The 58,660-nt window shown below is 33.1% G+C and overlaps 4 protein-coding genes, 1 non-coding gene and 1 pseudogene across 7 annotated transcripts in view; 4 read left to right on the top strand and 2 right to left on the bottom strand.

Annotated features, from left to right (window-relative positions):
* Positions 1 to 9,285: 9,285 nt before the first annotated feature.
* On the top strand, positions 9,286 to 11,198 carry LOC112749674 (phosphoglycerate mutase-like protein AT74H). The gene is made up of 3 exons (XM_025798004.3): positions 9,286 to 10,636; positions 10,707 to 10,787; positions 10,861 to 11,198. Exons 1-3 carry the CDS (start codon positions 9,855 to 9,857, stop codon positions 10,973 to 10,975), a joined length of 978 nt encoding a protein of 325 aa, XP_025653789.1. The 5' UTR covers positions 9,286 to 9,854; the 3' UTR covers positions 10,976 to 11,198.
* On the bottom strand, positions 10,992 to 11,064 carry TRNAA-AGC (transfer RNA alanine (anticodon AGC)). The gene has a single exon. It is a non-coding gene; the product is annotated as a tRNA-Ala (tRNA).
* Positions 11,199 to 26,211: 15,013 nt separating the features above from the next.
* Positions 26,212 to 27,105, top strand: LOC112749673 (brassinosteroid-responsive RING protein 1). Its single transcript, XM_025798003.3, has one exon. It carries the CDS (start codon positions 26,346 to 26,348, stop codon positions 26,808 to 26,810), a length of 465 nt encoding a protein of 154 aa, XP_025653788.1. The 5' UTR covers positions 26,212 to 26,345; the 3' UTR covers positions 26,811 to 27,105.
* A 1,240-nt stretch (positions 27,106 to 28,345) lies between these two features.
* Positions 28,346 to 31,743, bottom strand: LOC112749672 (uncharacterized). The gene is made up of 8 exons (XM_025798002.3): positions 31,270 to 31,743; positions 31,162 to 31,183; positions 30,167 to 30,223; positions 29,999 to 30,080; positions 29,314 to 29,409; positions 29,096 to 29,220; positions 28,973 to 28,991; positions 28,346 to 28,887 (listed from the first exon to the last, which is right to left on the bottom strand). The coding sequence occupies exons 1-8, from the start codon at positions 31,367 to 31,369 to the stop codon at positions 28,645 to 28,647; spliced, it is 744 nt and encodes a 247-aa protein (XP_025653787.1). The 5' UTR covers positions 31,370 to 31,743; the 3' UTR covers positions 28,346 to 28,644.
* Positions 31,744 to 38,994: 7,251 nt separating this feature from the next.
* On the top strand, positions 38,995 to 39,705 carry LOC112747992 (glutathione transferase GST 23-like; annotated as a pseudogene).
* Positions 39,706 to 57,293: 17,588 nt separating this feature from the next.
* LOC112749670 (uncharacterized) overlaps positions 57,294 to 58,660 on the top strand; it is a 1,862-nt gene continuing 495 nt past the window's right edge. For 2 of the 3 annotated variants that reach the window (XM_025797997.3, XM_025797999.3), the window contains exons 1-3: positions 57,339 to 57,826; positions 58,097 to 58,234; positions 58,585 to 58,660. The exon at positions 58,585 to 58,660 is cut by the window's right edge and continues 62 nt beyond it. In XM_025797997.3, the coding sequence (XP_025653782.1) occupies positions 57,437 to 57,826; positions 58,097 to 58,234; positions 58,585 to 58,660 (604 nt within the window). In that variant the 5' untranslated portion in view covers positions 57,339 to 57,436. Of the gene's footprint in view, positions 57,827 to 58,096; positions 58,235 to 58,584 lie in introns of all 3 variants that reach the window. The other variant, XM_025797998.3, reaches the window with a different exon arrangement.

Here is a 58,660-nt window from a genome sequence, read left to right as displayed (position 1 = left end):
TGATCCCTCCAAAGGAATATCAACCAGATCATCTTTGAAAAGAGCTGAATCCAATAATTTAGCTCTTATATCAAATATTAAACCTCAAAACATCCAAGAAGCACTTGCTGATCCATCTTGGGTGTTAGCTATGGAGGAGAAATTGCAGCAGTTTGAGAAAAATCAAGTCTGGACATTAGTGCCTAACTCAAATGGAAAGAAAGTCACTGGCACTAAATGGATTTTCAGAAACAACTTGGGTGAAGATGGAACCATCGTCCGAAACAAAGCTAGACTGGTTGCTCAAGGATATGATCAAGAAAAAGGGATTGACTTCGATGAATCCTTTGCACCTGTAGCTCGAATGGAAGCCATCAGATTGCTCCTTGCTTATGCAGCTCATTGTGGCTTCAAGCTATTCCAAATGGACGTAAAGTGTACTTTTCTCAATGGCATAATAGATAGAGAGGTTTATGTGGCTCAACCACCTGGGTTTGAAAACAAATCTTTTCCTAACCATGTTTTCAAACTAGCTAAAGCCTTATATGGTTTGAGACAAGCTCCTAGAGCTTGGTATAAAAGGCTTAGCTCATTTTTATTGAAAAACAAATTTTAAAGAGGAGCCACTGTCACCACTTTATTTATTAAGAATTATAATGATTATTTTATTCTTGTGCAAGTCTATGTTGATGATATTATCTTTGGTTCGGCTAATGAGGATTTGGGTGCAGATTTTGCTAAGCTTATGACCAATAAATTTGATATGAGCATGATGGGAGAGCTCAACTTCTTTCTAGGCTTGTAAATAAAGCAAACTGCAGAAGAAATTTTCATTCATCAAGAAAAATATGCAAAGAATGAAAGAAACTTGTCAAAAAATTTGGGCTGGACTATGCCAAGCCAATGGGAACCCCCATGCATCCAAATATCAAGCTTGCCAAAGATGAACATGCTAGAGATATTGATGAAACACGCTATAGAATGATGATTGGCTCTTTGATGTATCTAACCTCCTCAAGGCCTGATATCATCCAAAGTGTAGGAGTTTGTTGAAGGTTTCAATCAAAGCCTAATGAATCACATCTCTCAGCTGTCAAAAGGATCATTCGATATGTGCTTGGTACCACTGATTATGGTTTATGGTTTCCAAAGACTGATTCCTTTCAATTAGTGAGTTTTTGTGATGCAGATTTTGTTGGGGACAGAATTGATAGAAGAAGCACAAGTGGCATGTGTTGCTTTCTTGGGAAATCACTCATTATTTGGTCTAGCAAGAAACAAGCTACAGTGGCACTTTCCACAACCGAAGCTGAGTATATTGCAGCCTCCTCTTGTTGTTCTCAATTATTATGGCTGAAAACTCAACTAACTGACTATAAACTGAATGTTTCTAATATTCCATTGTTTTGTGACAACATGAGTGCAATAAATATTTCCAAAAACCCTTTTTTTCACTCGAGAACAAAGCACATTGAAGTTCGATTTCATTCTATAAGAGAACATGTGAAAAATGAAAATTTAGATATTCAATTTGTCAATTTTGAAAGTCAGCTGGCTGATATTTTCACCAAACCATTGATAGAAGAGAGGTTCTGCAAACTGCGGACCGAACTGGGCATTCTCGCTTCATCTTTATTTTATTAATGATTCTGATGATGAGATTTTCTATGTTTTATCTCATGGATCGAAATGAGATTTTTTTTGGCAGATGATGAGTAAGCTTCAATCTATCTTAGTAAAGCTTACTGGATTCATGACTGAACCTTGCGTAATGGACCTAATGTGCTAAAGCAGTCTCTGGAACTATGGGCTCTCTTTACTAAAAACGTTGGGCCCTTTCCATTTTTTTTTTCTATCTCAATTTTTTGAAAAGTGGGCTTTCAATTTTTTAAATCTTTAATTTATTTGAGCCCCCATTTCAATTTTTTTATTTCTCTTTATCACTCTGTTAACGTACGAAGGTTACAGCTGTAACTTTCCATGATTTTAAAAACATTTTAAAGTTTTTATTTTTTCTATTTCTAAGTTGAAACCTTTACACTCCTCCAAGCATATAATAACTTCCCACTACATGCATCCTTTCACACTACTCCCTCAACTTCTTCATCTTCTGCAAACTAGTGTTCTATAAATGGCTCGCAAGAAAAGAGCTGTCCGCAGAGACTCTTACAGTGGCACCCATACCAACCGTGCTGATCACACACACTTCTCACCTTCCTAATCTCCCACTCACTCTTCTCCTCTATCTCCACCAAACCCTTCTTCTGACATGGCTCGCACTAAGACCACTTCTCGCCGCCCTGGCGATGCTCCTCGCCCTACCCCTACTGCTCCAAATGTCTCTCAGCCAAGCTCATCTAAACCTAGCTCTTCCAAAGGAAAACGACTTCTTCATGATGAAGACGAAGAGATTCCCTCCTCTTAGACTCGCCATACCCGCGGTACAGTCATTGATTTTCCTCTTCGTTCTGTTTCTGAACCTAAAATGTCCAATCTCATAGGTTACAAGTCCTTCTATGCTGAGTTTCCCCACAAGTCTTTTGATCGTCGTTGTTTTCAATTCCTCATGAACTATCTATTTTTCTGCAAAGACATCCATAACCGCACTCTCTGTCCTCCTAAACTTGTCAATCTAGATAAACGCTGTAGGAAATATCTGAACTTTACACCTTTGTTTGCATGTCAAGGATGGATTCTCATTTTATCCATTAAGGAGAAAATTTATCCTGATCTGGTGAAGTATTTCTATAGAAATCTGTCCTACAAAGAAGGGAGAATCGCTTCTTTTGTCAAAGGTAAGGTCATCATCCTCAACAAATACCACATAAGCAAAGCCCTATATTATCAGGACAGGGGGGTTGATGTCTATACGTTAGGTAAGAGGGACGATACTATGAATGTGTCTTATTTTGAAGCTTTGAGTACAATGTGTGTCAATATCCCTCTTTTAGAAGGTACTACCCCTACTCACAAGTCTTTTGGTCCAATCCGTGCCCAGTTGCACAGGATTGTTAATCACATCATTTTGCCTCAGCGCGGCTCTCTTCAACAAGTCTCATTTTGCGACACACTGGTTCTGTTTGCTCTTCTTTCTAAAACTCTTATTTCTTTTGCTTACTTGCTTGTGAGACATATGCATGCTTGTATCAGTACCAAAAATGCTTTACCTTATGCCATACTTCTTACAAAAAAATTTTAATATTACAATGTTGATTTTGGGGCTAAAATTTCAAGAGATTGTAACTCATATATAAAAGGGGATGGTGTAGTAAAGAAAATAGCACCCAGACATCGCCAGACTGATGATAGCATTGATGTTCCCTCTGTTGATGAAGATCCTCTGATTCTCCCTTCAACCTCCACCACAATCAAGGTCATGACCCGCATTCTGAAGAATGTGCTTGAGGAGTTCATCAATCTGACAGACCTTCTCCTCACTCATGGTGCCGAGTACAAAAGGAACCAAGTTATGGAGGAAAACGCTCTCAAGAAGACCAAAGGGAGAATCAGGATTCTGCGGGACTTGGTGGAGGATGTAGAGTTTGGACTCACAACTACTGACAATGAGGGGGATGACGATGGAACCTCTGATTAATCCAACTCTGATGCCTAGGCTCTTTTTATCTCATCTGTGATTATGATTCAGTTTCTTTTTGAACTTGTTTAATTTTTGGATGATTGTAAAGACTTTAACTACTCTGCTACTAACACTCTATGAACTAGTCACTAACAAAATTTTGTGCAGGTTTTTCCTTTCCCTCCTTGATGACAAAGGGGGAGAAAAGAAAAGGGAAATTGTTAGCATTGGCTTAGGAATTAAGGACTATGATACTGATACAGGATGATGCTATGCTTATTACTATGCTACACTTATTTTAACTTGCCCTGTGATGTGTTAATTATTCTGTGAGTCACCATTATTGTGATATATTGCTTGCAAAAATTAGAATTGTATGTTTTTAAGCTTTGTCCAGGTAAACCATGATTAAGGGGGAGAGAACTGCTAACATTAAGGGGGAGTACTGCACTTCAGATGGACATCAAAGGGAAGTACCCTTAACCCATTTCAATTAACTTTAAATTCTACTATCCCCTTTTATCATGTTTGTCATCAAGGGAGAGATTGTTAAGTCTAAGTTGATTTTGGGTATTATAAATGATGACAAACATTTCTTTGGATTGAAAGCCCAATATTGTTTAATGTGTGTTTTATTGTGGCAAGCCCATTACTTAGTTCTCACCAGCCCAAACCAGCACAAGCCTCAGCAAATCAACATGCCAAAACTCCAACACTTAGTGCTCATTTGCTCCTTAGTGCTCCAAGAGTAATAAACAAGCCCAAGCTCCTCCTTGTGGCACCGTTCAGCAATTATATGGTTATATATTTGCTAAAAGGAATAAGAGGACAGCTGGAAAAAGAAAAGGACAAGTGTTGCTCTAATAAAGCAAGAAGGACAGCTGGTACACTCCCACCACTCCAAGGACAAACAGTAAAGCAAATTTCAGCAATGGAAGAGCAAAACACAAACTTGCTAAGCAGCAGAGGTAGTAGTGCAGCTCCTCGTAAAGCAGAGATAATGGAGTAGAAGGAAAAAGGAATTCATGCCAAGGATGAAAACAAATCCAAGGACCACAGAGGTAGTGGATAGGCTCCTCATCCAGCAGGGGTAGTGGAGCATGAGGAAGAAGGACTACTTGCTAGCTGTGACAGTTTCAACGGGCAGCAAGGACAAGCAAAAGAAAGAAGCAAAAATGAAGGCAAGCTGAAGACATATAAGGAGCACCATTCCATCATTTCAAAGCAAGAAAAAGAGAGCACACAATCAGAGCATCATCTCTAACATGGAGCTGAAATCTTTTTCTTCTACTCAAACTTAATTTCTGATTTTCTTTGTTAGGATGTCTTGTGTCATTTTCGGTTTTAAGAAAAGGCTGATCTTGTGAGGTTGAAAAGCCAAGAGAAAAAAAGGTAAGAGTGATGCATAAGAGCCACTGATTTCTGATGTAATTGAGTTGATTGAACTAGGATTAGTTCCCCTTGCCAAGTTGGGTTAGCACTTGGTGAGTTTGAATCTGTCTAGATTCCCTTTCCAAGTTGGGACAGCACTTTGGGTTGCTAAGCTTTGGTTAAGAAAACTTAGGGGTAGATACTAGTTGAATTAAGGAGTAATTCAATAGTATTGGTGAATGTAATCTGTGAATTATAGTGGAAATTCTACCATGGTTTGTGGTGGAGACTAGACGTAGGATTTATTGCACAAAGAATCCGAACCAGGATACATGCTGGCCTATTTCTCTTCTTCCCTACTCTTTACTTGTTCAGTACATGAGATAAAATGAAATAATTTCCTGCAACTCGAGCTTCTGCTGAAACAGAGTTTGAAACTATAAGTTTTAAGCCAACTTGATTCAACCCCCCTTCTCAAGTTCAACTAGAACTATCAAATATATTTGTTATTGATTTTTTGAAATTGCTAGTAATTTTATTTTATTGTGTTTCTGCTTTTATTTTTCTAATTATTTGTTCAATGTATTTGTTGTTGATTTTTGAAATTGTTAGTAATCTTATTTTATTATGTTTCTGTTTTTGAATTTTTAATTATTTGTTCGGTGTATTTGTTCAATGTATTTGTTATTGATTTTTTCAAATTGCTAATAATTTTATTTTATGATTCAATGTATTTATTTATGCAATTTGATATCAGTTTAAGTGACAATATAAGCAACACTGAAGGAGCAATAGGAGTTGCTGTTGTTCTTCCGAATGAATATGCAAGCATCAGATCTCCGATTACATTGCCCGCTATGCCAACTCCTCATAGAAACACAAGGAAGCTTGCTAATAGAGGCTGATGGAAGAGGCAGGCTATTGAAGAAGCTCCTGTTGATGACACCATTGAAACTAAGACCGACGAAGGTAAGAGAAAGTCTTGTAGACCTATGTCTTGGACATGGGATCACTTTACTAAAGATGAAACTAGTAATCCACGGTATCCTAGAGCTAAATACAATTGATGTAGGGCTAGTTACGTTTTGTGATACACATAAAAATGGCACCAATAACATGAAAAGGTACTTGTTGTAGTGCAAAAAATTTTCTAAGAAGGCATTAGATCCTACTCAAAAGATTCTTTGTTTTCAAGATGTGATAAAAGATGATGGGAAAGGGATAGGTAGTTCACTTTCTGTTGTGTTTTTTGATATTGATCTTTGTAGATAAACCATTGCTAGAATAATTATTGTGGATGAATTGCCTTTTTTGCATGTTGAGGAGGAAAATTTTCGTTATTATATGAGTTGTTTGCATCCCAAGTTTTCAATTTCTTGAAGGATCACAATTGCTAGGGATTGTTAGAAGCTTTATTTGAATGAAAAAATTAAGTTGAAGTCTGTTTATAATCAACCAAATCAAAATATTTGTTTGGCAATTGATTGATGGTCATCTGTGCAAAATTTGAATTATCTTTGTCTTACTGTTCATTACATTTATGCTAATTGAAAATTATAAAAAAGAATCCTAAATTTTTGTACTATCAAGAATCACAAAGAAAAAACAATTAGTAGAAAGATTGAGAGATGTTTGTTGGGATGAAAAATATCAGAATTTTTCTATAACTGTTGATAATACTAGTTTAAATGATGTTGCTATTTCTTATTTGAAAAGTAGAATGGATGATTGTGAATGATGGGTTGAGAAAAATGCATGATTTAATTTAAAAAATTAGAAATGTAGTTAGGCATGTGCGTTCATCACCAGGTCGTACGAAGAGGTTTAAGGCTATGACAAAGGAAGCTAGAATTTAAAACAAAGGCACTGTGCATTTAGATGTTTCTACGAAATGAGATTCTATCTTTTTAATGCTTAAAAGTGCTTTGAAGTTTCAAAAGGCATTTAAACGATTGGAAGAGAGAGAGAGAGATTCAGAACACATTATGATGGCTGGTGGAATCCCTAAGTTTGAGGATTGTGAGAATGCAAGATATTTTGTCAAATTTTTAAAAATATTTTATGATGTAACCAACAAAATTTCTGGTTCAAAATTTGTTACATCTTTTCAACATTTTAATGATTTTTATAAAATATTGTCTACACTTAAGCATTGCATGGAAAGCTTAGATCTGGTACTTTTCGTCATGGCTGAGAAAATGAAGATCAAATATGATAAGTATTGGAGAAATATAAAAAATACAAGTATGATGATTTTTATTGCAGTGGTTCTTGTTCCTACGTATAAGTTTCAGTTGATCTAGTGGAGTTTTGAGAAGTTGTATGAAAAAGAAGATGTTGATTTCTTGACTTCAAAGATGAAGGAGACCATTTTCAAGGTGTTTGATAGTTATAGACTTTTTGGTGAAATTGATAACTATCAAAGATCTACTCGTCAAGATGCTCCTGAAATTGGTACATAAGAGCTTAATGCAAATGAAACTTCTTTTGCTATGGAATTTGAGAAGAAAATACTATTCAATAAGAGTGTTAACAAAATGAGGTGAATTTATATTTTATGGAGGCCTTAGAGAAGAGTGTCGTGCAATTTGACATCTTAAACTGATGGAAAGTAAATTCCACTAAATATCCAATTCTTAAACAGATTGCAAAAGATGTCTTAGTCATGTCGATTTTTAGAGTAGCTTTAGAATCGATATTTAGTACTGGAGGAAGAGTGTTGAATAATTATAGGAGGTCTCTAATTCCGATTACAGTTGAGACATTAATTTGTACATAAAATTGGCTCCGAAATTCTCCAAAACTTATTTTTTAGGAGCTCATTGAGGATTTGGAGAAGTTGGAATTAGGTATGGTCAAACGTCAATTGATAATTTTTAATCTAGTTTTTATTTATAAATATTATTTTTTATGATTTTTCTTTGTTTTATATGTTTTGTAAAAGTTGCACCCACTCCTAATCCTAATAAAAAAATTCTGATGTTGAGTCTAATTAAGTACATCTTATCATGGTATGAATTATTTTTTTTATATTAGAATGTATAACTAAATTAGAATATTTTTCTATTGGTGCTATATTATTATTATTATTATTATAATTATTATTATTATGTAACTGTCTTTCGATTTCAGATTGATTTGTTTAAAGAAGTTTCGTTGTTTTATTGGAGAGAACACCAAAATGTGGCTATTTGTTGCTGAAATTTTATTTTTATTTTTTCTTGTGTTGAATGTTGACTATTGAATATTTTAACTTCTATATGATCATATTTTAATTTTTTTTGTCGTTAAATTTCATCGGATCAAGACTTTTGTTAATTGTGTATTTGTGTTCTATAAATTTTATTGTTATGACTTTGTGAAATAGTATGGCATAATTTTGTTTGAATTGATTGAAAAAATTGAACAAACTAAACCAAACAAAACTAATTTTAATTAGTTTGGTTTGATTCGAATGATTTCGATAAAAAATTGAACCAAATCAAATCACAATTTAATTAAACGATTCGATTGGATAACTTTTTTTAAAAAAACCGAACCAAACTGCACTGCAAATACCTCTACCTAACTCATTAGGGGAAGGCTTAGTTTGGTAAAACTTTTACTTTTTAAAAGTAGCTTATAAAAGCTAGTTTTTAAAAAATAGCTTTTTAAAAGGTATAGCATTCATGTTTGGTAAATTAAATTAAAAATGACTTTCAATAAACACAAGTAGCAACAATTATGTTTAGTAAAATAGTTTTAAAATTTAAAATTACTATAAAACACATAAATTTAAGTGTTAAATTTAAAATTAGTTAATATAGGAGGTTATATTAGATTTTTAAAATTTGAAAAGTACAAGCTAACTTTGAAAAGCTCCACCCTAAGAAGCAGAGACACTTTGTTGAGTTAATGTGTCCGCGTGTCACATTTCGAACATGACACTTATCGACATTCGTCCAACATGCATGTCTGTTGTGTCCAACCATGTCTTAATAAAAATAAAAAATTCTTCTCCGGACACGCTTGGACACACCTAAATACCATCATGTGTCAGCGTGTCCAATCTTATTCTTAACATGTATTTTTAAAATAAATTTAAAAATAGTATATATTTTATTTATTAAAACAAAAAATACTTTAAATACTTTATATAATTAAAATAAAATATTAAAAATAATTAAAAAATTAATTTATGTTTTAATATCAATAAAATATCAAATATCATTACGATTTATTTAAAAAATACTTTATATTTTATATGTATGTGTTCCCGTGTCTTATAAAATTATAAAATTCGCGTGTCGATGTGTTCCGTGTCATGTCGTGTCTGGTGTCCATGTCAGTGTCCATGCATCATATATAAGCTCCACCTTAGTTGTTTTTAAAAGTATCCCGATCTTTTAAAAACTGCAAGTACAAACACTTAGTCTTTTTTATTTACTAAACACAAAATGAAGAGTTTGTGCTTTTAAAAAGCATAAACACCTATCTAAAAAATTTTACTAAACCAAGCCCAAATCTCTAGTTATCATTATCAAATATGAAGAGCCCAGAGATGAAGAGATTAATATCTGTTTTTTTTTTTTTAACGGATTTGGCCCAGAGAAGCGGCCTGCCCGGACGGAGAACCCAATCCGTATGAGAAATCGACCCACTCGTTACAGCAATCCAGAATCCCAAAACCAATTACAAGCATTCGAACAAACTCCCTCAATTTCTCTTATTCGGGGAGTATGGGCTCAATGAAGGCCCAAAAAAAAAAGTAAAAAGAAAATGACTGAAAGCTACTTTCGTGATTGGACGATTGAAGATGGACAGATGGTAGAGTGCGGGCCCCACCCCCACTGAGTCCGTCTCCGTGCCTCCAAGTGAAATCAAGCACTTGAGGCTGCTATTGCTTCCGACGAACAAAGCAGAGAGAGCTATTTTGATAGTTAAGGTGATGGGTGCGTTGCCTTTGCAACTTGCAACAAGAATCGAGTGCTGCCATGGCCATCACCATATAAAAGGAACAAACGGCAATAATAATGACTCCCAAAGATTCCCAGAGAAGAATCCTGTGAGGAGCGTGGAGTGTATTCCTCCGCGGCCAAAGAGAATAATATTAGTTCGGCACGGTGAGAGCCAAGGGAACGTGGACGAGAGCGTGTACGCGAGGGTAGCTGATCCCAAGATTGGACTCACGAGCAAAGGCAAGGCTCAATCGGAGGAATGCGGCCGCCGCATCAACGACATCATCCAGAAAGACGGTGACCACAACTGGCAACTCTACTTCTACGTCTCACCTTATCGGAGGACCCTTGAAACCCTCCAGAGCCTCGCTCGCCCCTTCCCACGCCACAGAATCGCTGGCTTCAGAGAAGAGCCACGCCTCCGAGAACAAGATTTTGGCAATTTCCAGAACAGAGAGAAGATGAGAGTGGAGAAAGCAATGCGCCAGCTCTATGGTCGTTTCTTTTACCGCTTCCCTAATGGAGAATCTGCTGCAGATGTGTATGATAGAATCACGGGATTCAGAGAAACCCTTAGAGCAGATATTAACATAGGGCGCTTTCAGCCACCTGCGGAACGCCACGTGGACATGAGCTTGGTCATCGTTTCCCACGGTCTAACCATTCGAGTATTTCTTATGAGGTGGTTCAAGTGGACCGTTGCCCAGTTCGAAGGCCTCCATAATTTGAACAATGGTAATATGCTTGTCATGGAAAGAGGTTATGGTGGAAGGTAATTCAAACCCTTATAATTCTCATGTATATTGTCATAAAGTATGTATACAAATTAAATACACATGCAGGTATAGCTTACTGATGCATCACGATGAGGAAGAGCTAAGACGATTTGGATTGACAGATGAGATGCTCATTGATCAGGAGTGGTAATTAACCATCATTTTATTGTCCTTAATTTGCTATTTGTGTATGTTAATTATATTCATGTGTGTGATGAAGGCATAAATATGCAAGGCCTGCTGATCTCAATTACGATTGTCCAATGGTGAATTCCTTCTTTCCCCATCTCAACGCAGAAGAAACATGCAACACTGGTGAGCAACTAAGTAGATAAAAAGTCATTGATAAGTTGGAGATGCGGGGTATCGATCCCCGTACCTCTCGCATGCTAAGCGAGCGCTCTACCATCTGAGCTACATCCCCTTTCGATGATGTCAATGTTCACTTAATTGTAAAGTATGAGGCACAGTAAATACAACTTAAACAAGGTCTATTAAATCATGTTATTCTTGTAAACTTACTTTATTATAATAATATTTCAGGTTTGCACGCACTAATATTAGTTGAATCTCACTTAATCACTTATTTAGCTTATGATATACACTATGCATGGCATAATTTCATAGATTTAGTATCTCTTTCTTCTCAAAAATAAAATAAAAAAAGCTGCAACATTACCGAAAGAAACGTCATTACATCAGGCATTTTCAAATTTCAAACATGTATTGCTGATGGCAACTTCCTCAATCTTGTATAAGATAGGTGTTCAGCATCTCTCTCTGTTTTTTTTTTCGGATGTGGTGTTCAGTGTCTCTCCTTTCTCCCCTCTTTTCCGTCTTAGGTCTAAAGTGTTCATTCCCTCTGTTTCCTATTTTGCATATCCATTGGGCTAAGCACAAAGCCTGTTTAATATACCTACTCTTCGTTGCTTTCTTGATGAAATAAACACTTAGATTAAGCCCAAGGAAACGGACCCATACATAGTACTACCATTTGCTATTTTGGAATGTTCTCTATTTGGGTAATGTTAATCGTGTAAACATAGATCTTCGTTTAGAGCTAGTGATATTATGCCTTTTCAGGCCCAGTGATTCAGTTTGTTACCTCGGACCAAGTACAGCAACATAATAATGAAAAATTCTATACTACTTAATACCAAAAAAACAAAAAAAAATTCACTACTACTTTCGTACTATAAGTAATAGAGACTAGAGAGATCAAAGTAAAAGTGACGTTTAGACGAATGTATGAGGAAAAATTCATGAACTTATGTAGTAGAAAGAACATGGTTATTTACTTGCACTGATTCCACGATTATATTGTATGCACTACCGAATGGGTATCTGAACGCTTAAATGTTAATCTATTACAGAAATGTATAAGGAAAACAATATAATACGAAATTGCATATTATGGATGCATTTTCACTCAAACATGCAAGAGAATAAAAATGTAAAATTATTCAGTATTATTTGTCTTGGAGCATGTGAGATGTGACTAAAAGATTTGAAATCCTAAGGAATACAAAAGTAAATGATATAAAGGACAAAAGCATAACTATATAATGATTACATAGACAAATAGGTTTTTTTAAAAAAATTATCTTCAAAAACTGTTATTACATTGATATTTAAAATTTGTAAAAAATATATATGTAATTAATCTATATATTTTATTTTAATAAAATTTAAAATTTTAATATAACAAAATTTGTTGTTTTTATTTAGATAAATAAATTTTCAAAAATATGACAAAATAAGTAAATAATCTATATATTTTATTTTTATAAAATTTAAAATTTTAATATAATAAAATCTTTTTAAAGACAAAAACATCTTCTTCAAAATTCTTTAAGGATTTATTCCTGTATATGCTCCTGTGTAATTAAATTTAAGTGTATTATTGTATGCAAGGAATAGAATAGGTGGATGTGTATTGATCAGAGTGGTGCAAGGAAAGAGCAGACATGGCACATGGCAGCATGACCCACACTATTCTGACATGTGTCTCTGTTCGTTAATAGTACCCTTGTCTTCATCTCTCTCTTCTGCTTAGCCCTACAAATCCAATTCTTAGTTTCTTAAACCATACATGCTAACTACTCCGCTTCACCAAGACACAAACCATAATACATACTGCTCTTTACATTACAACTACTTGCGCTGTTATAAAAATACACATGAATTGATATGTGTATGATTAGAGCGCATAAATAAATAAATGAAGAAGATTAATAAATTAAACAAGCAAAGGGCTAAGGGACAAGCGGATATATATTATGGTACCATATTCGTTACATACAAGAGGCTGCTCTATTCTCTAGCTCTTTATACAAATAAAGATTCCACTTAACTTTCACGGGCTTTATTGCATAAATTAAACGTGCGGACACAAAAACTGTTCTGCATATTCAGCTTTGTAGCTATAACCAACCCTCCTTTTCTTTTCACACTCACTCTACTTTGTAGTTTGTACACACTTTATATTCTATTCCCGTACATAAAACCATTTATTATTTGTGAAGAAAACAGAAAAAATATAGGGAAATTTTCAATAATTAAAATTATCAAAATACTAGTATTTCTGGCATGTTTGAAAATTTTTCAAAAATACAAATACTTACTTTCATAACTAATTATTAAAAGGAAACTAATTTTCACAGGAGAGATATGTTAAAGGACGAGTTAGGTTAGGTAGGTATTGAATGCAAGATAGCAAAAATAAAGAATAGGCATTATTACCCACTTGTATTTATTTAGCCATAGCCATATCAAATGTCAGGAGTGCACGTCTTGGTCGATTTATTTGACATAGTGTTCTGTGCTAGTGAGAGTGCCTATGCCCTATATATGCCTAAGTAATGTGTTACTGAAAGGGATAGAAATGGTCATAGCCTTATAGGAACTACTAGCTTCTAGCTAGTACTTTATATTATATTTTGTGTTACTTATATATAGGAAAGTAGTACTACTCTTTGGGTTGGTACTTGCTAGCTATTTTTTACTTCATGACATTTCGTGCACCTGTCCCTCCTTTTCCTGAAAACGTTTTACTCAATAGTATCTTAAACCCTCATGTCATATTCTTAATTAGTGCGGTTGCTCCATAATAAACAACCGCTCTCTTACACACAATTTTGCAACACTATGGAATAGGTCCTCTACAATGATTACTGTTTATTAATATAGCCCAGCTGAATATCTATCTAAAAATAATAATTTAGATTTAGTCAAATGATGCAATAATTTTTAACTATTATTTTTATACAAAAATATCTTTATATGAGTTAATTATCTTAATACATATACTAGCTAAGTTTGGATTTTAAAATTCGATCATGTATATTTTCAAGTTAATTTTTTTTACTCAAAATGTAATATATACCACTTTATGCATATAGTAGTAGTTGAAGGGGGTCCAAATTAGAAATGCATGCATATTCAATGTGGTTCACTAGCAGTCAGAAAACGTGCTCTCACATGTAAATTCTAAGAGGATTAATGGAAAGCGAATAATAATGATGTAAGGCAAAGAACCAATTGGCATATGCAGTGTAAAATAAGTGCAAGTTGCGTTGAATGTGCCTAATTGATATGTCATATATAGCCATTTTGCTTGGCCTTGCATTGTCTATTGTGAATGTCATGAGGCTCAAAAAATCTGACAAGCTTGGTTGTATTATATATATATATAATCATATTAGTTATATACTAAAATCAATCACAAAAATTAGTTATTAGAATAAAATATATATAAAAAATAAGTTAAAGTATATATATATTTGTGATGATTTTAGTTATTGATTTTGATGTGCAGATAATATTTTATATATACACGGAATTTTACCATCTCCAGCTTAATTATCGCCAACACAATAACACATAATACAGCTTGTGATTTCCCTAACTCTTCAACCTAATGGCAGACAGCTTCTGAACCTTAGACTCAAGGTTTTGTCACTAATACCCAACAAATCCTGCTTTTTACCTTAAAAATAACGGCCTAATTGACTTGGCATTTAACACAAGCAAGTGGAGAATAATTAAAATGACTATAATATGATACTTTGGTCCTTATTTGAGCAAAGTCATCATGTAGTTGGATTTAGCTGGCCTAGTGACCTGTTATTAGTGTTAACTATATATTAACAACGTCCCAATATGCTACTTATTATTAATTTGATTGAAAATTATCATACTTAATTTGACAAATATTTCATCGAATTGTTAGAATCAAATCAAAAGACTTCACACAATTAATATAAGACACATAATTATGGTTTTTCTTCTCATGCCATACATATATATATAGACATCATATATGGCCTTACATACAACTCGTTGAACATGTATGAAACAAGTACTTGCTTTTCTCGACCAATACAACTAAAAGGTTGAGTAATGTGTATATCATTGAGGTCCACCCGATTGTGCCGCCCCCAATTTATCAGCTATCAAATCAAACTAAAGCCCCATATTCTTTTCTATTTTCTAATGATAAAATGGAAGAAAAAAGCCCCAAGTTCATTTATTTAGACTATAGTATTAGTATATCTCTCTTTAACAAATTAAGGTGACGTGCCTTAATTTCAGCAATGCTGGTAGTTTTCCTCCCTAATAATGGTCTTTAACTTACAGGTTATGATAGGTAATTAATGACTTTTTTAAATAATATGAATAATCACTAATTAAATAAAAATACACTATACTTTTAAATTATTTATTTAAATTTTAATATTAAAATAATTATTTATACACATCTAATAAAATGAATATTCAATATATCTATTATTCACATTATTTAATATTTTTATTATTTACTTATTCTTTTCTTTAACTTTATTATTATGGGATGTGGGCGAGGGCGACAGAGTGAGACCCATGACCCCAAAGGTATAACAATTTTGTTTTATTTTATAAGCCCGTTTATAATATCTTTAGACACTTAAGGGGAAAATTAAAAAGATTAAAAAAGAAAATGTAGAGAAATCATGGGATCCACCCATAATCCCAAGGAATTAAATTCACTTATTTCACAAGCTAGCATATTATAAATATATAATTAGGAAAGCAAGTCCTTGGGTTTAGGAAGTGGAAGGTGATGTAGCAATTAACAAAGAATGAGACAAAAGGAAAGATGGTGGCGAATGGGTGGGGGGGCTACACATAAATAATATCGGGGAATTAGTGATGGAAGGATATGAATAATTTGAATGGGATGTGGACCATTAGTGTCTTGGCGGCATCAGACACCATTGTCAGAGCAGATTGGCAGCGGTGGTGGGTGGTGCCATGCATCCACTGCCATTTGCCACCCCCCACCCTTGTGTTTCTCTATGGATGCACCATGTGTCACATTTCATACTACTCACTCTTAGTGGGACTCGTATTATCTAAACACATTATTTTTTTATATGATGTACAATCAGGTATAGTATAATGATTAAGTATTTTATATGCGTAAATCATTTTTATAGTATGATTTTTTCATTTTTTAAATATTTCTTTATTTATTTTTTAAGAGAGTGATAGTTTAGGAAAAAAACATTCTATAGCCAAATCGTTTTTCTAATCATACTATTTATTAAATGATCCGGTCATTATAATTTTTCTTACGGTATCTTTTTTAGTTGGAAAAAATTTGGAACCAAACTTGCAGAGAACTAAAATTAGTCAAAATGTTCTATTTCTAATTTTATTTAATGAGATGAATAATAATATTTAATTATAGAAAAATATAGGTAACCAACAAAATTTTTGAACAATATATGAACAATGTGAATTAATAGGATTAAAAGAGTAAATTAATCTTAAATTTAATTAATAACATTAAATTAGGATGTAGTGTATTTTTAGTTGATTAGTGGTTATTTATGTTGTTTAAAATAGTCATTATTTACCTAACACTCCCCTTTAATTATCATTTTTTCACGGGTCTTATTTTCTTTTTACTGTAATATTTATTGTATATAAAAAACATTGATTACCTATATTAAATAGCATATTATAATAATTCTGTTGCAGTCGCTATTCCCACGTACCAGATACAGGTTTTTATTTTTTTTTTCAAATGAATCATTAGTAAATTGGAGTTTATGATGAGGAATTTTTTTTTGAAAAGGACAAGTTGATGGAAGAGGATTGAATCTTGTTAGTTGGAAGGTACTGGTTACTCCAAAAAAAAAATGGAAATTTGGGGATTAGAGATCCTTATTGTGTAAATATTGTTCTTCTTGGGAAGTTAGTTTGGACTTTTTTCCAACAGCCAAACAAGCTATGGGTCCAATTGTTGGATGCCAAATACCGATCATCTCTATATGACTGTTTTAGTTATCCTAAGAACAATGACTCTCCTATTTGGAGGTGTCTTTGCAAGGCTTGGGAAGTGTTGAAGGATGAGTTTGCTTGGTGTATTGGAGATTTGAACCAAATTTTTTTGTTTTCTAGCTAGAGGAGAGAAGGACAGTTATCTAATGAGATGGATTATATTCACATTTCTGATTCGAATTTTCGGATACAGGATATTTGGTTGGTTGGTAGGTGGTATTTGGATACTCTTTATTCTCCTTTATCCCAAAATCTGAAAGGTAATATTCTCTCTTACAATCCAGATGAACAAGCAGGTCCGAAAGTGGGTTGGTATTGGCGTGGGTCTGCTGCCAAAGTCTATGACTCACGCAATGGTTACTTGTGGTTGTATAAGCAGCTATTTAGTTGGGAGGAGCGGGAGAATTGGCTTTGGTTTTGGCGTCAACTTGTTCCGGAAAAGCATAAGTTTTTGGCTTGGTTGTGTCTTAAGGAGGCTCTTCCTACTGCAAATTTTCGCTTTAGAAGAGGGATGTCGTCATCGGATAGGTGTTCAAAATGTCTTTCTAGCCAGGAATCGGTTTTACATTGTATTTGGGATTGTCCAAAAGCTCAGCTTGTCTGGCATAGGTTGGATATTTCTTGTCATCCTTTGGATTTGAAGAACTGGTTCTTGTATCATAGCAGAGAGCATCCGTTCAAGTTCTTTTCGGGACTTTGGTGGATATGGCGAGTAAGGAATAATGACATCTTTAATCCTCATGAAACTTGGCCTCCGAAAAAAGTGATTTGTCTGGCATTAACTTTAGAAAAGGAGCTTAGGAATATTTTTGAATTACAACGTATGTTCCTTCCCTCTACTCTAAATGGTTTTTGGAATCCTCATCCATTGGTACTTTTAAGATTAATTGTGATGCTAGTTATTTTGGTTCGGGTGATAGTGTTAGTTTTGCTTGTGTTATTAGAGATTGTAATGGGAGTTGGCAAATGGGGTGTTTGGGAATGATTGAGAGTAATAATATTCTTCAAGGAGAATTGTTTGCCATTTGGAGAGGATATCTCTTAGTTTGGGATGTGGGTCAACGAAATGTTATTTGTGAGACGGATTGTGTGGAAGCATTTAATCTTGTTACTCAAGATGGTTTTGGGTTTATTGATCAATTGGTGCTCAAAATAAGAGATATCATGCATTGGAATTGGCATGTTGACTTTCGTTTGATTATGAGAGATGCAAACACAGTCGCAGATACTATGGCAAAGATGACGATGAAGTTACAACTTTCACATGTGAAGCTTCTTTCACCTTGGGAGGAGTTTAAGAATAGTCTTAAATGAGACTGTCCCTCTATTTAAACAATTCCTTGTTTTGTTTGTTTTTTTATTTATTTAATTTATTTCAACCACAAAAAAATAGCATATTATAAGTAATTTATATTATTATTAAATAAATAAACATAATTTATATTTATGATATTTAATTTACATTATAATAACAAAAATATATTCTTTAGTTATTATGTAATATCCATATATTTTTACACATAATTTCTATAATTAACGTATTTTTATAATTAACATTATTTAATTTTAAATTATATTTTATTACATATTTTAAATTATTTCACATGTGAATTAATAAATTATTATTTTAAATTATTTTAATCTTTCGTTTTTAAAGACATCATATATCTAAATTTTTGTATAATATTTTAAATCATCGTCTTCGATAATTTAAAAATTTGTTTTATATTTTTTAAGGTGAAATGATTTATTCTGATTTTTTTAATCAAACATGTTTTCAATTTTACTATAATTGAATTTAAAAAAAGAATATCAAATATTTAAATTAATTTATTCAATTAATAAATTTATTTATAATATTTATAATTTTGTATTAATAACATCTATAATAATTTTGTGTTCATAATATTTATAATTTTATACATATAATGTCTATAATTAATAAATTTTTATAATTAATATTATTAAAATTTTTTAATTTAACATTCATACTTTTATACGTATAATATCTATAATTTTAAACGCATAATATTTATAATCAATGTATTGGGACTAATTTATTATTATTTATTATTTTATTTTATAAGTCACAAATCAGTAATTTTAGATATTTTTAATTTTTAATAAATAGAGATCGATCAAATTTAAGATGTTTTTATTTTTCATAAAATATTTTGAGGTGATTTGAGTTTTTTTTAGAATTAAAAATATAAGAATTTAAAATTTTTATTTGCAAAAAATTAAAAATTATAAAATTATAAATGTAATAATAAAGGAGAATTTTATGGATTTGATTCACATTACATTTAGAATTGGCTTTTGGTATAATTAAATGAAAAAAGATGTTATAAAAAAATTAATTGTATCAATTAATTTAGAAGAGTCATTCACACTCTTTTATAAATGTAAATGTTATTAATCATATATCTTTATTTATTATCTATAATGTTTTGACTACGACATAGTATTAGATAGATAAATAAAAAATTTATTTAAGAATTAGTAATTGATTAATGAATAGTTACATATATGAGATATGATTCGAATCTTCCACAATCCAAATTGGTTATTGATTCAATCGGTATAATTCGATTATAATTCGATTATAATGAAACATAATTTCACTATTTAGAACATTGTCATTCATTCTACAAATCATTTATAAAAGAACTCCTCAAATTTCACATGAGACATATTTTTTGAATTCTGAAATATAAATTACTCATATTAACTTGCATAAGAATATCCTTTGCACATACTAACATTATGTGTTCTTAATTGTTTAGGTATTGTTTTTGTGTGAACAACCTGTACGTAACCTCGGTTACTATAGGAGTTGATGCTGAGCTTTGTCCTTCAGCGCCGAGCTATAAATTAGGATGGTCCGAGCTTCTCGTCCAGAAGGATGTCACATCACCAAGAGTACGAGTAAAGGAGGAGTGTACCTGCAAAAGGTACTCCGATGCTTAAACTAGTACTGAGAATTCAGTGTGTTCCTATTGAGGATAAAACATCATACCTTTATAGGTGAAGTAAGATAGGTCAGTTAATTCTTTATCTGAATTGATGAGCAGTTATTAGGTTTAATAAGTAATAAATACCTGGACAGACAGTTTTATTCCAGGATGTAGTCTGTTAAGTCCGATTATAACATATAACCACCGAGTTATGACACAAATTACCGAGTTATGGTGTATAATGCCGAATTAAGGCATTGAATTTGTAACGGCCGGATCATATACCTCATCCTTCGAAGTATGTTTCATCCACCAGAAAAAAAAACTGAGTAACTATCGCTGGACGAACATGATTACACAGGAAAGAATAGATACTACTCTAATCTATTTTGGTACAAATGATAAGGGAGTCTCCATTTCAATCGTAGAAGAAAATTATGGTTAAATTAATTGTAATTTGTTGTTTAAAAGCTTCTCATGGATGGATGAAATCATTAATTTATAAGAGAGTGAAATCTCACTCCAATCCCTAACAATTTTTGTAAATGACGATTCGCACTCTAAAAAAAATCAAAATACCATCTCTACCCCCATTCACTCATTTTGTTAGATATTCTAACTTATTTGTTAAATTTTCTGTCAAATGGTAATGACAAAATTTTAACTGTATTGTTAGTTGTATACGTGTCGATGTACAATTTTGTTAGGGCACATAGTCCCCTGTTGAGTAAGCAAAACGATTGCATTTTGCCCACTCTCAAAACGTGTTTCACTTCTCTACCCTCATATGAAGAGGATTTTCCAATCATCTCCTTCGTTCACAGCAACAATTACACAAAATCCTAAGGACACACTAGGCGCTAACAAAAATCACCATGAAGGAGCACTTGACGGAGGACCAACAGCGACTTGATGGTGCAGTGATTAACAATTGACAGTGGGGTGACATCATCTTGACTGAAGTAAGTAATCTCTCTTTGCTCTGTTTTTAAAATCATCCAAATTGGTAGTGTGATCCTCTATTGTGGTCTCACAAAAAACTTTCCTAATACATGTTTCGATCAATTAAGAACTTGCATTTTGGTTTAGCATTGGCATATCTTCATAGCAGACACTACTTTGACATTGGCATATCTCCATTGTAAAAGAATTTCTACTTCTGAATTCTTAACATGCTTGTGATTCTCATCAAAGGAATTCGAGAAATCAACTTTCGGTTGGTGGTGTTGTCGCTGCCTCGGTGCCGTTGAAGAAACTGACAGAGACATGAACCTAGGGCTCACCTCCCAAACCTTAAGCCGGCGGTGGTAAGAAGGGGTCGGCAGCGATGGAAGAGGAGGAGGGGCAAATGCATCTAGAACGATAGTAGAACCTTTGATTATTGCAGAATTTGGAGTTCTACAAAATTATGTAGTTCTTGTGCTTGGATCTAGAAAAAATCCTAGAATGGGTAGTGTTCAGATTAGAGTAAATGAAAACGATAAAAATGGAGACTTTGAGGAAGAAAGAAGCTTGCGTGGATCGAAAGCATAAATTTTGAGTGAAAGAGAAAGCGAAAGACGATGATTATTGAAGTAGCTAGCTATTGGAGTAGGCAAAACTGAGATTGATTTAGGAATGGATAAAACACATCCGTATTAATGACTCAACAAGGGTTATGTGTCCTAACAAAGTTGTATAGTAAGCTACAATAATAAGCTATGTTTATGCCTGCATGCTGTAATGTCCCGTCCAGTAAAATACCTTGTTTAAGTCAGGGTATTTCTACTAGAAAGAACATTACGTAATTTTTTTTGGTATTTTCTTAAAAATTGAAACGCGATATCGAACTAAAGGCTCAATATTAAATAGTTATTAAGAAAAACAAGTTAATAATGCCTTACTTTTGGTACGATCATGACGTACTGAAAGTTGGGTCGTTACACATGTTCTCCTTGCTACTAAGCTATGTTGTTCCTTATTATTTTAAATGCTAATTATTAATTAATATAGTAAAAACATACAATAATTTTTTTAGATATTATTTTAATTTTATACTCACTTATATTTAAATTAATTATATTTTTTATTATTCATAATTATTAATATAAATATAATTAAATATGTATAAATTAAAATATCAAATATTTTTATTAATTACAATATAGTTATTTTTTAATGATTATATGATATTTATTAATATTATTTTTCAATAAATACATATAGTATATAACAATATAATAAATATAAACTAATTAATTAGTTATTAAAATAAAAAATATTTACTTTAAAAATAAAATTAAAAAATTTTTATTAAAAAAATACTAAAATTTTATATACTTATTTTTAATAATAACTAGATTATAATTTATTGATTATAATTTATTAAAATTTAATTACTTTTAAAATATTAATAAAAATATATATTTTAAATTTAAATTTTAAATTTTAAATTATTTATATTTTTTATTTACATATGACTGATACTATTGTTTCAACCAATAATTTATTAATTAAATTAATAAACTAATAAATAAGTATTTGATCGGTTCGATTATCGATTTAGTGTGAGATCTATCATCTATGGGTTTTACTCTTTATAAGATTCTCAAGGGGTATTGTATTTTAGCCGAAGATATTAATGCGGTCACGGGTTTTATTGGTTGTGACACTCAATCCCACAATCAATATCGGCAATGTTTTTGTGCCTCAACAATTTTGAAACATGCTTTAACGCATATGGAAGACATGAGTCATGGACCCCATGCAACCTTAGCATTTATTGTTGTTATTAGTCTTCATTACTACTATATACGCAGTTTTATTTAGCTGCTAATAGGTATTATCAATCACCATTTGCACATGCTGATCTCCCTAGATCTTCCACATTGATCTGTTCTTTTCCGAAAAAAGCACAAATCCTAAATCAGTCTTTGTTATGTATTTATTAAAATAAAAAGATTAAAATTTTTTATTAATAATAATGTTAAATAAAAAATGGTACGGCGATCCTAAATGCTAATTCATTGAAAGGACTGCAGCTCTCATGAGATGCATACGATGAATGTCAGAAGGAAATATAGAAAATAGAGAAAGAGAAAGAGAAAAGCATAAAAGTGAAGGCAGAAGATCAGAGCATCTGATACGTTAATGGATGATGCCCCAATAGAGACGGAACAGCAAACACTCACTCATCATCGTATGTATGTATGTATGTCATGATTCTGGAGGCTAATTTTTTTTATATTGGTTAAATATATGTGTAATATATTGTTATTGGAAAATTAGGTGTTTTTTTTATATGGTGTTTTATTTAAATCGGACGGTCCGATTTGTTTGACGAAAAAAATAAAATATAAATCGAAGGGTCCGATTTGTTCGAAGAAAAAATAAAACTCCAAATCGAAGGTCCGATTTGTATTTTTTATTTTTTTATTTGTTAAAATAAAAATCGGACGGTCCGATTTTAACATTAAAAATTTTTTTATTTTTGAAATCACAAATCGGACCGTCCGATTTATGATTATTTGTTTAAAAAACAAAACAATGCAAACAAATCGGTGCTTTCAATTTGTGTCATCCTATACCCAAATAAAACACCTCTTTCCTCACACCATATTGTCATACACGTTTCTCTCTCCAACGCGAAAAATCAAAAGCTCGATTCTGGAGTAGTCTACCCTATTATCTATATACTAAGCTTCTTTATAATGATTAGTGAATGCACGTTTCGTTAATTTGTATGTCCACGCTTAATTAGCCTTAGGCGTTGGTTGATGTGTTTTGCACTTTTCATATGCATGCGTACGGTAGTGGCCGGTGTGGTAAAGACAGAGTGAATCCAAGGTTGTTTCCAATGTTTGTTTTCCAATGAATTAAATCTTTGCTCATGTCATCATGAACAAAGGTCTAGGTTTTAGGCCCTTTTTCTTGGCCTCATTGAAAGCTGCAATGCTCGGACTGCTTCTGTCCACCGTACCACCACTTCTTTTGAGGTCTACTACTCACTGCTTACTCACTTTATCATCATTTCATTATGAAAAAGTATTAATATATTATCTACTAATTTATTGTTAATAATAATTAATTATTATATTTTAAATACATATATAAAGAAGTCACCAAAAAAATACATATATAAAGAGATATATATAAAAAATATATATAAAAATATTTTTATTAGATACAATTATAAAAAAGACATTTTTATTAGACACATTTACAAAAATACTTCTATTAAACACAATTATAAATAAAAGTTGGTAGAAATTAGTAGAAATACTATTGATAATGTAGTGAGATTATTTTATTATATATTACGATTAACAGTATTCTTTCTCTTTTTATAATTATGTGTACTTTTTAAAATGTTAATATTTTTTATAATGTTAATTTGTCAACTATATTATGCGTAAAAATATTAATTATTAAATTAGTCATCCAAATATAATATATATTAAAATATAAAATATATTAAAAATAAATTAAATAATATATATATTTATATACAATTGATCTTTTATATGTATGTAATATTTTGTTAATTTATTTTGTTTTTTATTTGTGATATTGACACCACAAAAAAAGCCATTTAAGAGACTGAATAAATTTTATTATACTATCATTAAATAAGTTGTATATGTTAAATAAAATTAAACGTTATTCGCTAACGAATAAATATGAACATCAATGTGGCTGAAACGAGATAATTCAATGAATAATCTTCGAATATAAAAAGTGATCTTATTATTATAATTTAACGGTTACAATCTATAATTTAGAGATTAGGTCAAAAGAATATTAGAATTTTTATGATTCATAAAACAATTATTACTAATATTGTTGCACATAACTCAGCCATTATAAAAAAATATAGAATCTCCTCTTTGATAGTTTGAGTACGTAGGAAATAAGAATAACTAAACATCCAAAGAGAAAACTAAACCAAATAAAAAATAGATTAGTAGTTAAAAATAAAAATTTTAAAAAATTACATAAAAAGATTAAGCAAGATCTTTTTATGAACAACTTTAATTTTATTATTGTTGTTTATAATACTGATAATCCACCAAATGTAAGGCACAATCTGTGAGCTTAAAGAACCAATTAACCTCATTTACCAAACATAGACAAGTACTATTGAAGCGGTAAGACATAGGTCTCAATACCAGACGGCGGATTTGGCAATTAAAATATGTATTTATTATTGAAAGCCAAAACCCATGAATAAGACGGCAGTTATAGGCGACATAAATCACATTCTCAATGCTTTTCAAAGTCAATGCTAGCAAATATATAGTATAGTATAGCATAAAGGAATCATTAATAGTTATCTATCTATCTATATTAGATAATTTTGGAACTAATAAGTGATATTATGTGGTGCTCTAAAAAAAGCAAATTTAAGAAAGAAAAGAAAATGTGTCCGATATATTCCATGAGGATTTTGAATTATTAATTGCCTTCATAAAATCAAAGGAAAGCCCATTATTGGGAATTCCGCATGAAATCACACTGCCTTTGAATATATCTATATATCATTATTGTTAGACTAAATTGGCTGGTGGAATGGGGGATAACTGTAAATTAAATATATTTAGTCTATCGGAAAAAAATTAAACTAAATGTATTTAGTCTATAGAAAAAAAATTGATAAATCAATTAAAGACTTGTTTGAGTGAATTTGAAAAAAAAAATTGAGTGATTTTTTAAGAGATTTTTTAGAAAAGTAAAAAAAATTTAATATTTGGATATTTTTGTATAAAAATACCTTTTGTCTATTAATTATATTTAGATATAATAATATAAAAATATTATTTATTATGTTAACATATTTTTTTAAAATAAAAAAATTTAAAAAAATATATAAATTATAGTTTATCAAAAAATATTTTTAAATATTTCTAATTCTTTTATTTTTATTATTAAAATTTTTTTAAACACATTAAAAAAATATGAATTTTTTTAACCATTTAATGATATCCAAACAAATTCTAAATTAGTCTTTCTTTTTGTAATAAATCGATTAAGAATAAAAAAATAATTTTATTGAAAATGTTATATATATGATATCAATCATACTAGGTATACATAAAAAATTAACTACTAAATTAATCACTCGTATAAAATATGAAATATATATTTAAAAATAAATTAAATAATATATTTATATATTTATACATGATGGATTGATTTTTGTGTGTACATAATAATTTGTTATTTTATATATAAATATAATTATTTTACTATGGAGGGTTCAATTTCTATTAAACCTCCAAATATTTAAGTTGTTGAGATGTTGGGTTGAAGAATAAAAGTTGTCCGAAGCTTGATCTATATTTAAACTGACCTCCCTCCCATAAGCATAACCGCTTAATCACTTGCTATCTCTCAGCATTATTGTGTGAAGGGCTCATTCAGTAGATCCGGTGGTATAGCAAGCATGGGATTTCCGGTGGGATACACAGAGCTTCTCTTACCGAAGCTGTTCCTCCAAATACTCTCCCTCCTCTCTTTCCTCAGAAAACTCATCTCCGCTCTCTTCCACTACCTCGGCCTCCAACACTTCTTGGAACCCGACACCATCAACCACCACCCTCTCCACCCCCAATTCCAGTCCGTCTCCGCACTCCTCATCAGGGAAATCCTGCCGGTCGTCAGGTTCCAGGAGGTGGCGGAGCCGGCGGAGGAGAGCTGCGCGGTGTGCTTGTACGAGTTCCAAGGGGACGACGAGATCCGACGCCTCAGAAACTGCCGGCACATATTCCACCGGAGATGCCTTGACCGTTGGATGGGATACGAACAGAGGACGTGCCCGTTGTGCCGGACGCCGCTCATACCGTACGATATGCAACCTTGCTTCAATCAGAGGCTCTGGGATGCTTCTGCCATCCCTGAATTCTCCTAGCTCTTCTTCTTCTTATTCTTCTTTTTTTTCCTTATTTTTCCTAACACTAATTACACTGAGCATCGCAAACACCTTTTCCTTCTTTTTTTTTTTCTTTCTTTTTTTTGTTTTTGTTTTTGTGCGTCAATCAAAAAGCTAAGGATCTAGATTCAGGGAAAGGATAGCTAGGAAGATGTTTTTGTTTACATGCTTGTTGTGTATGCTTGTATATATACAGCATTTCAAACAAAAATGAAAAAGAGAAAAAAAAAAAAAAAGCATCAGACTGTGCTTATATATCTATGTTTTTTCGTCTTATTATTATCTTTTAACAACCGGGATTTGGTTATTACTTATTAGTCTTCGAGTTTTTGAGTTTGGATATCAGGTTTGTAGTTTTTATTTGTTACTTTCAAGAAGTTTTAAGAACGTACATAATGCAACTAATTATGAACGGGGGATTGTGGGAGTGTCAGATTTGTAGATTGGTGCGTTTGAATGAGGTAACTGTGTTTGCAATATGGGACTTACTATGATTTGGATTGATTGGTGATTCCAAATGGATGTTTATTGATGGCACATTCGACAAATTTGGAGTCACGGGAAAATTGAAGAAAGCAATGGCAACCTCTGTATATCATTTGTATGGAGTGGAATAGTAGTCGTAAAGATGGCGTAGAATATTTGGAATGCTTATGGTATTCATATTGGTGCTTCACTTGGTGGGAATAACAAAAGCATAGAACCTAGAGCTGACTGCAACTGCAACCGAAAAAACTTCTCCACCATCTTGCCAGGGAACAAGAAGCTAGCTATTGCCTCCTTATTCCTTTTTCTTAATACTTATTACAACAGATTATACTTAATTCATAGCGTCAAATGACAGGATAAATTATTATTTTTACAATAAGTTATGTTTAGGAGAATTGAGTGTAAAACCATCCTCTTGAGGGTTATTACTTATTAGACTGAGACATTCCTACTAAGGACATGCGGAGTTTCTCTCTTATTATGCATTTGACACTCGAGACGTTAAATCGTGAACGACAAAAGCCTGGGGGTGTTGGTATTTAGCATATTACAATTTTACTAGATTCCCCCGCCCTGCCAATAAGACTGGACTAGGGCCAACTGGGAACTCAATTTCAGCCTGTGGGTAATGCTCTGACCTTAACTATATAGTTTCTAAATTGAGAGTAAAAGTGATAAATCTATGAAGATTTACACTTTAGACAGTGAGACAAATTAGTCTCTGAAAAAACAAAAAAATTACCAATAAATTTTTTCATAATAATAAATATATAAATACATTATCTTCAAATTAACTTATAATTAGGATAAAAGATCTTAATTTAAACTAATTTGTCTATATTTACTATCATAAAAAATTTTATTGATACTTTTTTTTCTTTAAAAATTAATTTGTCTGAAGTATAAATCTTTAAAGATTTATTTGTCACTTTACTATTAAAATAATTAGATTAGAGGTGTAGATTTATAATTAATACCGTAGACCCAGTAAAAAAAAACTTTTATACTCTATTGTAAGTTAAAACTTGTATCTGACAATCTGACTGGACATGCACTTTTATTTAATGAAATTTCCTTGAACAAAAAAAAAAGAAAAGATTGAGAGCACACAACATCGTAAACGAGCTCAGAGTTTACAATAATAAAAAACAAAACAAAGTATACACAAATGGACGGGAAATCCAGAATAAAAAAATGACGCCAAATTATCGAAAATTCACAGTACCGTTGTCTCATATCAGAAGTTTAATGAACAATTTGTAGGGTAGAATCAACATAATAATAACAGTAGCTTCTATATAATGTCCATAACTGTGTACGCGTATCACCTAGGATAACCAGGAGGAGGATATGCTTGTGGAGCAGGAGGATATGCTTGTGGAGGTGGAGGATAGGTCGTTGCAGGGTAGCCAGGTTGTGGATAACCATAGGGTTGTTGTGGTGCATAACCAACAGAAGGAGGGACTTGCTGCTCAATGCGTGACATCTGCTGAGCCGGGGGAACAGCCATCGCGGGTTGGGGTCCAAACTTGCCATCGCGCTTATCCATTTCAATCTTGTGCTGAGTCTGCAATTAAAATTCATTATTATCTGTGATGAACTGTAAACACTTGTGCAACATAATGATAGACTATCTGAATTTACAAACTCACCTGCATGCAAGCACACACCCTACAAAATAAAATGAAATGAAACAAATTTAGTACAATGCCTTATTAATTTCATATTCAGCTAAAGTGCACAGTTAAATTATGACAGAAATGAAGAAGCCTTACGTGCAGTACACATATTCAGCTAAACAAGATAGCAACTGAGAAGCCTCATTAATTTCATCACTTCCCACGATTAAGGCAACAATAGAAAATATGCATGCAATTTGCTGAAGGCAAAACATAAAGCCCTGAACAGAAGAAATAAATGATCTTATATAAGAATATCATAGAAAATAAATAAAATTTTGAGCACACGTGTTTGAGACAGGGAGAGGGCATACAATAATGCAATTATCACATTGTGTAGTTTGAATATTAAATTCATCTTGCAGCAAAAATCGAGTAGAGGCCACCGAGTTGCCAAAGCAGAGGAAAACCTGAGAAAGCAGACGAGTAGTAAGAGTAAGGGAAAAATAATATATAAAATAAACAAATACAAACATACGCAGACATCCATTAAAGTGACTTCCCTTAATGATCTCTGGTATGGAGGGGACTTCCCTTAATTTGTAAAGTTTTAAAAAAGAAATGCAAATACAGCATGGCAAAACTGATTCACTAATCAATGTCAAGATCATAAAAATCTATAGTACCAATTACCTAGGCTGTCATTTTATCTTTACCTACTTTAGGTGGGAAACAGGTGAATTCAGCACCTAAATTAAGCTACAGTTCTTGTCCACAAAAAAAAATCAAATAACTTAAGGGATTATCAAACTATAAAAGGGGGCATGATTTCGAAACATTTTAACTATGAAAACATTTTACAAATCAGATTATGGGAAAGCCAACAATTCGGAGATAGATTTAAAGAAGCATGGAAAGTGGAAACATCAGAATTTCTAATACCATCCTAAATCGGCCTAGTAAAGACATCACAGCGAAACCCCAAACCCACTCAAGGGGAGGCATATTTGGAAATAATTTTGAAAAAAAGGAAGCAAAACATGTAAAAGAAAGTTTTACCTCTGTACAAAGGCAGAATTCAGGGCATCTGCTTTCTCCACACCGACCACTGCAGGGCATGTAACCAGCACAACATGTGTATCTGGAACAAACAAGATAAAACCACGTTACAGCAACAGACTACAGAGCTACATTTTAAGACTCACAAGAACTTACACTATGAATTACCTTGACATGTCATTGTAAAGAGCTCTTTTGCGGAGCAGATATGATACGCATGGAGCACTATAATGAGACAGCAGAAAATTCGCTCAATTAAATAATTACATTTATGCCTCCAAATGTAGGTGTTAAAATTACAATCCAGCTGAAACAACTGAGATAAGTTTTAAGACAAAAAAGGGTGAAATTGAAAGGTCACTGCTAAATGAGAGTAAATATTAAGCAGCAATTACTGAGATGGGTGATGCACTCAAAGCAGGAGTTAGGCTGAACACCTACATGATAAACTACTCTCATATGAATCCTGAGGATGCCTCTACAACAATCATATTAACACTAGCCAGTAGGGTGCCCAATTTTTGTTCTAGTCTTAACCTTTGCATCACATACATTGGTTCTATGCTCAATTGTTCTGGTCCCCATTTAAGGTTGTGAATTATGTTTCAAATTCCAATCAAATACAGGACAAATAATTCAAAAAGAAGAGGACACTTGATTTAAGAAAAGTCATAGATTCCCTTCCTTATGATGAAGGAGACACCTATCTTCTTCATGATAGTCTTTTCTTCTGGTTATATGTGAATACATCGTTATCAACCACTTTCTACCGGACAGAGACAAAGCACCATGAAAAGAGCAGGAGATCACAGTATCCAACTTTCCATGGCATTACAGATAACTTTTCCAATATTAAATCCGGTCCTTAAGACCTACTTTTCCACTTTGGGGGACAGATTCCCGTTGGTGATACAAGGGATAACATACGGGGATAGGATACTTATGCTATAATATTAAAAATAAGGTATAGCCTAGGAAAAGATACGTTGGTTGCCATTCTCTAATATACTAAGAAGTTGAGGCAGCGATTAATTTGTTTAAAGTACTTGGAATTGAACCCTAATTCCATTAATAGTGGTGAAAATATAATAAGCAGAGACAGAAAAGGACAGGTAATAAAGTAATATAGTCAATAGAAGTCAAGGGGTGATTGAAGGACTTACCACCAGAGAGCGAAGCAGCAATCTGGAAATTATTGGAAAGAATGAATGAATTGGTGAATGATGATGCAAATGTTAAGTGAGAGAGAGAGAGTGAGTTAGAGAAGTTACAAGGGGCGTCGGCCTGAATGGTGGACATGAGATCGGTGTGCCAGAAATTACGGTAATTCTGGCGGAGCTGCATCTTCTCAAGTTTCTGTTGAGAACCCATTCTTCCAATGCTTCTGCCTTCTTGTTCAACTCAGCTCAAATCGGAGGATCAAAATTCAAAACCCTAACAAGAAGAAGAATAACGGTAGATCGGGAAAATCTTGGAAGCAGTGTCCAATGCGGGTGCGGAAAATATGGGTAGCGATTACTAAATAGTAATGGACAAAACGGCCAATTGAACAATTGCAGTGAGAAAGGGAGTGGGGGTCCAATCGAAGGAAGGGGGAGATGAGAGACGACTTTGAAGTTTCAACGTTGAACAAATCGAGACTAGATGACGCCTCCCTATTTTTAATTTTTTATGCTTTTGCACAATTCTTGAATTATAACCTAAGTTTTTAGTTACGTGTTTATGGTTTGGATAATATTTTCGAGGAGTTATTCGAATTAGATCTAAAAATTATAGATATAATTGCAGATCGGATCTAAATATTAAAAATATAGATATTAAATTCAATTTGATAATTTTAGTAAGAATCGGATAGAAATTTTAGTCATTTAATTTAATTTAATTTGTGTATAATTTTATATTTAAGTATGGTAGAAAAATAACGAGTGAACACTCTTTCGATTAAATAAGTATTAAGACAAAATATTTTTAGCATGTCCAACTAAAACATACCATAAGTAACAATAAAATATAATGAAAAAACAATTATCAAAAGAGAGCAAATTAAACCAATTTTGATTAGTGTAGTAATTAATTTATTAGTTCACTTAAATAAATATTAAGAGTTATTCTTGACTTGTTAAATCGAAAAATACTGTAAATAATAAAAAATATTAAATTACAAAGAATAAAAAAATTAATTATTATTAAATTTCTAATTTTTATTATTTTTATTATAAAAATATTGCTTAATATGTTTTTTATTTAATACTTTTATTTGAGCGAAATATGTGTATATATATTTTATATAAAAATATTCTAACATTCTTCTTGACCTGGTAAAGAAACTTACAACCCAACACCAGTAAACTAATAGAAAATGTCAATGAATCGGGAGCCGGCGAGGAAAAGAGATGTTTTAACTTTTAAGGGTTAATTATTAATTTATTATTCAAAAGATTCACTGATTTACAAGTAGGTTTTTGAAAAATATTATTAATAAAATAGTGTTTGATTTAAAATTGTAACAAAAATAATTAATAATTATTATATTTTTTATAAGTAATAAAAAAAATTTTAAAATAAAATTAAATGTTTAGTCTTTTTTTAAATGTGGTAATTCATAATAATTTTTTTTTAAATTTACTTGATATAAAATTATTAAAAATTTTAAAGATAAAAAAATTTGTTTTTTTAATAATAATTGTAAAGTTTGCATTAAAATTTGATTTTTAAATTTTTTTAAAATATGTTTAATATCTATTTTTTTATCGTGTTTTTAAATTTTTTGAGAACCTATTTATTATTAGTATTTTTTGAGATTTTTTGTGAGTGATATAAATTTTCAAATATCATTTTAATAGTTTACTTTAATTTTTAATGTCAAAGAGGACTTGTTATACTCTAACTTGATAATATCATTGTATGTTATTTTTAAATTATTTTTAATAAAAATTATTATAAAAAAGTAAAATAATAAAATATAAGATAATTTGAAAAATTAATTAAAAAACGACCTCAATGTTATAACTAAGCGACAAAATTGGTTTCCTTTAACTTTTAATGAACCGTGTGAGCATGTGGTCAGTCTTATTTAGGATCGCAAACGGGATTAAATTTGCGGGATAGATTTGCATAACTTGTTAAAATAATAAGTAGCGTTAGAAAATTGGGACTATCATACATTAAGGGTTTGTTTGGATGTTGAAAAGAAAATGGAAGAAAAGAAAATAAGAGAAAAGAAAATAGGAGGAAAGAAAATGGAAAGAAAAGTTAAGTTATTTGTGTGTTGTTTGGATGAATAGAAAATAGATGGAAAGAAAATAGAGAGAAAATTTTCTTTTGTTTGGATGGAAAGAAAAGTGAGAAAAAAGAAAATCATAATAGTATAAAATTACATTAATACCCTTATCATAAAATAAAGTATAAATATTTTTATTTATTCATATTTATTATATTTTATAAATATTATAAAATATTATAATTTTATATATTTGATTTAAATTATTTATCTAATACATATAATATTTAAATATAAATTTTTATTATAATAATATATTAAAACTAAATTTATATTAATATTTGCTAATAATAATATAACTAAGGGTAGTATTGGAAATACAAAAATATAGCACTTTTTTTCTTGTTTTCTTGCTTGTGATGGAAAGAAAATTTTTTTAGTGGGACCCATACAAAAATTTTCTTTCCTTTCTATTTTCTTTCATAACCAAACAAAAGAAAATATCATTTTCCATCCATTTTCTTTCCATCTATTTTCTTTCCACCGATTTTCTATCCAACCAAACAATGTGTAAAAGTTCGCCTAATTCGCACCGCTTAAATTGTGGATTTTGACGGGTTTTTGTGGGTGGGATAGGATTTTCCGTCGGGTTCAATTTTTTTTAAGATGTTCTAATTTAGTGTTTTAGATTATATTTTACGTTTGATTAATTATGTTCTAAACTTGTAAATGTTTAATTATATGTTTTGGATAATATTTATTTTACTTTAGACAATGTTGGTTTTATTATTTTGATTTAAAAAATTTGGTTTATGATTATGTTTATTACATATTTATAATTATAAAGACTTTAATGTTTGTGAATTTAAAAATTATAGTAAAGTATCGCTTTTGTCCCCAACGTTTGGGGTAAATCCTATTTGTGTCCCTAACATTTAAATTGTCCTACTTGTATCCCTAACGTTTGTAAAAGTGATTCAATGTTACCCTGCCGTCAATTACACATCATGAGCGCTTTAGTGTGAGTTTTAAAAATATCTTCTTGAAGTTAGAATACAAAATGTTTGGGATAGAATCGATGATCTACTCCAAAAAATAGCTCATCAAATGTTGAAACTAATTCCTACAACATTTACATAATTCACTTTTCTAGGGACATAATTGAATTTAAACATAAATAGTGGATATAATATTAAAATCGAACACATCAAAGTGAGACCTAATTGAGAATGAATACATCCAAGTGAGAATAATTGAAAAATATAATCTGATTTGTTAGTATAATTGATAGTAGGATAACATTGAATCACTTTTATAAACGTTAAGGATACAAATAGGACGATTTAAACGTTAGGGACACAAATAAGACTTACCCCAAACGTTGGGGACAAAAACAATACTTTACTCTAAAAATTATAATTTTTTTATGTCTTTAGAAATTATAAATTTATTAAAATGGTTGTAAAATTAGATATTATTTAATATTTAATAGTTAAAAAAAAGAGATTTGGTAGGTTTGGCCCACCAGCCCGCTGTTAGAGAGGGCGGGGTGAAGTTTTAGGACGCCTCATTAGGCAGGCGGGGCGAGCTTCCCCACTTGCCACCCCTAGTCCTATCCTCCCTACAACATTTTTTTTGTGATGAACCAACGTAATTTATTTTAGAGTTTAATTTTGTTATACTGATAGTATAAAATATTTTATACAGTTATTCAGTTATATTTATTTTTTGAATAATTATTTATGTGATAAATATAAAAAGTAATTATTTTTACTGATGTGACGTTACTTAATTAGATGCACGTGTAAAACTATTATACACTGACCGTACATCAAAATTAATTTTTTTTAATGATTCAATTTTCCCCCACACATTGTGATACATAGTATATTGAGTAAGAAAAATGTTAAACGTCAATTATTTTTAATATTTTTTTAATATTTTTTTTAATTTATAATTTTTTTTAATTTATAATGTTAACATTTATTTTTAAAATATAAGATAAAGGGTGTTTAAGATTTGATCCAACCTTAAGTTTCATTTGGACATATTTTATTAGATTTGAATTTATTTTTTTTATCTGATGTTACTTTCGAGTCGAATTTAGATTACGTTTTAGATTATTTGGTTAAGTCCGGAGTTATTTTTTATAATAAAAATATATACTTTATAATAAAATTAATAAAGTTATATTATATTTTATATTTTAATTAATATTTTATATTATACGATATTCTGTTTGTTTTAAAATAATTTATTTTAGTATAAACATGATATAATATTTATTAAATTTAATTTTTAAAATAAATTTTTATTATTTTAAAATATAAATTTATAAATTTATATATAATAAATTTATATTAAATTAATCCAGTTTAATTCGATTATTTTTAGAATATTTTTAGATTAGATTAAAATAAACCCAATAATTTTTAAACATAGAATCGAATCGATTCATGATAACTCTTATATAAGTTAGCTAAATACTTTTTTAAATAAAGTAGTCTCATGTAAAGTATTGCATGCTACTTAAGGTTCCAAGATCCAAAAATGTACTACAAGCAACTTAACTAAATGTAACTATTAGTAAGTGATTGTATGGTTTAAATGGACCAAGTTTTTTTTAGGTAAAAAAGTTGATATAATAATAAAATAAGAAATTAATTATTATTAAAATAATAAAATTTATATATGTTAAAAATTATAAATTAATAATGATTATTAAGTCATTACTATATTAATTTTTTTATTCTAAAAAATTTAAATTCGATTTAAATTCTACATTTTGAGTTCACAAGAAAATAACTATATGTGATGTTAAAACTATCATTTAATTTAGAGTAATTACCTAAATCAGTCTCCGAAAATTTTAAAAGCGAATATTTTAGTTTTCAAAAAAATTAATGCATAGATCAATTTCTAATATTTTTTTTTGCCAGACATAACAATCTTCCATCCATTTTCTGGTGTGAATCACTAATGGAAAATGCTGAGTTGGCACCAAGGTTCTGAAAACCGGACCAGTCATCAAACCGCTCTAGTCATTGGTTCATTGGTCCAATCGGTCCAACCGGTAGTTTAACAAAAAAAAACTGTTTTAGAATAGAATAATAAATAAATTATAAATAAACATCCTAAAATATAATTATAGTCTGATATAAATCTTAAAATATTTTCGAAATTTAAAACACTACAGAAAATATCATCAACCAAATACATATGATTTTATCAAAATCCAAACTCAAAAGTTAAATAGTAAAAAAGTATATCTAAATATTAAATCCCAACATCATGATTTATCAATCATCAAAATCTGCAAGAACTTGTTGAAAATCTGCTTCGGTGGGATGATCTTCACCTTCATTCCCACCCTCTTGAGCAGAAGAATCAAGAGATGCAGCATAAAGACCACTACTACCACCGCCACTTTGATATAAATCAGCATCAATTTCACCTAATAAAATACACATGTTATCATTATATTATAAACTAACAACATTCTAATAAATCATTAGAAAATAAATATACTATACTCACGCAATAAGTCATCCACATTACTAGGAAGATCATGCTCTTTCTCTACAACCTCTTCAGTCATCCAAAAGTCAACTAGACTGATGCTTTTATAATCAATTGGATCATATTGTGTCTTTTGCTTTTTTTTTTTCTTTTTCCTTCCTATAAAGTTAAATACAATATATGAAGATTTAATAATTTACAAATTTGTTATGATAAAGATTACATATGAAACAATATGATATTTCATAAAACATATATTACCTGGATTTAAGACGCAAATTATAGGTAACATAAACAATGTCATTCAGTCTATCATGCTCCAATCTATTTCTTCTTTTTGTATGAATTTGGTAAAAAAGATTCCAATTTCTCTCACACCCAGAAGAAGCAGATGCTTGGCTAAGAATGCGAACAGCTATCTTTTGTAAACATGGAGCAGAGCCTCCGAATAACCTCCACTATTCATCTACCAATTATAAAATCATAACATATTAGAAGTTATCAATTAAGAACATAGGAGCATAAAACAAGGTACTATTAATTAAACTAATATTCAGCCATATTCTTACCAGGCTTAAGTTCAGATGCAGCTCGAATAGCTTCTGGTCTATCAAAACTTTTCTTCCGATCTCTATATAAATGTATTTCTTTCATTGCCTGAACAGAATCCAAAGCAGGAGCCACAATGAAAAATAACAAGTTAGGAGCCATCAGCAATCAAAAACAGGAGACACAACACAATGATTAACCATGTTCTTAACCTAAAGCAGGAGCCACAAGTCCACAACATAAATTAAAAACAGATATGAAATTAACAAAACCATATCTAAATTCTGCCTACAGCATTCAACAACATTGCAAAACAGAGTAAGTTTCCAGCATTAACAAAATAACAAAACACTAAAACAGAGTAATAGTTATATAACAGAGTAAGTTTCCAGCATATTAGGTATTCTGGACTAAAACAGAGTAACAATTACAAAAACAGCAAAACACTAAAACAAATTTCCAGCATTAGCAATCCATACATACATACAAAAATAGCAAAACACTAAAACAGAGTAACAGTTTCCACTTTTCAGCATTAACAACCAATCCATACATACAAATTTCCACAGCAATCACAACCATACATACAAAGAAGACCGAAGAAGAAGAATTGAAGAACCAAACTTCAAGCCAAGACCCTAGAAGAATTGAAGAAATATGGAACAAAAATTGAAGAAGAAGTTCAGAGAAGATGAAGACGAGGAGCACTCACCTGGGTTCAAGGAAGAAGCGGGGAAGAGGAAGAAGCGGCGGTGCTGAGGATGGCGGCGGCGCTGACGACCTCAAAACGGCGACGACGATGAGGGCTAGGGTTCGGGGGTTCCTTAGCTTCAGAGGGCTAGGGTTCCTTTGCTTCAGACAAATGAATGGGGGAAAGGGGGGGTGGGTTCTAGTCTCTAGATCAGGTTTTCTTTCTTTTTTTTTTAAACAAGTTAAAAAACGGCGTCGTTTTGGGAGAATAGGCCGGTTCTTGGCCGGTTCGATGATTTTTTACTGGTTTTCTCCCGAGCAGTTATAGGAGGAGGACCGGAACGCTTGCATTGTCAGTTTCTGATTGAACCGGTTCGACCGGCCGGTCCGGTCTGATTTTCAGAACCATGGTTGGCACACAAACTCGCACACGTGGCAGTTAAGTATCTTTGTGTGCGAGAAAGACAAATCAGTCACTGGCTTTTTCTTCATCTTCTTAGTTATGTTCTTCATCCACCACACTACCATCTTCTTCTTCCTTTGTCCTCTTTGCCTTCTCCATATTCTCCCTTTCTCACTCCTTTTTCTCTCTCGACAACTACCTCCTTGATTGCAGTTCTGTTGCCCCACTCACCATCTCTGCCACTTCCTCCCTCTCCACCAACCACCGCCTCTTCTCTGACGACCTCGCATGAACACCCAACTCTCCTTTGTACTTCCCTTCTCCCTTTTCTGTTGTTTCGCTTCGAAACGACAACCACATCCTCGGCTTTCCCCAATCTACCACACCGTTAGGGTTTTCACTAATTCAACTAGCTACAATTTTTGCCTCAAAGACAAAGAAACTCACGTTGTTAGGTTCCACTTTCACGCATTCAAATCACCCGAACTTGATCTGGGTCGAGCTCAATTTTGAGTCTTAGTTGATGGCTACGTCGTATTGACAAACTTCACCAGTTTAAATTGCACAGAAAAAACCTGTGAGGGAAGCGCGATTTATGTCCTTTTGAGACCTGCCATGTCGGAGATGCCACTAATAAAGCCTTTGATGAAGAAAGTGGAAGCGCAGGAGAAGAGGAAGTGCAAAATGGTAGGTGTTGAACAAGACAATGGAAAAACGCAGGAGAAGGCTTCAGTGCTTATTCATTCTGGAAAACCCATATATGAATCCATGATCATTATTGAATATATTAAGGAGATATGGCCACATAATTAATTGGTTTCTCATTATCCGTATGAGAGAGCTCAAGCAAGGTTTTAGGTTAACTATGCTAATCAAATGGTAAGTTTTTAGAAACATATAATCTATAATATTGAATTTATATTGGTTCAAAATGTCAATAATGATGGGATAAATGTTTACAGGTTTCTACATTATTTGCAACACTCTACTTCAAATAGTGATGGTGAAGAAAAAGAGAACCCAATAAAAAAGATATGAGAACATCTCAAAGTTATTGAAGATCAATGCTTAGGTGATAAGAGGAAATTCTTTGGTGGGGACACAATTAATATTATGGACATAGCTTTTGGGTCAATTTTCAAAGTTTTAATCACTATAGAAGATGTGAATGAAGTGAAGGTCATAGAAGCTGAAAAGTTCCCTCTCTTGCATTCATGGTTCAATAATTTCAAAAATGTCACATTGATCAAAGAAAACTTTTCTGATAAGAAGAAAATGTAAGCTACTATAAAATTTATCATAGAGAAGGCATTGACATCTTCTTGAGAAGTCATCAGTATGTGATTGTTGCATCTTAGGCGGGGAGGGGCATTGCAGGTGTCACAGGAGGTGGAGTGGTGCACGAATTGTGAATCACACTTTTCACAACGCGTACCACTAACCAGCAAGTGCACTGGGTCGTCCAAGTAATACCTTACGTGAGTAAGGGTCGAATCCCACGGAGATTGTTGGTTTGAAGCAATCTATGGTTATCTTGTAAATCTTAGTCAGGAAGTCAATTATGTTTATCAGTTGAATTGCAAATAAACAATAGAGCATGGATTACAGGTTACTTGTTATGCAGTGATGGAGAATATGTTGGAGTTTTGGAGATGCTTTGCCTTCTGAATCTCTGCTTTCCTCTGTCTTCTTGTTCACGCACGCATGTCCTCCTATGGCAAGCTGTGTGTTGGTGGATCACCGTTGTCAATGGCTACCTTCCATCCTCCCAGTGAAAACTACGCTCACGCGCTCTGTCACAGCACGGCTAATCACCGGTTGGTTCTCGATCCGGTTGGAATAGGATTTACTATCCTTTTGCGTCTGTCACTAACGCCCAGCCTTCAGGAGTTTGAAGCTCGTCACAGTCATTCGATCCTTGAATCCTACTCGGAATACCACAGACAAGGTTTAGACTTTCCGGATTCTCATGAATGCCGCCATCAGTTCTGGCTTATACCACGGAGATTCTGATTAAGGAATCTAAGAGATACTCATTCAATCGGATATAGAACGGAGGTGGTTGTCAGGCACACGTTCGTGGTTTGAGGAAGGTGATGAATGTCACAGATCATCACCTTCATCACAGTTAAGCGCGAATGAACATCTTAGATAGGAACAAGCGTGTTTGAATGGAAAACAGAAATACTTGCATTAATTCATCAAGACACAGCAGAGCTCCTCACCCCCAACAATGGGGTTTAGAGACTCATGCCGTTAGAGAATACAAAGTTTAGATCTGAAATGTCATGAGATACAAAATAAGTCTCTAAAAGTTGTTTAAATACTAAACTAGTAGCCTAGGGTTACAAAATATGAGTGGACTATGATGGATGATGCAGAGATCCACTGCTGGGGCCCACTTGGTGTGCTGGGGCCCACTTGGTGTGTGCTGGGGCTGAGACTTTAAGCAATTCACATGCGGAGGCCATTTGTGGAGTTGAACGCCAGTTTTTATGCCAGTTTGGGCGTTCAACTCCAGTTTTTGATCCTTTTCTAGCGCTGGACGCCAGAATTAGGCAGAGAACTGGCGTTGAATGCCAGTTTACGTCGTCTATCCTTGTGCAAAGTATGGACTATTATATATTGCTGGAAAGCCCTGGATGTCTACTTTCCAACGCAATTGGAAGCATGCCATTTCGAGTTCTGTAGCTCCAGAAAATCCACTTTGAGTGCAGGGAGGTCAGAATCCAACAGCATCAGCAGTCCTTTTTCAGCCTGAATAAGATTTTTGCTCAGCTCCTTCAATTTCAGCCAGAAAAATACCTGAAATTACAGAAAAATACACAACTCATAGTAAAGTCCAGAAATATGAATTTTTCCTAAAAACTACTAGGAATAGACTAAAAACTAACTAAAACATACTCTAAACTATATGAAATTATCCCCAAAAAGCGTATAAAATATCCGCTCATCATGGAGCCACATTGGGCGGTAGGTGGAGGAGACGTAGTTTTCGTCGCAGTCGACCCAGAGGAATTGGTCGTCGATCCGAGGTCGAGGACGAGGGAGACAGGGAAGAGAGGGGTTCACCATCTCTTTCAGTGGCTTTCATGTTTGAGGTTTTGGAAATGGAGTGGAGGTTGTGGTTGTTGCGGCAAGAGAGTTCAACGCAGAGGATGTGTGGGTGGATATCGGTGGGAAGTGCGATTTTAGGGAGGTGATAGAGGGTTTAGGGATTTTATTAGAAGGTCAGGGACTAATTTGTCCTCCTCGCACACGTGGATACTTAACTGTGTAAATCCAAATTAAATAATAAATAATTAACTAATAGATTAATTAGGAGTCTAAAAGGTTAAGAAATTAAAATTTCATAGTTGGAAAAAATAAAAATATTTAGAATACAAATTAAAACACTAATCTTAAAGGTTTTGACAAAAAATTGAATCAACAGGCTAAAATGAGTGAACCGGGCTCATGTTGGCCCCAAGCCCACATATGTAAGCCTTACACTTATGCAGTTTCAGCACTAAAACTCCCCTTTCATTGTGTTCCACGGTGGAGAAGAGAAGAAGAGAGGAAGAACACTTAGCCCTAACCAAACACTATTCACCATTGATTTCAAATCCTCATAACTTTCAATCCGTAGTTTCGATTGACGAGCCGTTTATGGCCAGGCATTTGTATTAGAATTTTTCTTCGATTTTATCTTAACAAAGTAGTAAGGAACTTTGAATTTCTTGCCCAACTCTTTCTTTCCTTAAATTTTGCATTTTTGGTATGGGTATTTAGAAAAACTCAATTTTTCAATATTTAGGAGAGGCTTAATCATTATTCTAGTGAGGTTTTGACCCAAGACTACGAGAGATAAGGTAAGAAACTTTTTTCCTTTAATTTTGCACAAATTTAAGTCATGAATTTAGTGTGAATGTTGTGATAATTGAATGTGGTTAGATGGGATTGGATTGGGTTAGCTTGCATTAATGCGGAATGGATTAGTTTGGTGTAAATTCGGTGTGAAATTGAGGATTCCTTTGGTGTGGCATTGGTGCAGTTTAAGTTTCGACGGAAAAGATTTGATTTGAGGAGTTGGAACCGGCGTCTAAGAGGTACAGATTTTAGTTTGGAGTAGGCATTATGTAAGATTATGTGAATGCCTAGGTTAATTACCCTTAGGATATGATTTAATAGAATTGCTTGTGTTTGTGATTAGTTGGTTGAATATCGATTGTTGGTTGTTGTTGTGAATTATGAAATAAATTGTTATTGAGCTTGGATATGAGATATGGTGAGTATGTTGTATGTTGAATAAAATTTGATGTATAATGATACCTTGATGATTGGTAGCAAATTTGGGCCGGAGGCTGTGATGGGGTGAGGAATCCCCACGTGGTAAGTGAAGGTAAGTGTGTGGATTATGATTGAAGCAATGGGTGTTATAATTGATTACGGAATTGAGTGAATTGTTGGATTATTGATATTGAATATTGATGGAAATTGTTGGAAATGAATGATTGATTGGATACTTGGGTTAATTAGGCTTGGATTGATTGAAAATTGATGATTGGTAGTCGAGGAGGTTGGGTTTGTAAGTGGTTTTGGAATGAAATGGAATTGAATTGAAAAATGGCAAAAGTCAACATTTGGGTAAAAGCCAGTTTTTAACCAACTTCGATGGGTTATAACTTGCCGCTTGGAGTTCGGAATTGAATGAAAGTTGTCATAAATTAAAGCTAGTCAAAAAAATGTTAAAACCATCTAAAGATGAGAACAACATAATTTTGTAAATAAAGTTATGAAAGATTGAAGTTAGGGTTTAAAAACTGAAATTTCTAAGTGTTGCAGAAAAACCAGAAATTCTGGTATGCGTGTCCACGCACACAATGGTGCGCACGCTGATAAACCACTATTTTATAGTTTAACTTGTGCTCAATTGAGTGGATTTTATCAACTCTTTACCCACTTATTCATACTATTTGCATGGTTTTACATTTGCCTTCCTAATTATGTGCTTTAATTGAAAACATGCTTCTTTGGCCTTAAGTTCCCTATGTTTAATCCTCTCTTATTACCATTAGATGCCTTGATATGTGTGTTAAGTGATTTCAGAGATTACAGGGCAGGAATGACTCAGAGGATGGAAAGGAAGCATGCAAAAGTGGAAGGAATACAAGAAGTTGGAGAAATTGCTAAGCTGTCCAGCCTGACCTCTTCGCACTCAAACGGCTATAACTTTAGCTACAGAGGTCCAAATGACGCGGTTTCAGTTGCGTTGGAAAGCTAACGTCTGGGGTTTCGATTTGATATATAATATGCCATAGTTGCTCTGACGCTAGGTGACGCGGTTGCGTGATCCACACGGACGCATCGCAGTGGCAAAAAACCAGCGTAGCAGGTTTCTTCTCCAGCGATTTCTGGGCTGCTTTTGACCCAGTTTTCAGCTCAGAACACACAAATTAGAGGCTATAAAGTGGGGGAATGCATCCATTCATAAACAAGCTCACAATTCATAATTTTAGGAGTAGATGTAGTTTTTAGAGAGAGAGGTTCTCTCCTCTCTCTCTTAGGATTTAGTATTTAGGATTTCTTTACTTTCAGGATTGTTTCTTTTTATCAGGTTCAATGTTCCTTTTATTTATTTTTCTAATTTAATTTATGAACTCTTCCATGTTATATTTGATATCTTTATTAGTTCTAATTGAGGTATTTCAGTTTATTATTGCTTTCTTTTATTTACATTATTGTTATTCCCATCTGAAGACATTTTTATTCCAGTAGATTTACTTTTCTCCTTTTTGGTCTTGGTTAAGAAATCAGTAACTCAGGAGTTATCAAACTCAAACATGATTGATAATTGTTATCTTTGTTAATTAAATTGAACTTCAATAATTCCAATCTTTTCTTAGGAAATAAATTGGATCCGAAGATCAAACCAATTAATCCCTTGACCTTCCTTTGCCTTAGTAAAGGTTAACAAAGTGGAATTAAGATTCAATTTTCATCATCATTGATAAGGATAGCTAGGATAGGACCTCTAATTTCTCATACCTTGCCAAAAGTGTATTTTTACAGTTATTTATTTGTTTTACAGTCTTTTACTTATTTTAATTGCAATTTAAATTACTTGTCCATCATCTTCACAACCCCAATTTACAATCTTCATAACCAATAATAAGAACATACTTCCCTGCAGTTCCTTGAGAAGACGACCCGAGGTTTAAATACTCGGTTATCAAATTTAAAAGGGGTTTGTTACTTGTGACAACTAAACATTTATACGAAGGGATTTCTGTTGGTTTAGAGACTATATCTACAACGCGACTGTTTTTATAAAATTTTTTACTAGCAAAAATCCTAACGTCAAAATGGTGTCGTTGCCGGGGAATTGCAAACGTGTGCCTTATTATTGGTTATTGTAAATATTTTCTTTTACCTGTTTATTTATTTTTATTTTTATTTTTTCATAAATTAAGAGGTTATTGGTTTTTTATTTAGTTATTAAAAATTTTTTCAAAAATTTGTTCTTCGTGTTCATCTTGACCTTCAAGTTGTTCTTAGTTGTTTTCTTCGTTTTGATCTAAAAAAAAATTTTAAGTTTGGTGTCATTTTATTGTTTTTCTCTTTCCTCAAAAAATATATTTTTTCTTTATTTTAATTGAATTTTCAAAATTTGCATTAAAAAAAATTTCAGATTTTTATTTTAAAATTTTTATCTTATCTTATCTTATCTTATCTTATTTCAAAAATCAAATTTCAAAAATTTAAAATTCAAATTTCAAAATTCAAAATTTAAATAACCTTTTAATTTAAATTTATTTTTATTTTCGTTTTTAATTTTTATTTGCTACTATGAACTCTCACCCCTTTGGCTATGAGTCTGGTTACAATTATGTTGCAGGAAGAGGAAATCACAATGAGAACAGGTATTAAGGTTGGAACAATCAAAGATGGGAGGAGCCACAAGGATTTGATCAACCCTCATGGCAACAACCACCTCCAATGGACTACCAACAAGCCCTGCCATATGCTTATAAACCCTCTCCTCAACATAACTTTGGACCACCAAACTCACAAGCCCCTTTACACCATTTACCTCCATATGACCCTAACCCACATCTACCATACCAACCACCCTATGAACCGAATGAGCCATACATAGATCCACTCCAACCTCCATTGGATAACAATACATTCATCTCTAACATCATTGGTCTCACCTCTACACTCCAAAATCTTATATCCCGCATGAACCAACCCCCTACCTCCAATATTCAATCCTCAATCTCTAGTGCACTTCCTTTTCAACCACATAATGATCTTTTCATCCCATTACCACCCTCCATGGAAGAGCACCCACATCCATCAATCCAAGAGCAAGATGATCCCAATTATGCTATTGATATGGAACAGGAAAGAAGGAATCATCTTCGCGAATCCATACTTCATAAGGTGCTAGAGGAGGCCCTACAGGTAAAGGTAGGAGAGACCCTTGAAGATGAAGGAGTAGTTGAAAGGAGTTGTCATGGAAAGAAAATCATCGAGGATGAGTATGATTTTATACTTAAACAACTGGACAAAGCAACAATTATTAAAAAGGAAGAAGTGGTTGCAAACTTAAGAGATGCTGTACTTCCATTAGAAAGTCCAGTCACAGAGCCTCCTTCCAAGACGGTTGCATTTGATGTTGAGGAGGGTGTACAACCTCCAAGGCATGTCATGATTAAGGACTTGGAAGAGGTCGATCAAGAGATGGAGATTCAAGAAGAAGAAGCACAGCCTCCCATACCCTTGGTGAACAATGAAGAAGAGATTGAATTGGAAGAAAGCTACCAAGAGGAAGAGGTTGATATTAAAGAAGCTTGCAAAGAGGTGGAAGTTGTCAAAGAGCACAAGGGAGTGGAGCTTGAAATCACCTTGCCAAATTTATTGGAAACCCCTCCCCCTAAGTTGCCATCATCATTCACAACATTCAAGTGGGTAAAATTCATATCCCTTAACTTTCTAATTCCACTTGAATATGGGCTACTGGAGACGGATGGTCAACTTAGAGCTCTTTGTGGCATTAAGAGTAAGAGGAAGATGGTCAGTGGTAAGAATTGTCCTGCAAAGTTCATTATGGTTGGAAGCTTTAAGTTTAAACGCCAAGGTTGGTGTAGAGCACAACTGAATGGGTCTAGGAAGCTGTTTGGTAGCTGCAGTGAGAATTCAAATTACTTATCACCCGGCTGGAAAAATACAGATCCCGACAAAAATGGGTGTAAAAGCAAGATTTGGGATCCTGGAATCTGCTCTGACATTTGTCACTCCGGGAGCCTAAGAATCTGTTTGAAGCTTTTTAAGGGTTTTACATGCCTAGTTTGGGACCCCGGAGGTTGCTGGAAGTACAAACATAGGTGAAGATTCCTGGATGAGTTCAAGCACAAGCCACCATAACAAAGGACTCCCCAAATGTCCAACTTAAGGACTTTAACTAAAAGTGCTAGGTGGGAGACAACCCACCATGGTATGATCGTTCTTTTTCAATTTTATTTCGCGTTGTTTTTTATTTTATTTTCATTGAACTTGGAAGTTTTCATAGCATCTACATTAGCACTGCACATTGCATAATGCATAATTGCATAAAAAAAATACGCACGCGATGCGGCAGCGTCGCTGACGCGTCCGCGTCGCCAGTGCATTGGAAAGAAAAAGATTGAACAGAGAGTCACGCGAAAGCATGGCTGGAGGCGTGCCTTTAGCACAAATATGCCCATGCGACCGCATCACTCACGCGACCGCGTCATTTGAAAAATAGTTTCCCCACGCATCCGCGTCACCCACGCGACCGCGTGGCCCTGTAGATCGATGTAAAAGGGGCGCATGGCCGAAAGTTGTGCTGGAGTAGGGTTGGACTCGTGCTAGAAGCCCAAGTCCTCCCACGCGAACGCGTCACCCACGCGTCCGCGTCACCTGACCTTATCGCGCACCACGCGACCGCGTCACTCACGCGTCCGCGTCACATGCGGCGCACAGCTTATCCCCATTAGCCAAAATATCTTATCTTTTCTTCCCCAAAACCTTATTTTTGTTTTCTCTTATTATTATTTCTTTCTTTTCTCTTCTTTCCCTTCTCATTCTTCTTATCTTTTATTTTATTTTATTTTATTTATTTGCATATTTCATTCACTGCATCTTAACTTTATGCATATTTTTATTTTTCTTTTCTAAATTTCTTATTTCACCATTGGTGTTAAATGCTCTTATTCAACTGTTGCATCTTGAATTATTTTGGTGCTTAATGACTTGTTTTACACTATGGGATGATATTAATTATCTGCCAATGCGAATCTTTTATGATACTTGCACTTCACTTGCATTGACATGAACTTATATTGATATTTTCATTTACCTACACACCTCCCCTTTGCTGCATATTTTGCACCACTGGTATGCCATGACTTCTATAGTTTTCTCACGTACATGTTGAAGCTTCCATGTAAATGAGACCCTTATCATTTGGCATTAACCCACCCATACTTCATTTATTTTCTTATCTTTATTTCTGGGTTGCTGTTCTTCTTTTTCTCTTCTTTCAGGCTGGCCATCGAAGACGGAAAAAGGGAGAAACTTCTAAAAGGGGAGACAAACAAGTCCATCTGCACAATCCTTGAAGGAAAGCATCAGTTGGAACAACCCGTCCACCTGTACATCTCAGCATGCACCGAGGACGGTACAAATCTTTAAGTGTGGGGAGGTCGATACCGATCTCCATGGGTTAGTTACCTTCTTCTCAACACCAGTGTTTTATTTTCTCTGTCAATTCATTGTTGCATTTGCATATTTGATTGCATGTTTATTTGATTTTGTGCATTTAATTACTACTTGGTTAAAGTAATAAATTTCTTGTTAAGACCCTATTTTTGAAAAATTTCACTAATTTACATAAAAAAAATTTAAAATTTTCTATGTGTTAAATTTGTTTGAAGTTGTATTTGGAACATGGTTTTTGAGTCAAAGAGCACACAACCTGTGAGACTTTGAGCTTATTTATATGGTTACATTATTTAACCATAAATATTCTATTCTTGTGTGTTTTCTTTTCTATGATTGCAATCTTAGCTTTGTTCCATTCTATATGTCCAATATTTAGTGTATTTACATGCTTGCATATGATTGAGCCCATTGTTTGATTTTAGCTCACTTATCCCAAATAAGCCTACCCTTTAAATCACCCTTGTCAGCCACTTTGAGCCTTTTTATCCCTATTTATTCTGTATTTTATCACATCACTAGACTTAAGCAGAAAAACAATTGAATATCCCAATTGAATCTTTGGTTAGCTTAAGATAGGATTGTGTAACAATTAAGTGTGGGAAAACTGTGGGAACATGGGTTAATAAGGGAATGTGTTATGTTTTTACTTTGATAAAATATTGAGAATTTAGGTACCTACTCATATGAGACTAGAAAAATCAAAAATCCATATGCATTGATAAGTTATGCTTATTTTTCTATTTATTTATATATATATATATATATATATATATATATATATATATATATATATATATATAAATTCAATAAATAAGTAAATAAATAAGGGGAAAAAATTACCCCAATGTTAAGTTAATGAAAGATCAATGCACATGTGATAAATTAAAAAAGAAAGATTGATACATGAGTATGTAATGCAAAAGTGAAGACTATGGGTAGCTAGGCATGATTCTAGAGTTATATAGAGTATATGCACGTTAGGTGAAAGTTTAGGTTAATTAAAGATTCAATTTATAAAGCTCACTTAGCCATATATATATACCCTCACCCTTACCTTAGCCCCATTACAACCTTGAAAAGACCTCATGATGTTTGCATTGGTACATTAAATTTTTGTTGATTGGTAAGATGAAGAACAAAGTTTAGAAAGCATGACTAGAGAAGAGTAGAGTGAATTACCCTATACACTTGAGTGATTAGAGTGATATACACTACTAGTAAGGGTTCAATACTTGATTCTATGTTCCCTGCTTTCATGAGCTATCTTCTTACAAGTTTACTTGCTTTTTATTGTATGATTTGAATTAGTGAAATCTGACTTGTATTTGTCTTGAAGAGCTTATTTACTTTTAACCAAGTAGGTAGAATCATTTTGCATGTAGTTGCATTCATATAGATAGGTTGCATTTCATACATTCTACCATTCCTCTTCACCTCTTTATAGTTTCTCTTGAGCTTAGCATGAGGACATGCTAATGTTTTAAGTGTGGGGAGGTTGATAAACCACTATTTTATGGTTTATCTTGTGCTCAATTGAGTGGATTTTATCAACTCTTTACCCACTTATTCATACTATTTGCATGGTTTTACATTTGCCTTCCTAATTATGTGCTTTAATTGAAAATATGCTTCTTTGGCCTTAAGTTTCCTATGTTTAATCCTCTCTTATTACCATTAGATGCCTTGATATGTGTGTTAAGTGATTTCAGAGATTACAGGGCAGGAATTACTCAGAGGATGGAAAGGAAGCATGCAAAAGTGGAAGGAATACAAGAAGTTGGAGAAATTGCTAAGCTGTCCAGCCTGACCTCTTCGCACTCAAATGGCTATAACTTTAGCTACAGAGATCCAAATAACGCGGTTTTAGTTGCGTTGAAAAGCTAACGTCTGGAGTTTTGATTTGATATATAGTATGCCATAGTTTCTCTGACGCTAGGCGACGTGGTCACGTGATCCACGCGGACGCGTCGCAGTGGCAAAAAACTAGCGTGGCAGGTTTCTTCGCCAGCAATTTCTGGGCTGCTTTTGACCCAGTGTTCAGCTCAGAACACACATATTAGAGGCTATAAAGTGGGAGAATGCATCCATTCATAAACAAGCTCACAATTCATAATTTTAGGAGTAGATGTAGTTTTTAGAGAGAGAGGTTCTCTCCTCTCTCTTAGGATTTAGGATTTAGGATTTCTTTGCTTTCAGGATTATTTCTTTTTACCAGGTTCAATGTTCCTTTTATTTATTTTTCTAATTTAATTTATGAACTCTTCTATGTTACATTTGATATCTTTATTAGTGCTAATTGAGGTATTTCAGTTTATTATTGCTTTCTTTTATTTACATTATTATTATTCCCATCTGAAGACATTTTTATTCCAGTAGATTTACTTTTCTCCTTTTTGGTCTTGGTTAAGAAATCAGTAACTCAGGAGTTATCAAACTCAAACATGATTGATAATTGTTATCTTTGTTAATTAAATTGAACTTCAATAATCCCAATCTTTTCTTAGGAAATAAATAGGATCCGAAGATCAAACCAATTAATCCCTTGACCTTCCTTTGCCTTAGTAAAGGTTAATAAAGTGGAATTAAGATTCAATTTTCATCATCATTGATAAGGATAGCTAGGATAAGACCTCTAATTTCTCATACCTTGCCAAAAGTGTGTTTTTACAGTTATTTATTTATTTTACAGTCTTTTACTTATTTTAATTACAATTTAAATTACTTGTCTCTCATCTTCACAACCCCAATTTACAATCTTCATAACCAATAATAAGAACATACTTCCCTGCAGTTCCTTGAGAAGACGACCCGAGGTTTAAATACTCGGTTATCAAATTTAAAAGGAGTTTGTTACTTGTGACAACCAAACGTTTGTACGAAGGGATTTCTGTTGGTTTAGAGACCATATCTACAACGCGACTGTTTTTATAAAATTTTTTACTGGCAAAAATCCTGACGTCACACGCACAGGTCAGAGCGGGTGTCAAAGGTCGTGCGTACGCACAAGGGTGATGCGTACGCACAAGCTAGGAAGTGCCTCTGACTCGTGCATACGCATAAGATGATACGTATGCACAAGTCCTGTTTTCACACTAAAACTCTATCTTTTTACTTGTTTGGTCTTTTCATCAAGCCTGTAAACTTTTGTAACCCCTAATTGAGGTCCGACAACTTGTTTTAGGCTTGAGAATGAGCGTAAGCATAATTTGGGGAATCAATTTGATGAATTTGAATAATATGGTGGATTGGAGTGTCAAAGATAATGATGGGTTGATGAGAGTTTATGATTAATAAACTTATTGAATAATAAATTGATACAAGACACGAATGATGAGCTTGACGATGACTGAGTATGGCAGATTGGCTGATTTGGCAAGGTTTGGGTGATATATCACTTGTGTATTAAATGAATATCTGTTTATGGTAAGGTCTGGGTGTCATCCTGCTTGCGTAATGAATTGAATAATAATTGATATGATACCTTCCTGAGTAGATGCAAAGGTGTGGTTCACCCCAGGTTGAGGATTGAAACTCCCTGGGTAGATGCAGTAGTTCGCCCCACTTGCTCTGGGTTGAGACTTGAGACTTTGTTGACCCTCCATAGCAAGATGTGGCTGCACACTTATACCTTTCTGGATTATTCCTCCAAAAGATGTGAATTCCTCTTGGAAATCGCGCACCAAGAGATTGTCCAGGGTTAGCTACCAGACATGTCGGGTTTGACTGTATAACCGACAGATGAGTTCATTGGCCATAGGACAGACATGCATCATTTGCATTTGTGTGGATTTTTTTGGTGTGCATCTTGTATTTGGTTTGTCTTCTTGATTAAATATATCTATATGCTACTTGATCTAAATATTTTATCTATTCTCTCTATCTGTGTATTCCTTGTATTATTTTGTCTGTGCTTGCATAACTTAGAGATCTCTCATGCTGGTGGTGGTGACACTGAGGATTGTTCCTAATATGACATGATGGGTAGAGGCTTGTGGTTAAATGAGTTTTGACACTGAAATTTCTGAGTTGGAACCATTATGATAATGAGAAGACTTATGACTTGTATTGAGAGGAATTGGGAATCTGAGATCATTTATTAGCTAAGATTTGGTTTTTGATTATCCAGTTTGGTTTAGAAATAACTCTAGACTTGAACTTGAGGTTGATTGGAGTATAGGATCGCCTAGCGAGTTCGTGTCATTTTACATCGTCTCTATTTGGGACTGTTACCCTACTGAGAATCCGAAAGGATGATGTTCTCATCCGTATTAGAAATTATTTATTTTACAAATATAGAGTGTGAATCACCTCGTTGAGCGTGCTAGATTCTCTCTGGAAAGCGAAGATTTTATCTTAGGACTTGTATATTTTGCACTTAGCTATATATGTTCTCCATTTTATGGAGAAATAGGATTTATATTTATGCTTTGTTGTACTTTTGGGATATATATATATATATATAGCGTGGTGAGGAACCATCCATGCCTGCAAAATGAGTATTGGGTTCCTCTAGGGATTTGAGCTTGGAAAAGTCGGTACCCGTTATGAAGGTCGGAAACCAGTAACCCTAGGTGGGTTAGAACCCCACCTGACGAAGGCTCGCAGCCTAGATTATGGGAGAGAATGAATGGCTCTATGACTCCATATTTCGCCTTGAAGGGAAAGGAGGGTTTCAACTCCGGAAGAAGCAGAAATCCCTCCAATCAAAGAATGGGCCGTAGATACGAAGTTAGGGAGAGGGTTAGTTCCTGAGTTTATATTTAGTTGCGAGTCTCGAACTTATAAGTCTAAAGCTAGGCCCGGGAAGTTTGGTACTACGTAGTCATGTCTCTTCTCTTTTATATATATATATATATATATATATATATATATATATATCCCTTCTGTTTGTTGACGCTTCTTTTCTGAACACATTCGTGTGCGATGCGATATTTCTGTTTTGTATATCTTTTCCTTCAAGACTCCTAGTTAAATTATCCTTCATATATATATATATATATATATATATATATATATATATATATATATATATATATATATATATTGATTTTAGTCGTCGTAGCACCTCAACACCTCTGATTTACAACTTAAGCATAAAGTTCTGTGTGGTATGGTGTTACAATTGCCACATGTGCGAGTTTGCGTGCAGGCCAACTTAGCATTCTCCGTTAGTGAGTCACGTAAAAAAATGTACGGGAGACTGTTATCTCTGGCAGAGAAAAACATTAGGAATTAATCTGTGACGAACTAATTTCTGCTAGTAAAGAATTTCGCAAATAAATTTCCGTTGTAAGTATAGTTTCTAAACCAACAGAGAATCCTTTCGTACAAAAATTTTGGATGTCACAAGTAACAAACCCCTAGTAAAATTTATAACCGAAGTATTTAAACCTCGGGTCGTCTCTCAAGGAATTGCAGGGAGGTGTATTTATTATTGGTTATGAGTTTTCTGGGAAATTTGGAGTTTGGGCAATGGGCACAAAAATAATTATCAATTAAAGTAATGAAAATTAACAAGAGGTTTTATGTAATTAAATTAAAAAGCCTTGACCGGGGGTATGATTAATTGGAAGTTCTATCCTTATTGGAATTCTCTCAAGTGTAGTATAAAGAGGTTGTTGTTTTCACTTAGTTAACTCTTACTAAATAAAGGAAAGTCAAGTGATTAAGCTAACTCTTATTCGCAAATCCTAGTCCTCTCCCTTGGGAAGGTCTAGCGTTAGTAAATACAGAATTAGCCAACAACTTTCAATTTAACTAATCACTTGAGCATTCCAACTCAAGTGTCTCCTCTTAATCAACCCCCAAGTCAAGTTGGGAGTCTACTCTGTCATCATGCATACCATCTTTTTTGTTGAGAGTTTGGAGTAGAAAAGAGACATGATAATGGGAATAGAATTAAAAGCAATTAAATAAATAATAAAATTAAATGAAAAAGTATCCTTTGCATTAATAATTCATAAAAGCAATCCAATTGTAACTCTGAATAAGGATTAAGGATATGGAAGAGTAAGGGACAAGGATGACAAACTAAATAAGATAAATAGAAATTAAAGGAGTAAGAAAATAGGAAACAAACTAGAATAATAAAGACTTCACGGAGGTAGTAATATCCAACTCAACAGCATAAAAGTAGGAATCCTAATTTCTAGAGAGAGGAGAGAGCCTCTCTCTCTAAAAGCTACATCTAAAACCTAAAATTATGTATATGAAAGTTGTGTTAATGAATGGATGCATTCCCTCACTTTATAGCCTCTAATCTGTGTTTTTTGGACCGAGAATTGGGCCAAAAATAGCCCAGAAATCGCTGGGGACGATTTCTGGTCCGTATAGGTCGCTGGTTTTTCTGTAAAACCATGCATGTGCGTAGATTCACGCGTGCGCGTCACTTTTCTTCAAGAAAACTATAAAAAATTATATATTATTTCGAAGCCCCGAATGTTAGCTTTTCAACGCAACTGAAACTGCCTCATTTGGATCTCTGTAGCTCAAGTTATGGTCAGTTAAGTACGAAGAGGTCAGGCTGAACAGCTTAGCAGTTTCTTCAACTTCTTGTATTCCTTCCACTTTTGCATGCTTCCTTTCCATCCTCTAAGCCATTCCTGCCTTATAAATCCTGAAATCACTTAACACACATATCAAGGCATCGAATGGTAATAAGAGAGGATTAAAATTAGCAATTTAAAGGCCCAGAAAACATGTTTTCAATCATAGCACAAGATTAGGAAGGAAAATATAAAACATGTGAATTGTATGAATAAGTGTGAGAATAATGGATAAAATATACTAGATTAAGCACAGGATAAACTCTAAAAATGGGGTTTATCAATCTGTGTATTAATTTTTTTGAAGATTAAAATGTTCGCTTTTAAAATCTTTGAGAACTAATTTAGGTATTTACTCTTCAATTTTATTAGCCAAATGATATTCAATTTGGAGAAATGGAATCCTTATGTAGAGGTTATTACTACTACACACGAGTAAATTCTATAGTAGTCTATGAGATTTATGAAATTACCCAATTTAATCATTGAGGTTCTAATTTCATCATAGTAGTCCCCTAAATTTAGCTCTGAGCACCACAATGTTTTCTGAGTCATTTTCAATGCTGACTTAGTTGACGGAATGCTGACGTAGCTATCTTTTGCCACGGTGGAGGTTCCCAATAATTAGATGATGTGGCAAGATTGCAATTGGACCCAATTTGGCCCCTTCCCCTTAAAAACCCTAATTCATGTGTGGGTTATATTCCGTAGAACATGTGGAATCGCAGTAACATGTTCATTCTTGTTCCTACATTCCAAGATCTCAACGAGCTCTCTCAACAAACAACTTTGAGTTTCTAATGGTGTCAACAAGTTCGTCCTCGATGGCACGTCCTGTCTCCATGCCGTCATCGTCTCTAAGGTAACGTTTGTTTTTGTGGACATGATAGAACATGATACTGAGACAGAGATATTAAAAATTATTCTTTGTGTATTGTGTTTGGATACAATGCACAAGATACTAATGTAATATCTACTATTATATTTGGATAGACATGGACAAGACTAAAATATTATACGAAATGACTAAAATAGACATGTCTCTCGTACCCTCATCTCCCTCCCTCTGTCTCTCACTCTTTTCTTGCCGCCTAACCCTTCCCCAGTTGCTGAAGGACGGTGGAAGAATGATACCGGCTATATCATCTTGATGTCGCTTGTTTTTCGCACCGCTGCCAACTCATCGAACTCTATTCTCTTCCTTCTCCTCTTCTAAAATCTAAAATATGAAATCCCTAGTTATTCTCTTCGTTGCTGTTGCAAGCCCACCACTATTACCGCTGTCGCCAACCCACCACCAGTGACCTCATAGGTTCACTCTCTTCTCCATCAACCACTACTCTCAAAGAAGGAATTAGAGGAATACGTTGCCACAAGTGTCTTCTCCATCGTCATCAAGTCCACTGAAGACAAGCCAACATTCAAAATTTTTTTGGTACAATTCATTTTTGTACTTGGAAAAAAAGAATAGAGTACCAGAAAAAAAAAAGAGGAAGAAGAACACAAAGATAGAGAAAGAGTAAGGAGAAGAGAGTACCTATCTGAAAACAACGATGCAGAGAAAAAGGTCAAATTAAGATTTTCTCGTAAGAGGATAAAAAGGGGTAATAATGGAATAATAAAAAATATTTAGGAACAAAAAAGAGAAATTTTTTTACTAAAAATCAATGCCCACCTTCTCAAATTCCATGTCCATCGTTGTTTTTCGTTTAAAAGCAGACACAAAATAAAATAATGATTCTGGAGATACTGTGTTTAGTGTACATGTCTCTCTGTTCAAACACATTTTGGATATTTACTATTCATGTCTCTGTGTCCTATCCACAAAAACAAACAAAGCCTGAATATTTTGATTTAGTTTTTATGGAGAGCAGTACGAAGATGACTGAGAAATCTTTTACGAGGCAGGTGCTTGAGAAGGACAATCTGAAAATGACATGTCTCTTAGATGGTAATGAACAAAGTAAATTTGGTATAAGGGAGGAAAGATTCAGCACTTAATAACAAAGTAAATTCAGATATAAATACTTTATTCTCATCTGACAAACTGACATATGTTGTATTATGTATATATATAATTAAAAACTACACATATTTAGATTAAGAAGAAGAAGACAATCTAAACATTGGGAATAGATTAGGGTTTTATAATGGAAAATAGACTAAATTAGGTTCAATTATAATTTTGTCACATCATTTAGTTATTAAAAATTTTCAATGTGATAAAGAATAGCCATATCAGCATTTTATCAGTTGAGTCAACACTAGAAATGACCAAAGAACCATTATGATACTTAAAGTTAAATTTAGAAGACTACTATGATAAAATTAAAATTTCAATAATCAAATTGAATAATTCCATAAATCTCATGGACCATTCTAAAAATTTGTTGTACTATACACGCCAGATATTCTTGTTCAGCCCAAAAAAAGAAAAAAAGAAAAAGAAAAAGAGGCGAAGCAAGGTAGGTTGAGAGTTTTATGTGAAAACTCAGGTGTAGTCGATTTCACGTAAAGTTAGATAGTTGAGAGCCGTTAGATATCTAACGGCTCTCAACTATCAACTTCACGTGAAGTCGACTGCACCTGAATTTCCACCTTTATTTATATAATATAAAAATAGAACAAGAAGGAAGCTGATGAGAATATATACATATGACTTGTTTGTTTATATATCGAAATATATATAGACGCAGGGTGTTCTTCCTGTGACTCGAAAACAAAGAACATAATAACTTGAATATCAATCATATAATTATTTTTAATTGGATTCAGTTTCAATGTATTCTGATATGCATGGTTTTGATATTTTGTCACACATGTTCAATGAAGAAATCCCAGACCTTATTCTTTTCTCTGATGATCCTCTCCCTCTCTTCACAGCTCAAGAAAACATAATTGATTCTCTTGATCCTTTATCCCTTTCATGCATCAATTTCTCAGAGTCCCAAATGGTGAAGGATCATTGTTCCAACAATCATCAGCACCATCTAAGTCTTCCTCACAGTTACCTGCAGAGGAGCTCCAGTTGCAAATCGTTTGATAGAAAACCAGTTTTTCCACCATGTGAAGCTCACAACGACACTTTGATGGATTCCCCAACTTGTGAGTGGGAAAACGATTTCTTCAAAGGACAAATAAGGAGGGTCTTCAGTGCAGGAGACTTGCAGGTAGGTCGGTTAAATTACGAAAATAAATCTTCTCCATTTTTTTAATAATTGAAAAAATAAAATGTGATTTTTTACTATTAATGTTATAAGTGAAACAAAAAAAATATAAAAAAAAACATTAAAAAATTACAGATTACACCTTATTTTTCAATTATTTTTAACAATTGAAAAGATTAATTTCCGTTATACTACTGTATATGCTGCGATCAATATAACTCCCTGTTAATGTTATTGTTAGTTTCATTCAAGTTTGTTTCATTTGGTGAACAGAACATGCATGCAACTGAAACACTTCAGACGGATGAACGGTACTTGAAGGTGGGGCGTTACAGTCCCCAAGAAAGGAAAGAGAAAATCTCAAAGTACAGGGCCAAGAGAAGCCAGAGGAAGTTCAACAAGACTATCAAGGTAATTCTCTTCGTAATTTTCCTTCATTAATTCTTAACTCCATTTTTCACGTATAGTATTCAAATATATTTCGTATTGATTTTATATCTCTTAAATTTGATATTAGATTAGTTTTATTAGATCGTGTTCTTTGTCTATAGATAAATACCCTTTTTTTTATTATACATTCTGATAATAACTAATAGAAAAAAATTGAATTACTCTAGTGGTCAACTCATTCCTATGCAACAATTTATTGACCAATAATATATCCTTAAATAAAAAAAAACTAACGGAAGATAGCAACATAATTTGATAGAAAGAGGGTCTGAATTGTGTATGTGGCTGCTTTGTTGTTTCGGGTATGGTAGCAGTATGCATGCCGAAAGACACTAGCCGACAATCGAGTCCGCATACGTGGCAGATTCGCACGCAACGACGATACCA

This window comes from Arachis hypogaea, chromosome 15 (assembly GCF_003086295.3).
Source record: "Arachis hypogaea cultivar Tifrunner chromosome 15, arahy.Tifrunner.gnm2.J5K5, whole genome shotgun sequence".
In the NCBI taxonomy this organism is placed as follows: domain Eukaryota; kingdom Viridiplantae; phylum Streptophyta; class Magnoliopsida; order Fabales; family Fabaceae; genus Arachis; species Arachis hypogaea.
This window is presented reverse-complemented; position numbering and strand designations above follow the sequence as displayed.

What these genes read in the sequence shown, in the direction of transcription:
- LOC112749672 (XM_025798002.3), bottom strand. Translation starts at nt 31,369, where the DNA reads ATGGGTTCTCAACAGAAACTTGAGAAGATGCAGCTCCGCCAGAATTAC. An exon ending in TGCTGCTTCGCTCTCTGGTG is followed by an intron (nt 30,224 to 31,161) that starts GTAAGTCCTTCA and finishes GTCTCATTATAG; the next exon opens with TGCTCCATGCGTATCATATC. An exon ending in AATTCTGCCTTTGTACAGAG is followed by an intron (nt 29,410 to 29,998) that starts GTAAAACTTTCT and finishes CTGCTTTCTCAG; the next exon opens with GTTTTCCTCTGCTTTGGCAA.
- LOC112749673 (XM_025798003.3), top strand. Translation starts at nt 26,346, where the DNA reads ATGGGATTTCCGGTGGGATACACAGAGCTTCTCTTACCGAAGCTGTTC.
- LOC112749674 (XM_025798004.3), top strand. Translation starts at nt 9,855, where the DNA reads ATGGGTGCGTTGCCTTTGCAACTTGCAACAAGAATCGAGTGCTGCCAT. An exon ending in GAAAGAGGTTATGGTGGAAG is followed by an intron (nt 10,637 to 10,706) that starts GTAATTCAAACC and finishes ATACACATGCAG; the next exon opens with GTATAGCTTACTGATGCATC. An exon ending in ATGCTCATTGATCAGGAGTG is followed by an intron (nt 10,788 to 10,860) that starts GTAATTAACCAT and finishes TGTGTGATGAAG; the next exon opens with GCATAAATATGCAAGGCCTG.